General features: G+C 38.2%; 1 long non-coding RNA gene and 1 pseudogene across 1 annotated transcript; one reads left to right on the forward strand and one right to left on the reverse strand.

Moving 5' to 3' along the window:
* Positions 1-25,813: 25,813 nt before the first annotated feature.
* On the reverse strand, positions 25,814-26,625 carry LOC131643209 (uncharacterized). The gene is made up of 2 exons (XR_009296162.1): positions 26,538-26,625; positions 25,814-26,081 (listed from the first exon to the last, which is right to left on the reverse strand). It is a non-coding gene; the product is annotated as an uncharacterized LOC131643209 (long non-coding RNA).
* Positions 26,626-36,593: 9,968 nt separating this feature from the next.
* Positions 36,594-52,511, forward strand: LOC131643250 (pentatricopeptide repeat-containing protein At1g12775, mitochondrial-like; annotated as a pseudogene).
* Positions 52,512-72,089: the final 19,578 nt, after the last annotated feature.

Below are 72,089 nucleotides of genomic sequence, written 5' to 3' on the forward strand. Positions count from 1 at the left end.
GCTCAGAATCTCAACCCCTACGATCGCTAAGTGTTATTCAGGATAAAAGAGGTACCTTCGGACTAGCATTTCTAATGGGATGACTACACAGGTTTTGGAATCGATTCACTCGCACGCTTCTATTCTATTCTATTTTCAGATTTAGGATTATTAACAAACTTAAGGGAGAATGAAGAACACAAATAACTAAGTCCAGCTAAACATATGCTTTCAAGGTAAGACTGAGCCGAGGATGTACAGGCATTGTTTCAATTCCCAAACAGTGGAGATATAAGGATGTTAATCCCTCGTCACCCCCTCGAGCCAGGAGTTGTAGCTTGTTTCTACTTTTCAAATAAACCTTGACTTTAATCAGGGGCAGGGTAGATTTCGATTAATTCAATGGTGTATTTTGGTTGTCAAGAGAATTAATCAATCCAAGCAAGGATTCAAGCAAAGGTTCAAGCATAAGGTTCAAGCATATCTTCTTCCTCGCGTTCATCCAAGATTGAGGAAGCAATGGAGATAATATTCACAACATCTTCTTCCTCAATACATCATTCAAGAAAGAAGAAGTATCAAAGTCGAAGCTTACAAATTAAAGCCAATACGGCAGTCACAACATTCGATATCCAAGGATCAATATCTCAAAAGGAGCATTCAAAAGAAAAAGGAGAAAAACGCCCGCTAAGTCTAAATGGAAAATTTCATGAAAGAAAAACAAAAACGACTTAGGCAAAAATTAAGGGCATCCCGATGGACCAAATTCGAAGGAAGTGGTTCATGCAAAAATAAGGGAAAAACACAAAGGCGAAATGCAAAGGATAATCTTGTGACTTCTAAATCATCAAAGCTTCACATCAATGCTTGGATCTTTACAACATTTTTACCAGTGCTTGGATCTCTACTAAGGCTTCTGCTCAACATCAAAACTAAAACAGTTCTCTTGCAAACAAAGCACATTCATTGGATTAAGCGAATTTTTAGGATCTGGAGAACATCAAGGAGAAAGGGGTGGGACAAATAAAATTTCGAGCCTTATATCCATTGTTTCTTAAAACATGAACCAGGCCAAGTTACAACATTTAAAAGTCCTAATTGAGGCAAGGTTAACTACGAAAGCATATTAAGCAGGATTTTGTTATACTGACTCCTGAAGTTTGTTAAAACTATTTCTAACCGCTACGCTTCTTCAAGCATTCATTTCTAATCATCTAGTCCTAATTCATAACGGACTTCGATTCTAAAACTTGCGTAAACATTGCATTGGAGTTACTTCTCAAATGGTACAACATCATCTCCGAGTATACACTTAGCATCGAGGAGATCTCGAAATGGGTCAATCAAAGGCGATCCTTTCTAATAAAGACTCTGGAATGGGGGGAACCACATCTAGAGGGTTCTCCTAAACAGGGGCAAAATTTCAAGGATCACAGAGGCATGCAATCAAACATACTATTCACTAGGGGCATTCATCCTAAGGTTCAATCGACTTGGGGCACATCTCGAAGCAACAACCAACAGGGGCATGTCAAACATGGGAAGAATTCAAATCAAAAGGATAGAACATTATGGATAGCCTTCCATATCCTGGAGATCAAAGGCATACCCTTCAATCTAAACGTCGAATCATATGACAAGGTTATTTCTCGGGGCACTCCCTTCTTGGCGTGGAGATCATGGGCATCCTTTTTCACTAAACACTGGGGCATTGGATATCAAACCCATAAGATGCACAACAATAGGGAAAGGCGTCTTCATGCTTTACAACCTCGTATCAATCTTTCTCCTATCTTCAAAGTTCAAGAAACAGGTATTGGGAAATCGCGCTAGCATCCAACAGCCTTCCAACATTAGCGAATTATATACTCTTGGTTATCAACAACCTATCATTGGAGCATCATACAAATACATATAAGTCATGCATTGCATACATTGGTTGATACATCACACCACACCTTTTTAGGTAGTCTTCTTTAAGATATTCTTTTTCCAAGAACCTTTTTAGGTGGTCTTATTTAAGACAATTATCGTCCTTATTAAGAACCTCTCCAGGTAATCAATTTTTAAGACGTCTTTCAGCCTTTTCAGGTAGTCTTCCTTAAAACAAATCCTACGATCCTTTCTAGGAACCTCTTCAAGTAATCTTCTTCAAGACATTATCTTTCTAAAAAACTTTCTAGGTAGTCTTTTCTAAGACATTCATCATCCTCTCTAGGAGTCTCCTCAAGCGGTCTTATTCAAGACGAATTTTCATCCTTTCCAGGAACCTCTTCAGGTAGTCTTCTTTAAGACATTATTTTTCTAAGAATCTTTCTAGGCAGTCTTCTCTAAGACAATCACCGCCACTTTCCAAGAACCTCTCCAGGTAGTCTTCTTTAAGACATTCTAAGAACCTTTTTAGGTAGTCTTCTCTAAGACAATCATCATCATTTCCAAGAACCTTTTTAGGTAGTCTTTTTCAAGACATTCTACGAACCTTTTTAGGTAGTCTTCTCTAAGACAATCATCATCATTTCCAAGAACCTTTTTAGGTAGTCTTTTTCAAGACATTCTACGAACCTTTTCAGGTAACCTTCTCTAAGACAGTCATCTCCAAGAACCTTTTAGGTAGTCTTCTTTAAGACAGTCTTTTTCTAAGAACTTTTCTAAGTAGTCTTCTCTAAGACAATCATCGTTATTTCCAAGAACCTTTTTAGGTAGTCTTCTTCAGGACATTCCTTTTTCTAAATACCTTTTTAGGTAGCCTTCTTTAAAACAATTTGTCATCCTTTTCAGGAACCTCTTCAGGTGGTCTTCTTTAAGACATTCTACGAACCTTTCTAGGTGGTCTTTTCTAAGACATTCACTGTCCTCTCCAAGAACCTCTTTAGGTAGTCTTTGTAAAACATTTTCAGCCTTTCCAGGTGGTCTTCTTCAAGACAAATTTCTATCCATTCTAAGAACCTCTTCAGGTAGTCTTCTTCAAGACAAATTTTCATATCCATTCCAGAAAACTTTTCAGGTAGTCTTATAGAAGACATTACTTCGTTCCACTCGCTACATCAATCAACATATACACAAGCATAAGCATATTCATGGTATAGGTGCAAACGTGGTTTAAACAAGTTCAATAAGGAGATAAAATCTTGGGGATGATATCAGCATCAGCATCAACATACATACATACGCATTAGCATACGCATATCATCTAGTGCATTTACATACTACAAAAGTCCAGTTTCCGACCCTCGAGTCGTGAGTATCCAACCCTCGTGTTGTGATAGGTGTGTTTTCCGACCCACGTGTCGTGAGTTTCCAACCCTCGTGTTGTGATAGGTGTTTTCCGACCCCTCGAGTCGTGAGTTTTTAAACATACCATTTCCTTTCCGACCCTCGAGTCGTGAATATTTGACATGCTATTTTCTCCGACCCTCGAGTCGTGAGTCTCCAAACAAATGATCTCTTCTTATGCAGGTACGCTTGTCAGAACCATGGCAGGTAAGTCTTTTGGTGCAGGTAAATTTGTCCGAACCAGGACAAGTAATCCTAATGGTGCAGGTGAAATTTATCCGAACCAGGACAAATGATCCAAATGGTGCAGGTGAACTCGTCCGAACCAGGGCAAGTGATCCAAATGGTGTAGGTGAGATTTGTCCGAGTCAGGGCAAATGATCCAAATGGTGCAGGTGAAATTTGTCTGAACCAGGACAAATGATCCAAATGGTGCAAGTGAGTTTGCGATAACCCTCGCAAATGATCCTATTGGTGCAGGTGAGTTTGCGATAACCCTCGCAAATGACCCTATTGGTGCAGGTGAGTTTACAAGAACCCTAGCAAATAATCCTAATGGTGCAGGTGAGTTTGCGATAACCCTCGCAAATGATCCTATTGGCGCAGGTGAGTTTGCGATAACCCTCGCAAATGACCCTATCGGTGCAGGTGAGTTTGCTATAACCCTAGCAAATTATCCTAATAATGCAGGTGAGCTTGTTAGAATCATAACAAGTGATCCCTCTTACAAATCCTCGCTATGTAAGACTCAGGCTTTGGCAGGACGTTTCTTTTCTCGCACGCTCGAGCACAAGGTTTTACAAAAGGTTTCTTCAATTGGGTTTATCACGTGAGTCCCTCGGCAGTGATATTCTCCAAAACTTCAACAACAAACAAAGGTTTTATCTTTCTTTTCAGAATTACTAACATACTTCAACTAACACAACTAACAATCATGCATCATCCAACTAACATACTTCATTCATACATAATGCATATACATACATCGCTCTCATTTATTTTGAGACGCTCGCTGCATCATACATCGCATGCATCATAACATCGCATAAAGTTCAGGTTGCCTTTTTAGGCTATGCTACAACCAAAGCACCTGGTTCCTCCCGAAGAACATTTGCTTCACATTGTGAAAAGGGGCATCTACCTTGGGTGGCATCTGTAAGCCCATCACCCACATAACTTCTTCCCAACAAATTCAAATTTCAGGGCATTCTCAGTGTTCAATCATCTTCTACATTTAAATCACGATAGGCAGACGTGCCTATCCGACTCTTCAGGTTTAAGAAGATTGAACAGGGGCAGCTGTCATACCCCAAAATTTGCCCGGTCAATTCATGTCTTTTAATTCATTAAGGATCAAAATTAAGAATCATGGGGTTTGACATTCCTATTGTCAAACCTGCGTTCTTATAGAATATCCTGAGTTAAAATGAGGGTTAAGGTTAGAAGGTGTTTGAGCTCAGCCATCTATCCCGTTTTTGAGATTTTTAGTCTGTTTCACAATTGATCATATGCCTTAGGATTTTCTGTTTGATTATTAATTTTAATATTTGGTTTGATCATTTTTTATTATTTTAGATTAATTATTTTACTATAATTAGTTGATAAGAAAAAAAATCAAATAATTATTATTTACTTTCTAAATATATATTATAATTCTAACTCTTATTATTTTATTTTTTTAAAACATTTGATTTCTTTTTTATTTTTTATTATTTCATTATATTACTATTTTATGTTTATTTTCTTTTATTTTTTTTAAGAAGAATAAAAAAGGTTAGATATAGACAATAAGGATTTCTTTTATAAAACTTACAAATCAAACTTCTTCGAAAAGGAAACCATGGATGCAAGGATATTTGGACCAAGATTGTTAACCTAATTCCCTATAATATATATAAACAATTCGGGTCAATGCAGGGGGAGTTTTTTTTGACAAGGTTTTGCAACCAAGAACACCATAACAAAACTCAAATTTTTTTCATGGAAATTGATACTCGGTTTTGAATTTGTGGCCATTCTCAAAGGATTTCGAAGGTTCTTTCACACTCCCCAAAGACTCCTGAAGCGATCCAGATCATTACCAAGTCATATGGTATCCGGAATCACGATGCAAGAACGCACGGTTTAGGTGTTTTTTTTTAATTCGATTTCCTACATTTATGCAATATAAATGGTGTTTAATCATATATTCTGTATCGTAAAGAAGTTTAGAAGCTTTCTGTGCCGTTTAATTTACGTCTAGTTGCAGATTGAAGGTTATGCCATGGCTAGGGTTTCGGAGGTTTAAATTGGGAACCGTGAATAGAGATGAAATTAGCCCAAGTCGAGATCACCAACGTGTTCGTGTTGAGATTCTGAATCCAAACGTGACTTTAATTGATATTTATCTGGTGTTGTAGTGAGTTTTGTGTGTGCAGGTATGTCCGCTGCGGTTGTTATTGTAGCAGAAATTGAAGCTGGGTCGTGGCTGTAACTAGGCTTGCTGGAGGAAGAAGAAGGGTGCTTGGCGCCCAGTTTCGTTTTAATTGTTTTTATATATTATTACTGTATATAATAAAAACGGTTCCAAAAGTTAACAGTGAATGAAAGTGGCTCGAGTGGCAAAAGTTGGTTATGGCGTCCCCTTCAATACCTGGGTTCGATACCCAGGAGAGGATTTTTTCCTTGCGATTTTCTTCACTATTTTCCTGTGGATTCATTATAAATCCCATACAGCAAGTTAGCGCGCGTCCACGATACACTCACTATTTTCTTCACTATTTTCCTGTGGATTCACTATTTTTATATGTTTTTTTATTCTATTGTTTAATCATATTAATTAGGTTAGTTAGTTATGTTTAAGTTAATTAATTTATTTGATTAGGATTAGGATATATTAATTAGGAAAATTAGTATTAGAATTATATTTCCGATTATTTTCCCGATCAAATCGACTTAATATATATTAATTTAATCTTAATTAATAAAAATCATAAAAAACCCTAAAAAGGTTTATTCGTCCATTAGGGTTCGCCCAATCCCACTGGCCGGTGGCCAAAGATATTAGGATTTAATTTATTATTCGTCCGACTAAATCTATTAGTCGCAATGGTTAATAATCGATTAATTTAATTAATCAAATCCTATAAATTAAAATAATATTTATTTTGCTAAAGGGTTTTAACCAAATCTATTGGTTACAATGATTAGCACTCCTTTATCAATTCGTTATTATTTGTAATCGAATCTATCGATTATGGGGTGTAACGATGAAATTAAAATAATTAAAACACATCAATTTGCTAACGGTGATAATCGAATCAATCGATTAGAATAATTAGCAATGCTTCTATTAATCTGTTAATTATGGGGATCAAACCTATTGATCGTCGCGATTAATAGTACAAATCAAATCAGGGTTGTACGCCCAAAACCTTCAAAACACACTTGTCATACCCCAAATTTGTCCTACCCTTCTAATTTTATCTGGCTTAGGCTTATGCATTTCATAGTCTCATGTACATACCTTTCATTAGGCCATTAACATAACTCATGCATTCATTGATCAATAACTTGGCTTTGGGATCAAGGTTTCGAAGTTTTGGGTTTCTACTTCTCTCCAGCTTGATTCATCCGTTCAATCTTTGGGCATTGGATTGTTGAATTAAGAGGTTCAATTGAGGATCTTAGGAGCTAGGGTTTGTTCCCTCTCAAGCATCTCAAGTTACTTTTTCTTCAGCAATGTGCACCTAAAGCAAAGGGATTGAGGTTTCTCATTCATCATGATTGGACTTATTGACATTCATCAACTGAGGCTATTTTGTTTAAAGTCTAATGTTATCTGAGGCCTATGAAGTGAGTAATAAGTCATGCTACAAGGCATATGAAACAGGAGTTTCTCTATGGTTCGAAGCATGCCCTTCGGTTCGATTCTCATGACCAATAATGCAAGTTTCTTCATCAAAGTTTGGGCGGGGGGATTCATTAAAATTAATTTGAAGCTTGCGAGGCATTAACGCATCATCTTTTTGATTCAAGTGTAAAGTGTTCAAGTTACAAATATCATCCCTATTTCTTCATTCAAGGCATCCAATTCCATTGATTGGGCACCATTTTTTCATTCAAGAAACTACTTGGCAGTATCCATACATTCCAAGAAAAAGCCACACTTCAGTAGCATACATTCACAACAATTACATCATTACACCAGCATGCATATAATACACAAAACTCCATCGCATAGTGAAGGCCATCGAATGCCGTTTCAATCCTCATAACAAAACCAACCGCATTGTGCTTCCATACATTTGACATTACAATCCATATACAAATGTCCCTCATTTATCCAAATCATGTTCATTACAAAAGACCAATGGTTCATACATTTCAATCCAAAATCCCATTATAAATCCAAATGTCCACATAGGAACCAAAATATCATTACAAAAACAACACAAAAATCTGTTTCGGTCTATTGGTTCTAATCCTAAGCTACTACCTATAGTATGCTTGCATCTGTGATTCCATCTTCAAACTCTCCCCCATTGCATCATGTCTTCGCATCCTTTCATTTTGAGCCATCCAAACCATGCTTTATGAACCGAAAACCTGCAAAGAAGCCAATGCATAAATCAGTCCCTGCATAACTATTTCTAACAGCCTTGCATATTCCAAACTTAATCTAACATTAGAACATCATCCCAACCGACACAAAACTGACATATACATTAACCATTATCAATTCAAAACCCATTCCAACACTAACCTAACTTTTCACCCATTCCAAATAACCAATACTTCATCTACAAATTACCCACCTGTTCACAGTAGCAACATCCAATTTCTAACATTCACTCATATTCATTAATTCCACACGAAACCCACCAGTCAGCACCATACTTTCATATACATTCAACTGTACTAAAACACAACATACCATTACAACCAACATGACCTCTTGCTTACTAACTGAACTTGACTTTACTTGCTAACTATTTTCAAACCAAGAAAACCATATTCACAAATGTCTAGTACTGTCAAAAGCAAATACATACCCACACTTACCAAAAAAACCTGCATAACACATACAACACAGTCACATATAAACTCTTGCCATCACAAGCTATCTTCAGTTTCCTCTTTGCGTTTCCAAACCCCTGCAACATTCAAATCCACACACTCAACAAGGTAAATGCCATACCATAAAGCTTGCAAAACCAAAACTAATTCAAAAATTCAGTTTATACCTGTACCAAGTCGGTTCAATGCAAGCTCAGCTTCTGAGACCCTTAATTAGCTCAATGTAAATCCTGCTCCCAAAGTTTGCAAAGCCTTAAACAATCTGGTTCCTATCGGTGCTCCTTCCAAGCCATTGAAGAATTTGGTCCCTGCATCAATTCAAACAAAGTCAGCCTCAAAGAAATATCACACCAACATTTCTCCACCAAGATTCACGCAACCTGCAAGTGTGGTTCAAAATAGCAAACCATTTCGTACAGAGTATGCCAACCTACTGCAGCCATCACTTTTGAAGGTATCAAACCCGCTACAAAGCAAAACAGAACTCAGCTCATAAACCTTCAAAACAAAACCTGCAAATTCCCAGTTTTGATTCAATACAAAAAAGAACCATCCTAAATAACTAACAGGAAACCAGAAAAAATCAAAAGAAACATATTAGTCCCACATTCAAGGAATTGAAAACTATGCTGCAATCATATCAGTCCCACATTCAAGAAATTGAAAAAACCTTACAAGCTATGATCCTGAGTCCCACATCTAAGAGTTCATACTGATTGCCCAATCATTGCCCTATAAAACCAACTTCACCCACCTAGAAGTCGACACCTAAGCACTATCACCATCATTGTCTCGCTTGCAGACTTTGAAGGAAGGATCGTGAAACCCCAGTTCAAACATTCTCACTCCCTGCAACCTCATTTCCCTCACCCTCTCACCAAAAGCTCTCACACCATAACTGTTAGAGTTTCAACATCTGAAGCTCTAACAGATGAGCTAAACCACATCGCACACTACCACGATCGTCTATCGCTCTCAAGCACAGAAATCACAACAACGCAACTCGCCACACACAGAAATCCAGAAAGAAAATAGAAGAAGGTGCAAGAGTAATTCACAGAAAGAAGAGGGGAAGATTACCTGGAAGCTAGTTATTATCTCATCGCCGGTCTTCTTCTATCTTCACCATCGTTGAAAGGCCACCGGAGCTACTCCGACGGGTAAGTCGCTCCTCGATCCTTCTTCGATTTTCTTGTGGTGGTATGGTAGACTGGTTTTCTATGATCATTTTCCCCAGAGTCTTGATGCTTCCTAGTTCACCGTCGCCATTGAATTTGAACTTCTAGGCATTTAGGGTTTCTAATCAGACTTAGATTTAGGTTTTTAGGCTGAATCCAGGAAAACCGAGGCTGTTTGGTTGTTCATGTTGAGGAGAGGAGGCGAATAAAGGTTTGATTTTGGGATTTGGCCGTGCTCCGCCGCCTTCGGCGTGGCGGAGCGATTTCCGGCAAGCTGTATGAGGGTAAGAACGAATTTGAGAGAGCCTGAGGGAATGGGAATCTGAATCGTTACGAGACTCCATCCGAGCCTAAACGCACCGTTTTCTTTACTCCCCCTTTTTTAGTTCTAATTTTTGTTTTGTTTCTTGATAATTGAATAATAAACTACTTGGGCCTACGAATTACTGATCACACTCCCCACTGGCCCATCACACCACAGTTTTGGCAATAAAATAAGTCTGTGACCAAAAAGACAATGCTGGGCCATTTCTTTTGGGCTGGTGCGCCCTTGTTTCTACCTGCACCGTTGATCTCACATCCACACCCCCTGGGCCCATTTTGTTTCTATTAAATTTTAGGTCTTACTTCTTTTGGTAATAAAAAATCAATAAAAAAAAATACTAGTTTCTTGATTAGATTTTAGGGTTTAATTTTGACACTTAAAGGAATTCTTTCGCAAAAAACCCATAAATATGATAGATTTTTTAGGTTAAATTTGACACTTTGATATTTTTTGCCTTCATTAATAACTCACATAATAATAGTACTTTTAATTCACTTTTGTGCTATATTTTGACTTGTTCTTTTTCATGCTCTTATGCTATTTTCAATATTCTACTTAGTGCCTTATTTTCATGCTTCTTTTAAATCCTAACCTTAGGTAGAAACCATGATAACATTAGGTAGAAATTCCCTTCATACTTAGGCTAGTTCTTTTTCTTTTACAACATTAAAACATTTAAAAATACTTGAATAAACTCCCTTAAAAAATACCAAGAAAACTCATAAAAAATGACTAATAAATACTTTGACTAATAAAAAGGGAATGATAGCTTGTAACTTCCCTTGCTTAAGGGATGTTCGAGTGCTTGGAGCTCCCTTGCTTAAGGGTTCCATTCAGGCGTGAGTTCCCAACCTTTAAAAAACACAAACCAAAGAGTAGCTCGAGTTTCCCTTGCTTAAGGGATTTCCTCGAAACACTCAAACTCTCTCTCTCTTCTCTCGCTTTCTTAAGGGCACCGTTATTTCCGCTCCATTGCATCCTAGGCTGTCCCCTTGTGCAAGAGCGCGAGCGTTAACGCCGCTGATCGGTCACCATTTCTACTTAATTTTGTCATACATTCGGCATAAGATCGCCATTCTTGGTAACACTTTGTGGTTGTTTTTAAGTGTTTTTCTTTAATTCATCTAATTCTAGTTATTTTATGAGCAATGTATTTTTATGTCGTTTTCATTGTCAATTAGGTGCTTTTGATCTCGTTTGGTAATGGTTTCAGGTTAGCTTCAGAGTGATGGAAGATCGCGTGGCCAAAAGATGTGAAGAAAGAAGCAAAAAGCAAGGAAAAAGCATATGGGCAGAGGCGGACACGGTCTGACCGTGTCACCTGACACGGCCGTGTCCGACCTCCTGAAGAATATAAACCCTCAGACCAGAAGCTGACACGGTCTGCCCGTGTCAAGTGACACGGCCGTGTCAGCTGTGCGGACCAATTTTCTGAATTTTGGTTTTTCCAATCTTTTTAAAGTCCAGGGGCAGTTTGGGCATTGTGGCTGAAATCTGAAAACCTAGAGGGATTAAAAGAAGCTTGAGAGACAAGGGGAAAGGACTTTTTTTTGATCGTACGAAAGAATTCCAGAAGAGAGCAAGATAGCGTATTCAAGGTTGTGGAAGACGAAGAGATTCAACGGTGGAAGCCATTGAAGATCAGAGTTCTCCTACTCTTTTGTAAATGTCTAAACTTTCTGATTTTGGTTTCTTGAATATTATGAGAGGCTAAACCCCCCAATGCCAGGGGGGTGTCCCTGATTTGAATTGTAATGACTTTTGAATTCCGTATTTCTTCAATCAAGTATTAGTTTTATGCGATTTGATTGTTTAATGTTTTTATGCCTTCTTTGTCGGAAAAACAAAGATTGATCTACGGTTAACAATTTGTAGGACTACGGTTGTTAAGGTTTTTAAACAATTTGATCTAGTAGTTATCACCTAGGACTAGGGATATCGAAAGGTTATTTGAACATTCTTGATTATTTACATCTTTGGTTTGCAAACCTTTGTTTCTAAGGACTTAGGCAATAGGATTGCAAACCAAAAGGCTTTCCACTAAGGACTTAGGGAAACACCCTTAAGAACAAATAGTTGCAGTCTATGAACTTGTTGAAGAGATCTTTTTACAGAGTCATTATAAGGAAGATTAAACACCTACCCTGGCATTACCTCAAATTACATCTAAAAAGTCAAACTTTTATTTCAGCTTATTTTTATTATTTCTGTTATTTAAATTTACTTATTGCATTATAACAAAACACCTATTTGCTCTTTTGTTTAATTGACTTAAATAACTTGTGTTTCCTACGCAATCCTCGTGATCGATACTTGGGGTAAAACCCATTATTACTACATCGGTGAAAATAGTACACTTGCTATTTTTCCGATCAGCCGCCCAACTAAAAAACACAAAACAAACAAAACAATGGAGCCGAACTACGGCGCTCTGATTCCTGAAAAGGATACGTAGGCATCAAGTCGCGGGGCTTGAACGAGCACACTTGTAAATATTCCTTCTTTTCTCCGTATTTCTTTTTGCATGCACTCACATATAGACATAGACTTAGTACACACCCTTTAGATAGAAACAAACATAGGTGGATACCATCGAGTACGATGGGCGCGAGGGGTGCTAATACCTTCCCCTTGCGTAACCGACTCCCATACCTAGATTCTCTGGTCGCAAGACCTTGTTCTTATCCTTTGTTAGGTTTTCTGATATTCCTTTCCCTTATGGGATAAATATATTGGTGGCGACTCTGTTCATTTTTCGCGAGCGTGCAACAGCTGGCGACTCTGCTGGGGATGTTGCTAGACCTGTTGCTGGTCCATCCTTAGTGAGTCGATCCTAGCCTGCGTTTGTTTGTTTATTTACTGGGTGTTTACTTGTTTTTATGTCTATACCTTGTATATATGTTTGCATGATTATTCTCTGCTTGCATATCATGTTTATTTCTGTTTGCACATCATGCATATGGATTATATTCTGTGTTCCTTGGGGTCTTCTGTTCTGTTTTGCAGGTGGGGGTTTTGAGGTAAAAGGCCCACTACCCAGGCCAGAGACACATAGGATTAGCGTGGATGCTCATGTTGACTACCGTAGCGCTTGCTATGGATGAGTTCAATATGGGGTACCACAACTGGGCGAGGTTCTTTCATGGAACACTGTGTCTGGCACGCTTGTTGCCTCAAACACTTTGTACCCCATGGGAACTGTAGACCCTGGTGACCATTAGGGACCACCTGTCCGTGTCTAGAATTCATACCCGTGAGTTTGGGGAGGGACAGGATACTAGCCTTCATCATACCCGGATTTTCACATTGCAATCTGAAGCCGAAACTTTGAACTTGTTATACCCAGTGTTACTCAGATATTCAGAATTGCGAGAGGCACTCGGTCTCTCACCACATTGCACCATGACACATCATATTACTGCATCCACCTCACTTCATTTGAGGAGAATTCTAAAGTCCACTTCAAAAAATAAGAAGAAAAGAAAAAGAAAATGAAAAGAAAAAGAGAATATTTTACTTCACAAAAAGAAAAGAAAAGAAAATATGCAATCACGAATGGACTTTAGGATTCTCCCGATGAAATGCATTCCACCATATCATTTAACATGCATGTTTATTTATTTTCAGGAACATTTGGCTTTGTCTCCGACCAACTCATGGCTCCTCCATTGAAGACTGGTAGTCGCAACATCTCTTACACATTTCTAAATCCGAATCTGGATTCTCTCGAGTGTTTGGTTAAGAAGATCACGCCGGATGAAACAACCAAGTTCCGTGAAAAGTATGGGTATATTCTGAGTCTTCTCAAGATGCCGTTCACCAAATACGAGCAAGAAGGAGTTCATACCTTGCTTCAGTTCTACAACCCTTCTCTCCGTTGCTTCACGTTCCCTGACTACCTTTTGGTTCCCACATTGGAAGAATATTCTCTTTTCCTTGGTGTTCCGATCAAGAAGGGAGAAGTTCCGTACTATAGCACCATGGAGGCTCCCACTTTTATTGAAATCTCCAAGGCTCTTTATTTGAGCAAGTCAGTTGTTGATGCAAATCTTTCCGAGAGAGGAAGATATCAGGGTTTTCATATGGAGTTCCTAGTCAAAAGAGGGTGTGATGCTGCTGAAGCGAAAGAATGGGACACTTTTAGGGCTATCCTGGCTCTAAGTATCTATGGTATCCTAATGTTTCCGAACGTGCCTGATTTTGTTGACATGAGTGCAATCCATTTGTTCATTCTACAGAATCCTGTTCCTACGCTCTTGGGGGATGTTTATCATTCAGTTCATCAAAAGAATCGTCAAAAGAAGGGTTTGGTCAGATGTTTTGCTCCTTTGCTATACCGTTGGTTCAGATCACATTTGCCTGAACGTGGAGCTTTCGTTGATAGTAGGCACACCTCTAAATGGGCTGAAAGGATTATGGGACTTAGAGCCAAAGACATTGTATGGTATAACAGATCTTTGGAAGACAAGGAGGTTATCATGAGTTGTGGAAAGTTCAATAATGTGCCCCTCATGGGTGTTAGAGGTGGGATCAATTATAATCCCGTCTTGGCTAGGAGAACTTATGGATATGCTTTCGTCAATCCTCCTGAGCAATCTGAGATTGCTGAAAACCTTTTTTATCATGTAGCCACCAACACTGGGCAGATGGCAGAAGCTGTGCAAGCCTGGAAGAACATTTGTTGGAGAGACAAGAAGCATTTTGGTCAAAGGGACTGTGCGACTTATGAAGACTATACTAAGTGGGTCGAAACTGTGGCTAATACCCAAGGGATGCCTTTCCCTATTAAGGACCCTTTGTACCCTCCTGTTGGCGCACAACCCAACATTGTCTCCATGCCTCGTTATAATCAGACTGTGGAGCAGAATCGGAAATTGACTGAGCAAATGGAGACGATGCAAGTTAAGATGAATACCGATAGGCAAGAGAAGCTTTCTGCCCTTCATAAGTTGAAAATGAGAGAAATAGAGCTTGAAGAGTTGTACGCCAAGGGAAGCACTTCTCAGAAGAGGCCGAGAGTGGTTGCCGATCCCAAGTCCACTAAGATTCAAGAGAGGAAGATCAAAGAGCATTATGAGGATCAGTTGGCGGAATTGACAAAGAGGCTCCAAATCCAGACTGATATAGCCAAATCAGAGAAAGCCCGTCGAAAGAAAGCAGACAAGCTCCTTCTGGAACGTCAGGCAAGGATTGAAGGGTGTTATGAAGAGATTCGCAAGCTGAAGGGTCGAGTGGAGGAAAAGGGGCAAAGTGATACTCAAGCTCAAGAGGAAGCCAGAGGTTGGGAATTGAGAAGCCGTTACTTGGAGACCATGCATTTCAGAAAGGACCTATTGATTCAAGAAGTTGTTAAAAGACCAACCCATGCTGAGACCAAAAAGCTGTTTGAAGAAATGAAAGCTTGGAGCTATAAGAACATTGGAGATAGCCCACTTCGTCATTTGGACATGGGAGATCCTGCTTAGTATTGGTTTTTGTTATAGAATCACCACCAGTCTTGTTGGATGGGGTTCTTATTTCCATTTTCTGTATTGTTGGCTCATGAGAGCAGAATATTTTGTACTTCAAACGTGGTTGTGGAATTAATGGATTATGGTTGTTTATCTTGGTTGCGCTTCGTTATTTCTCATTATCTTGTGGTGTTGGTTCGAGACAAAGCCAAAAATTCTTGAAAATAATATAACATGCACACATGCACCCATGCACTCATATCATACTGCATTTTCAGGTTTTTTATCAGGTTCTAATTGGGGTCCCTTCCAATAACAGATTTCTTTTCCAACGACGAAGCTGACTTTCTTACATCCTTACCGCACCAGGAGCAACGAGAGAATCATGGATCAATTTGAACAGAGTCAAGCTGCCCTCCGTAGGGATATGGATGTTATGGGGGAAATAATGACCCAACTTATGGAGACTCTTCATGTCGTTGTCCAAGGGCAAGAAGAGCTCAGAAAGAGCGTTGCTGGGTTGATCAAAGACACTCCCACCAATTCTGCTGATGGAGGGGTGAAAACTAAGGAGATTCCTGCTGAGGGGATACCGAAGGTAGTGGATGACCACCACGAGGTTATTGACCTTGAACATGATCTTACTGCTGAGTTGACTGAGACTGCTAAGATGTACCAAGCTCTTGAAGAACGTCTTAAAGCTGTCGAAGTTGCTAAAACTTCGAGTTTCGACATCGCTGCTATGTGCTTGGTACCTGGGATTGTTATTCCCCCGAAGTTCAAGGTGCCAGATTTCGATAAGTACAAGGGAGTCACCTGTCCAGAGACTCACATTCGTTCCTACTGCCGTAAAATGGCCGCTCACGCTGAGAATGAGCCTCTGCTTATGCATTTCTTCCAGGATAGTCTCACTGGAGCCCCGTTAGAGTGGTATATGAAACTCGAGAGGTCTAATGTTAGTACTTGGGGAGAACTTGTTGATGCCTTCTTGAAACAATACCACTACAATACTGCTATGGCTCCTAGCCGTGCACAGCTGTAAAATATGTCACAGAAATCTGAAGAGTCATTTAAGGAATACGCCCAGAGGTGGCGTGAGCTTGCTGCTCGTGTCCAACCTCCTCTCCTGGACCGTGAGTTGATTGATCTGTTTATGGGAACTCTGAAGGGGCCGTATCTTCATCACATGGTTAGTAATACTTCTCCTTCCTTTTCGGATGTGGTCATCATTGGTGAGAGGGTTGAGAACTGTGTCAAAGCTGGTACCATTCAAGGTGTCACTAGTCCTAGCACCTCAAGTGGTAATGGTAAGAAGCCGTATTCTGGGTTTGTGAAGAAGAAGGAAGGTGAGACTAGCACTGCCTCTGTTGACCAAAGCCGAGCTCCTGCATATTCTGCTGTTCCACCTCCTTATTATCCGATGCCTTATGCTGTTCCCGGTCCATATGTCCCTCAGGCATATGCTGCTGCTCTTCCACAACCATGGATGACACCCCAACAGCCTTTCATACCACAACAACAGACTGCTGCTCCTCAGACTCGTCAACAGAACCCTAGGCCTCAAGGTCAAAGGGGCCCACAAAGAACAAGATTCCAAGATAGGCGTATTGATCCGGTTCCGATGTCATATGCCCAACTCCTCCCTCAGTTGCTTGCTGGCCAATTGGTACAACTCCGCGAACTTGGGCCTCCGCCTAGTCCTCTCCCTCCTGGTTATGATGTTAATGCTCGATGTGAATTTCATTCAGGGGCTCCAGGCCATACTATTGAAAAGTGTAGAGCATTCAAATTGAAGGTTCAGGATCTCCTTGACGACAAGCTTATCTCATTCGCCCCCACTGGTCCCAATGTACAGAATAATCCTATGCCTCCTCATGCTAGTACGACCAATGCTATTGAGTTATGTGATGATCAGATCCTAGTAAATGATGTTAATGAGGTTAGGATGCCACTAGCAGTTGTCAGAGAGTATCTTATGCAACAAAAGGTTTTGTGTGAACTACATGACTACTGTTTGCAATGTTCTTCTAACCCTGAGGAATGCACTAAGTTGAAAGAAGAAATCCAGAAACTAATGGATGAAGGTGTTCTTAGAGTGGAAAGGGTCATTCCTGTCGAAGATGTGGCTACTCTAGAGATACCTTACTATCCTGTTGAGGTGTCGAAGAATCAAAGCACCCCTTTGGTCATTCGTGCTCCGAGTGCTCCTTTGGTCATTCAGGCTCCGAGAATTCCGATGGTTATTCAGGTTCCAAGTGTTCCTTCGACTCCTTCAACCTCGTCTCTTGTTCCCTCTCCTGTGAATAATTCTAAAGCTGTTCCTTGGAGTTATAATGCCGTGTATATTCGAGGGAAGAAGTTTGACTGTCCTCCAGTGGGTACTTCGAGTATCACAAGCATTATTGGCACTAGTGGTATTACCCGTAGTGGTCGAATCTTTGCTGCCCCTCCTCCGCCTCCTAAAGAGACCAATAAAGAGGCTAGTACACAAGCAAAAGGAAAGCAAGTTGCTGTTGATCCTCCTGTAACACGTAATGCACAAGATGCCGAGCAACTCTTGAAGATCATTAAGAAGAGTGATTACAAAGTGATTGACCAACTTGATCAGACCCAAGCCAAGATCTCCATCTTGTCTCTCTTGGTGCATTCTGAAGCTCATCGTGATGCTCTGATGAAAGTTCTGGCTTCCGCTCACGTAACTCAAGACATTACCGTGCCTCAGTTTGAAGGGGTTGTGACCAACATTGCTGCTGGTAATTGTTTGGGTTTTTCCGACGATGAACTTCCACCTGAGGGTAGGGCACATAACAAAGCGTTGCATATCTCAGTCAAGTGTCTGGATGCTGTGTTGTCTCGAGTTCTGATTGATACAGGTTCTTCTCTTAATGTGATGCCCAAGACTACTTTGTTTAAGCTGAGTATGGATGGGGTTATGATGAGACCGTGCACTATGAGTGTCCGAGCGTTTGATGGTTCTAGAAGGTCCGTAGAAGGGGAAATTGATCTGCCTGTCTTGATTGGTCCTCACATGTTCTATATTGCCTTCTATGTTATGGATATACGTCCTTCATACACTTGCCTCTTGGGTCGTCCTTGGATCCATGCTGCTGGGGCTGTGACATCTACCCTCCATCAGTGTTTGAAATTTGCTGTGAATGACAAGATTGTTGTGATCACTGGTGAAGAGGATTTGATAGTCAATAATCTGGCGTCATACCGTTATGTTGAAGTGGAGGGAGAGATACAAGAGACACCTTTTCAGGCCTTAGAAATTGTGTCGGTTGATAAACTCCCTGTGGTTGAGAATAAAAAGGAACTTGGAGCACCCCTCTCGTCTCTAAATGATGCTAAGGCCTTCTTAGAAGCTGGTACTCCCCATAGTGCCTGGGGCAAGCTGATTGGTGTTCATGAGAAGCGAGACAAGTATGGCCTTGGGTATCAACCATCTTCTTCTACTCAGCTCAGCATAATTCCTGGAAGGAAGGTGATTCCCCCCATTTCTCAAGTGTTCGTCAGTGCAAGCACCAGTTCTGGAAGTCAAGTCCTCGCCGTGGATGATGATGATGATGAAGATCTCTCCAGATTCATTTGCCATGCTGCGCCTGGACAGGAGCTCAACAATTGGACTATCTTGGACATCCCCAGAGTCACTTTTATGGAGATGTAATTTTCTTGTTTCAATAAGTCATATGCTTCGCCCTAAGCATTTTGACCACTTGTACAAAGAAGGGCCCCCCATGTTGTTTCAATTTGTTTAATATTGAATAAAAATCATATCTTCGCATGCAATTACTGTTCCATTTCTTTCATTTTTGTTTTTACTTTTAAAAAAACTTTTTTTCAAAAATGGCAAAGCTTTTTCTTTTTTTTTTCTTTTTATGTGTTGCATTCTAAGGCATAAATCATCCATCGTGCAGATCCGGCTCGAATTCCACCAAAAATGATAATGTTACAGTTCCACGTCTTAATATCCTTGAGAATCCAATTGACCAAGCTGATGAGGATAGTGGGGAAGATTGTGAAGTCCCTGAGGAATTGGCAAGACTTTTGAGACAAGAGGAGAAATCTATTCAGCCACATCAGGAAGCCATAGAAATCGTCAACCTCGGTTCAGAAGAAGCAAAGAGAGAAGTCAAGATAGGGGCCGCTTTGCAAAGTGATGTAAAAAGAAGGTTGATTGAGCTGCTTCGAGAGTATGTTGACATCTTCGCCTGGTCATACGAAGACATGCCTGGTTTAGACACGGATATAGTTATGCACAGGTTACCGCTCAAACCAGAATGTCCGCCTGTAAAGCAGAAACCACGAAGAACTCGACCTGATATGGCTTTGAAAATCAAGGAGGAAGTTGAAAAACAGTTGAAGGCGGGTTTCTTATCTGTGTGTGAGTATCCTCCTTGGATTGCAAACATAGTACCTGTTCCTAAGAAGGACGGAAAGGTACGCATGTGTGTTGACTACCGAGATTTGAATAGGGCGAGTCCGAAGGATGATTTTCCTCTGCCTCATATTGATGTGTTAGTCGACAACACTGCTCAGTATTCGGTGTTCTCCTTCATGGATGGTTTTTCTGGCTATAATCAAATAAAGATGGCTCCTGAAGATATGACTAAGACTACTTTTACCATTCCGTGGGGTACGTATTGTTATAAGGTGATGCCTTTTGGCCTTAAGAATGCTGGAGCAACGTATCAACGAGCAATGGTGACCCTCTTTCATGACATGATCCATAAAGAGATTGAGGTGTACGTCGATGATATGATTGCAAAATCCCAAACTAAGGAGGAACATTTGGTATATCTTGAGAAACTGTTCGCTCGTCTGCGAAAATTCAAGTTGAGGCTTAATCCAAACAAGTGCACTTTTGGAGTGCGATCTGGTAAATTACTTGGTTTCATTGTGAGCCAACGAGGGATTGAGGTCGACCCTGATAAAGTGAGAGCAATACAGAATATGCCAGCACCAAAGAATGAAAAAGAAGTTCGAGGGTTCCTTGGGAGATTGAATTACATAGCCAGGTTCATTTCTCACCTCACTGATACTTGTGAACCCATCTTTAAGCTGCTGCGCAAGAACCAAGATATCCGATGGGATGATCATTGCCAAGAAGCCTTTGAAAAGATTAAACAGTACCTTCAAGAGCCACCAATCCTTATGCCTCCGGTTCCTGGGAGACCGCTTCTTATGTACTTAACTGTGCTTGAAGGATCTATGGGGTGTGTGTTGGGCCAACATGACGAGTCTGGTCGAAAAGAGTGCGCCATTTATTACCTGAGCAAAAAGTTTACCGATTGTGAATCCCGCTACTCACTACTCGAGAAAACTTGCTGTGCTTTGGTATCGGCTGCTCGCCGACTGAGGCAGTATATGTTGACTCATACCACTCTATTGATCTCCAAAATGGACCCGATAAAGTACATCTTTGAGAAGCCGGCTCTTACAGGAAGACTAGCCCGATGGCAAATGCTTTTATCAGAATACGACATCCAGTATGTCACACAGAAGGCCATCAAAGGAAGTGTCCTTGCAGATCATCTTGCTCATCAGCCATTAGAAGAGTATCAGTCAATGAAGTTTGACTTTCCTGATGAAGATATCATGAAACTAGATGATAATGAAGGACCCGAACCAGGGGAGCGATGGACTCTCACGTTCGATGGTGCATCAAATGCTATGGGCCATGGTATTGGGGCAATTTTGACTTCTCCTCGTCAAACTCACATCCCTTTCACAGCTAGAATATGCTTTGATTGCACGAACAATGTCGCAGAATACGAAGCTTGCATAATGGGTCTCGAAGCAGCAATTGATATGAGAATCAAGATCCTTGAGGTTTATGGGGATTCTGCCTTGGTTATACATCAAGTGAGAGGTGATTGGGAGACACGACACCCCAATTTAGTCCCTTATAAGGACTATATCTTGGAGTTGCTGCCCGCTTTCGAGGAAATCACTTTCAATCACATCCCCCGAGAGGAAAATCAATTGGCAGATGCCTTGGCTACTTTGGCGGCTATGTTCAGAGTTAGTTCCCCTAAAGAAGTACCAGACATAACGATCCTCCGTTACAAAGAACCCGCACATGCATTCCCTGCCCACTGTCTCACTACTGAAGATGTGTATGATGAAAAGCCATGGTATTACGACATCAAGAGGTATGTTGAGAAGCAAGAGTATCCCGAAGATGCTACGATTGGTGATAAGCGAACGCTTCGAAGGTTAGCATCCAAATTTTTCTTGTCAGGAGACGTCCTGTACAAAAGAAACTATGATTCAGTTTTGCTCAGATGCGTGGATAGACACGAAGCAGAATTGATCATGCGGGAAATTCATGAAGGATCTTTTGGAACTCATTCCAGTGGGCATTCTATGGCCAAAAAGATCTTGCGAGCAGGATATTATTGGATGACAATTGAAAGTGATTGTTATGTGTATGTGAAGAAATGTCACAAATGTCAAGTGTATGCTGATAGAATTCATGTTCCTCCAACTCCTCTGAATGTCCTGACGTCACCTTGGCCCTTTGCTATGTGGGGCATATACATGATTGGACGAATTGAGCCACAAGCTTCAAATGGGCACAGATTTATTCTTGTTGCTATCGACTATTTCACCAAATGGGTTGAAGCTGCTTCTTACAAGAACGTAACCAAGCAAGTCGTTACTCGCTTCATCAAGAAAGAGATCATATGCCGATATGGGGTTCCAAACAAGATCATCACTGATAACGGGTCCAATCTTAATAACAAGATGATGGCGGAGTTGTGTGAAGAGTTCAAGATTGAACATCACAATTCATCACCCTATCGGCCAAAGATGAATGGCGCAGTCGAAGCTGCTAACAAGAATATAAAGAAGATTGTCCAGAAGATGGTTAGAACGTATAAGGATTGGCATGAGATGTTGCCATTTGCTTTGCATGGCTATAGAACTTCTGTTCGTACTTCAACTGGGGAAACTCCCTTCTCTCTTGTCTACGGCATGGAGGCCGTACTACCTGTCGAAGTGGAAATTCCTTCGTTGAGAGTCTTGATGGACGCCAAACTCGATGAAACAGAATGGGTTCAAACGAGGCTTGATCATCTCAATCTAATTGAGGAGAAACGCTTATCTGCTATCTGCCATGGCCAGTTGTACCAAAAGAGGATCAAGAAAGCGTATGACAAGAAGATTCGGCCTCGAGAATTCCACACGGGTGACCTAGTCGTAAAGAAGATCTTGCCAATTCACACTGATCCAAGGGGCAAATGGACTCCCAACTATGAGGGACCATACATTGTGAAGAAAGCATTTTCAGGTGGTGCTTTAATCTTGACAAAGATGGATGGGGAAGACGTTCCGCTTCCAGTCAATTCAGACTCAGTCAAAAAATACTACGCATAAAAGACCCGCTAGGTCGACGTACCTAGGCAAAAATAAGGGCATCCCGGCAAACCAAAAGGGTTTGGGCAAAAATTAGGGATAAAACAAAAAAAAAGAGAAGAATAACCCGCTAAGTTGAAAACCTGAAAAGGCGACTTAGGCAAAAAGGGGCATCCCGCTGGATTGAAAACCCGAAAGGGCGATCCAGGCAAAAGTTAGGGATCAAAAGCGAGAGGCTGCAGTCTGAATATCTTTCACAAAGACCACTATACGCCCTTGACAGAACGGACGAATCAATCCAACCATTACCTTTCTGAAGCAAAGCATTGAGAGGATCGAGGATATGGGAACTGTAGCAATATCAGTTTTAATGGAAATCCGAGCATTTCTCTTTGCCATTTTACTCTTTGCATTTTATTTTCTTTTTTCGCAACTACCTCATTTAGGAGTTGCTTCCCTGTACAGAAGCCTATTCACGGGCATTCCATCAATAAAATGATCTTTTGATGCAAAAGCTTTCTTTCTTTCTTTTTCGCATGCGAGATGTGATTTAATTCGTTATTAAACATTGCATTGAAAGCGTGGGGGCAATAATCACAAAATCAAAACGAAACATGATGTTACATAAACATAAAAGTGTTCTAAGGGGCACCATTTGCATCCAAACGTTGTTTTCTGTGCAGGTTGCAGGTTCTAGCCATCATCTTGGTTCAGGATGTGTCACAAAAGTCATCATCATCCCACGTGAAAGTTCCAGAGTATAATTCATCAGTACTGGTAAACATGGGGCACCTGAAAAGGTCCATATCCCTCTTCCATATGACAGACAAAGAGCGGTCTCTCAAAACTCGTGATTCCCCAAGCAGCTTAGGATGTAAGGAAAGTCGAGCAAAATCATTTCATCCCCAGCAGGGCTATGTTCCAACCCTCAACGCAGTTACCAATAATCTTTGGTACTGTAGGGTTCCAATATCAATTCACGATGATGGCTCAAGATCACAAGCAACGGACCCCAATGATCCCGCTCCTCTGCCTCACCAAAGCCGTTATTTGGCACCTTGCATATAGTATTCATTGCATTCATGTTGCATCTATAAAAAGGCGTAGCATTTCCATGAAAATGGAGCATTATGCTAAAGAAAAATTCAAACATGCATACAAAGCATAAGCCAGATAATACAAATCGTCCCTCAATCAAGACGATGGTACATCCCCCACACAAAAGGTTGTCCTTACAAACTTCGATTGGTATCTGCTGCCACATCACAAACATTCCCAAACCACGGTGCCGATACGAGGTATCCTCAGTTTCTGATGAGCGTCTGACACAATGTCTTCTCTTGTCCCCTGATGTCGAGTCGATGTTGAGTCATAGATCGCCACGAGATCTTATTCCTTCCAAAGTGTAGAGGATCGCACGAGATCTTCTTTCGATGTTGAGTCATAGGTCGCACGAGATCTTTTCCTTCCAGTTTTGAAGATCGTACGAGGTCTTCTCCCGATGTTGAGTCATAGGTCGCACGAGATCTTTTCCTTTCAGTTTTGAGGATCGTACGAGGTCTTCTCCCGATGTTGATTCATAGGTCGCACGAGATCTTTTCCTTTCAGTTTTGAGGATCGTACGAGGTCTTCTCCCGATGTTGAGTCATAGGTCGCACGAGATCTTTTCCTTTCAGTTTTGAGGATCGTACGAGGTCTTCTCCCGATGTTGAGTCATAGGTCGCACGAGATCTTTTCCTTTCAGTTTTGAGGATCGTACGAGGTCTTCTCCCGATGTTGAGTCATAGGTCGCACGAGATCTTTTCCTTTCAGTTTTGAGGATCGTACGAGGTCTTCTCCCGATGTTGAGTCATAGGTCGCACGAGATCTTTTCCTTTCAGTTTTGAGGATCGTACGAGGTCTTCTCCCGATGTTGAGTCATAGGTCGCACGAGATCTTTTCTTTCCTCTTTTGTTGTCGAGTCGATGTTGAGTCGTGGATCGCACGAGATCTATTTCCCTTCAGTCATTGTTTCATGAAACATTTCTTCTAGGAACCTTGTATTGGCACCTTGGGCTACGTTACAAGCTATCACCCTTCTTCCAACTGCTCACTGTAAATATCTCCATCAGGAAAAACAAAAATCTCTTTCCCCAGCAGATATCAAAACAAAAACAAAAATAAGGATAACACTTACACCGTCTTCTCTCTAGGACAAATTTCTGGTACTTTGATATTTAATCTTCTTCTACCTCGAATGTTCAAAAGGCTAGCGCCAATCTCACCTTCAGGTTCAAGACGATTAAATAGGGGCAGCTGTCATACCCCAAATTTGTCCTACCCTTCTAATTTTATCTGGCTTAGGCTTATGCATTTCATAGTCTCATGTACATACCTTTCATTAGGCCATTAACATAACTCATGCATTCATTGATCAATAACTTGGCTTTGGGATCAAGGTTTCGAAGTTTTGGGTTTCTACTTCTCTCCAGCTTGATTCATCCGTTCAATCTTTGGGCATTGGATTGTTGAATTAAGAGGTTCAATTGAGGATCTTAGGAGCTAGGGTTTGTTCCCTCTCAAGCATCTCAAGTTACTTTTTCTTCAGCAATGTGCACCTAAAGCAAAGGGATTGAGGTTTCTCATTCATCATGATTGGACTTATTGACATTCATCAACTGAGGCTATTTTGTTTAAAGTCTAATGTTATCTGAGGCCTATGAAGTGAGTAATAAGTCATGCTACAAGGCATATGAAACAGGAGTTTCTCTATGGTTCGAAGCATGCCCTTCGGTTCGATTCTCATGACCAATAATGCAAGTTTCTTCATCAAAGTTTGGGCGGGGGGATTCATTAAAATTAATTTGAAGCTTGCGAGGCATTAACGCATCATCTTTTTGATTCAAGTGTAAAGTGTTCAAGTTACAAATATCATCCCTATTTCTTCATTCAAGGCATCCAATTCCATTGATTGGGCACCATTTTTTCATTCAAGAAACTACTTGGCAGTATCCATACATTCCAAGAAAAAGCCACACTTCAGTAGCATACATTCACAACAATTACATCATTACACCAGCATGCATATAATACACAAAACTCCATCGCATAGTGAAGGCCATCGAATGCCGTTTCAATCCTCATAACAAAACCAACCGCATTGTGCTTCCATACATTTGACATTACAATCCATATACAAATGTCCCTCATTTATCCAAATCATGTTCATTACAAAAGACCAATGGTTCATACATTTCAATCCAAAATCCCATTATAAATCCAAATGTCCACATAGGAACCAAAATATCATTACAAAAACAACACAAAAATCTGTTTCGGTCTATTGGTTCTAATCCTAAGCTACTACCAATAGTATGCTTGCATCTGTGATTCCATCTTCAAACTCTCCCCCATTGCATCATGTCTTCGCATCCTTTCATTTTGAGCCATCCAAACCATGCTTTATGAACCGAAAACCTGCAAAGAAGCCAATGCATAAATCAGTCCCTGCATAACTATTTCTAACAGCCTTGCATATTCCAAACTTAATCTAACATTAGAACATCATCCCAACCGACACAAAACTGACATATACATTAACCATTATCAATTCAAAACCCATTCCAACACTAACCTAACTTTTCACCCATTCCAAATAACCAATACTTCATCTACAAATTACCCACCTGTTCACAGTAGCAACATCCAATTTCTAACATTCACTCATATTCATTAATTCCACACGAAACCCACCAGTCAGCACCATACTTTCATATACATTCAACTGTACTAAAACACAACATACCATTACAACCAACATGACCTCTTGCTTACTAACTGAACTTGACTTTACTTGCTAACTATTTTCAAACCAAGAAAACCATATTCACAAATGTCTAGTACTGTCAAAAGCAAATACATACCCACACTTACCAAAAAAACCTGCATAACACATACAACACAGTCACATATAAACTCTTGCCATCACAAGCTATCTTCAGTTTCCTCTTTGCGTTTCCAAACCCCTGCAACATTCAAATCCACACACTCAACAAGGTAAATGCCATACCATAAAGCTTGCAAAACCAAAACTAATTCAAAAATTCAGTTTATACCTGTACCAAGTCGGTTCAATGCAAGCTCAGCTTCTGAGACCCTTAATTAGCTCAATGTAAATCCTGCTCCCAAAGTTTGCAAAGCCTTAAACAATCTGGTTCCTATCGGTGCTCCTTCCAAGCCATTGAAGAATTTGGTCCCTGCATCAATTCAAACAAAGTCAGCCTCAAAGAAATATCACACCAACATTTCTCCACCAAGATTCACGCAACCTGCAAGTGTGGTTCAAAATAGCAAACCATTTCGTACAGAGTATGCCAACCTACTGCAGCCATCACTTTTGAAGGTATCAAACCCGCTACAAAGCAAAACAGAACTCAGCTCATAAACCTTCAAAACAAAACCTGCAAATTCCCAGTTTTGATTCAATACAAAAAAGAACCATCCTAAATAACTAACAGGAAACCAGAAAAAATCAAAAGAAACATATTAGTCCCACATTCAAGGAATTGAAAACTATGATGCAATCATATCAGTCCCACATTCAAGAAATTGAAAAAACCTTACAAGCTATGATCCTGAGTCCCACATCTAAGAGTTCATACTGATTGCCCAATCATTGCCCTATAAAACCAACTTCACCCACCTAGAAGTCGACACCTAAGCACTATCACCATCATTGTCTCGCTTGCAGACTTTGAAGGAAGGATCGTGAAACCCCAGTTCAAACATTCTCACTCCCTGCAACCTCATTTCCCTCACCCTCTCACCAAAAGCTCTCACACCATAACTGTTAGAGTTTCAACATCTGAAGCTCTAACAGATGAGCTAAACCACATCGCACACTACCACGATCGTCTATCGCTCTCAAGCACAGAAATCACAACAACGCAACTCGCCACACACAGAAATCCAGAAAGAAAATAGAAGAAGGTGCAAGAGTAATTCACAGAAAGAAGAGGGGAAGATTACCTGGAAGCTAGTTATTATCTCATCGCCGGTCTTCTTCTATCTTCACCATCGTTGAAAGGCCACCGGAGCTACTCCGACGGGTAAGTCGCTCCTCGATCCTTCTTCGATTTTCTTGTGGTGGTATGGTAGACTGGTTTTCTATGATCATTTTCCCCAAAGTCTTGATGCTTCCTAGTTCACCGTCGCCATTGAATTTGAACTTCTAGGCATTTAGGGTTTCTAATCAGACTTAGATTTAGGTTTTTAGGCTGAATCCAGGAAAACCGAGGCTGTTTGGTTGTTCATGTTGAGGAGAGGAGGCGAATAAAGGTTTGATTTTGGGATTTGGCCGTGCTCCGCCGCCTTCGGCGTGGCGGAGCGATTTCCGGCAAGCTGTATGAGGGTAAGAACGAATTTGAGAGAGCCTGAGGGAATGGGAATCTGAATCGTTACGAGACTCCATCCGAGCCTAAACGCACCGTTTTCTTTACTCCCCCTTTTTTAGTTCTAATTTTTGTTTTGTTTCTTGATAATTGAATAATAAACTACTTGGGCCTACGAATTACTGATCACACTCCCCACTGGCCCATCACACCACAGTTTTGGCAATAAAATAAGTCTGTGGCCAAAAAGACAATGCTGGGCCATTTCTTTTGGGCTGGTGCGCCCTTGTTTCTACCTGCACCGTTGATCTCACATCCACACCCCCTGGGCCCATTTTGTTTCTATTAAATTTTAGGTCTTACTTCTTTTGGTAATAAAAAATCAATAAAAAAAAATACTAGTTTCTTGATTAGATTTTAGGGTTTAATTTTGACACTTAAAGGAATTCTTTCGCAAAAAACCCATAAATATGATAGATTTTTTAGGTTAAATTTGACACTTTGATATTTTTTGCCTTCATTAATAACTCACATAATAATAGTACTTTTAATTCACTTTTGTGCTATATTTTGACTTGTTCTTTTTCATGCTCTTATGCTATTTTCAATATTCTACTTAGTGCCTTATTTTCATGCTTCTTTTAAATCCTAACCTTAGGTAGAAACCATGATAACATTAGGTAGAAATTCCCTTCATACTTAGGCTAGTTCTTTTTCTTTTACAACATTAAAACATTTAAAAATACTTGAATAAACTCCCTTAAAAAATACCAAGAAAACTCATAAAAAATGACTAATAAATACTTTGACTAATAAAAAGGGAATGATAGCTTGTAACTTCCCTTGCTTAAGGGATGTTCGAGTGCTTGGAGCTCCCTTGCTTAAGGGTTCCATTCAGGCGTGAGTTCCCAACCTTTAAAAAACACAAACCAAAGAGTAGCTCGAGTTTCCCTTGCTTAAGGGATTTCCTCGAAACACTCAAACTCTCTCTCTCTTCTCTCGCTTTCTTAAGGGCACCGTTATTTCCGCTCCATTGCATCCTAGGCTGTCCCCTTGTGCAAGAGCGCGAGCGTTAACGCCGCCCAACTAAAAAACACAAAACAAACAAAACTATGGAGCCGAACTACGGCGCTCTGATTCCTGAAAAGGATACGTAGGCATCAAGTCGCGGGGCTTGAACGAGCACACTTGTAAATATTCCTTCTTTTCCCCGTATTTCTTTTTGCATGCACTCACATATAGACATAGACTTAGTACACACCCTTTAGATAGAAACAAACATAGGTGGATACCATCGAGTACGATGGGCGCGAGGGGTGCTAATACCTTCCCCTTGCGTAACCGACTCCCGTACCTAGATTCTCTGGTCGCAAGACCTTGTTCTTATCCTTTGTTAGGTTTTCTGATATTCCTTTCCCTTATGGGATAAATATATTGGTGGCGACTCTGTTCATTTTTCGCGAGCGTGCGACAACACTAAACCACGACACTACAAAATTCATCTCTTCAACACTGCGATGTTCAAAACTACGATAAGGTAATTCAAAATACCTTCGAACTTCGCATTTCAACAACTACGATAGGCCAATCAAAAAGCCTTCAAACCATCTCATATCAAATTTAAAACAACTTCATAATAAATTCTAAGGCGTACAACCCTGTGCCCGAACTACGTTGACTCTGATTCTCCATAAGGAGATACGTAGGCACTTGGATAACCAAGGCGAGTCCCCCTCCCTAAAATATCAATTCACTTCAAACCTCAATTTTGCCCTTTTCACTTCTTTAGCTATTATCCTAAATATCTTAGCCATAAGTTGTTACCTTAGATTCAAAGCCATAGGAAAGGGTTTTGGGTGCCTAACACCTTCCCTTAACCCGAATATAGTATCTTACCCTGATCTCTTAATTGCGCGAGGTTTCCTATTCGCCTTGGTAGAATAGGTGGCGACTCTAAAACATTAATTTTTAGGGCAGGTTGCTACAGAATGATAACATAAATTATAAAGACAAACAATGATGAATGAGACTCGACTATGCATATGCATGTGGTACCAATTCCAAAGTAAACTCCTCCTTGTCATTATGACAAATACCCCTGCCGAGCATTATGCTATGACTTTATACCACTCAGGAAGCCCGCAGGCTATTGTCATCGAGCATGTAGCTCCCACTGATGACCTCTTGCCACTCAGGCAAATACACCTTGCCGAGCATTATGCTGGGACTTTATTCCACTCAGGAAGCCCGCTGGCTATTGTCATCGAGCATGTAGCTGCCACTGATGACCTCTTGCCACTCAGGCTAATATACCGTTACCGAGCATTAAGCTCCTACTGGTAACCAATGCCCGCAGGCCACCTGTTAATAGCATTCCGCCATTAACGTATTGAAATGTTATGCTGTGCAAATATATGACTCTATTACACAACAACAACATCATCAACAATATAACACGGTCACATACTCACGTTACACCGTTTATATTCTATCCAAAAGGATACATAACCAATTAATAACATCGTTATCAATTATCTCACACCATAATTATCACACAAGCATTAATAAGCACACATCACACATTCACCGTCAAAACATACTGGCCACATTGGCATAAATGATCGCATAATTGTATTACATCAAATTAATATTGGCCATCGGCCCACAACTTCATCAATACATCATCAACAAGTTGTAATAACAACAATTCAACAATGATAATACATCATTCTCATAACATCAATTACTTGCCATAAGGCCACACATCATGTTAACAACAAACAACCAAACATCGTCACATATCAAGAATGAACATTCATTAATACATAACACATACGAACATGATTTCATGTTAATCCATACATCAACAACAATTGCAACCAAGCACTATGATTATCTACCAATCATATCGCGCATATAAACAATTATGTGTTTTTATCAACAACACATCATAACCAATTAATCACAAGCTAACCAAACCTATACCATCATATAGAACATCCAATTAGCTTCCTAACGCTTTGAACAGCGTATAAAACGGAGTTACGAATCAAAAGTTATGATCGTTACAAAATCTGTCAAAAATTGGAAAAACTGTAGGTCGACGCATGGAAAACATAGGTCGACGCATTGAACTCCTGTCACCCTCGGGTATGCACATGCTGACCTAATAGGTCGACGCATTCAGCAGAAAACCTAGATTTTTGCCTTTTAGGCTGCACAGGTCGACGCAAACCCCTGTGCAGGTCGACCTAAGCTTCGTAGAAACCCTAAAATCACCATTTCCACCAACCAAACTCTTATAAAAACTTCTCTAACACATATACATCACTATAACATCAATATAACACACACATGCCATACAAATAACATAACATCCAACTTTCATGGTTGATTCATTAATCTATCTCAAACCTAACATTTTCTTACAAAACAAGAAAAAATGGAAGATATGGAAAGGATGAAGAAGATGAACAAGAACAAACTACATAAACCATACAAATGCATAATAAACGACATACTCCCCCTTACCTTGGTTTGATTCTTCATCTTCTCCAAAAATCTCTTCTTCACTTTCTCTCCATCTTTGCTCTTCTTCTTTTCCTCTTCCTTTTCTTCCTTTTCTTTCTTTCCTTTCTCTTCTTTCTTTCCTTTTCTTTTCACGTTTTCTCCTCTTATCTCTTTTCTATCTCCCCCCCACTACTCACTATTCACACACAAAATATCTCACTTTCCGGTTCAAACTCAATTGCTCAGAAAAACCCAAAAACGCAGAATATTCCCTTAATAATATTTCCAGTACCAAAAATATGAAAACCTTCAATTAAATATTAGTCCGCCATCCCGAACTAATACCGACTGAAATGACTCCAAAAACGGTAAAATTCCAATAAACGTCACAAACGTTCAAATTAAGCATTTACTTATTTTTTCGGGCGTTACAATGTCTATGTGCACACTCTGATAGAACAAAATTACAGATATTGAAAAGCTAAAATGGATCGATGCAAAATTTTAAAAATAATAACATTCATTAAGAATCCAATGACATGAGATAGAATGCAACCTTGAAAGAATGACCAAAACCGCAAGCCATGCCATAACCATTTCATACCAAACATGCTTAGGGGTTATCGTTCCTACATGGATTGACTGGCCTAGAATGATGGCCCAACGAGGCTGATGACCTAATAAGTGAAAGGCACAAAGTGCTACTCAAAACATCTGGATCAAAGAAACGAAAGATCATCAAACATCTCTCTAGAGGGACATGTGTTTTAGAATATAGCATTTTAGGAATTTAAAACCCTAGAATCATACTATAAAGGGTTAATGAAGACCAAAAAAATTTGATACACGTTTTCACTTATGTTCTAAGACTTTAGTCAACATCAATAACAAGTTCATATGTCATTTCATTGACAAAGGCATACTATTTAATGATATCATATGAAGTTGTACTAATACGTCATAAGCTTAGTGTCATGTTTTTATTGATTCATGAAAATAATCAATGACAATTTACAGCATTATTTAAATCAGATAAACACATCGATCAATATGAAAAAAATTTTCATTAATTGAGTAGAGGTGGTTATAAATAGATCATAATAAGGCAAACATCTTAACAATGATTACTCAAAATAATCAAACATTTCACATTTTTCAATACTCAACACATCTTCATGCCCTTCATTTCTAAGCCTATTAACTATCCCTGCTTTTTGTGAATCTCAGATAGCACTCTTCCATATGGGATGAGAAAAGTTATCTGGTTCCTTGAAGCAATGATAGTCTCCTTGAGATAGTCAAATATAGTTTTGGGAATATTGATGCGGGTATCGCAGGAAAGAAAGAACATGAAATGTTTGTCTTCATTTTTGAGTTCTTCTGTTTCTGTTTCACTAGGGCGAAGGTTTGAAAGGAGAAGTTGAAACCATACTTTAAAAGTAGGTTGAAGGACTGATGGGGATGAGAGCTCAGAGTAATGACTAATCGAGTGTAGAAACTGATGAATGAGATTTGCATCAAAATCATAGTTAAACATATAGTCATTCATAGAAGCACCAACATCCTGACACTCAATTGCATAAGAAATTATTGTTCTAGTGATCCTAACAGAATGCCCAGACACATAAGAGCAAATTTAATTTCCTACGAAAGAAATAGAAGCATTCACTCAAAATTCTTTCACAAGGTCAGGAAAGATTAACCCTTAAGCATGGAAAAGTATTTTTTCCATTCTTGAGTTATTACGTGCTTCACGAGGTTGTAACCTTTGGCTCTCAGTTCTCTGAACATGATTCTTTGTTTATTGATGACAAAGAGCAGTTATTCATTACCTTGGAAAGTTCTTACTGCCATGATGAGTTTGAAAGGGGTTAGAGAACAAGAGAAGTTGAACTGGGGTGAATGGAAAGGTTAAGAAACAACCGATATAAATAGAGGGAAAGAAACAGGGAAAATGTGGAACGGTTGTGTTTCAAAGATGGATCAACATAGAGATTCATAATGAAAATAATGACTGAAGGAGAAGTCATTAATTCATTTACGATTTACAAGAGGCTCACGATGAGATGAAGAGGCTAGGAATATAAATTGAATTAAGCATGTAAAGAAAAATCATTATTCACAAAACTCGTTACCCAATAAGTTTTAATTCAAGGATGAATAAACTTTATATGTTAAACGAATAGAGATTAAGACATATATTATATGAAGTAAGCTCTTCAGTTTCCAAGATATCAGACAATAATTATGAGAGATAAATATTGTGGAAACTTTAACGTAAGAGAGCTTCATTAATCAAATGCATCATGCTTAGAATTTAAAGTAAACTTGTGTACCTTGAAATTCCTTTTCATGACGAATGATGATTATAGGTAAACATCATTTCTGATTAAGCCAAAGATTTTTGAGAGAAGGGGTCAGAAAATATTGTATCTTGGTTCCAATTCTTATTCCGCATTCTTTTCTTTGGATGACATCTTCTCGATTCTGACTTCTGAATCTAGGTGAATAACGTCAATATCTTTGATTGCTTAAAGATCTATTCATACAATAAATATTTCACTATTTGAGCTTTCTAAACTAAGATATTTTATTTTGAATGACTCCAAACCATTCATGCATGACCATAGGAAATAAGCATTTACTCTTCTTTACACGAAAGAGTTCCTACTGAGCAATACTGAGAAAGACAATGGTAGACCAATTCTGTTTGTTGAAAACATCCCATACTCATAAAGAATTAACTTTCTGCAAAAAAGATTCCTTGCTTTCTGAAAATTCCTTTTTCATAACAAGCATTATCTTCATATTTCAAATTCTGGTGAAGATGTAATGACAAGCATAAACATCAATTTTTCCGTGAAATATGTATTATATCGATAATTATTGATTTATTGATAAAAATAAAATATGTATTATATTAATATGTATTACAAAGAAATAACATATGAAAAAATAGGGTTGAAAAGCCAAGTTTACAACTGAAGAATGACTATACATACATTATTATAATTTTTTTTTACATTAACACGGTGCAAGAACTTTATCAAACATCAATTTGAACTGTAGTTTTAATTGTTAAGTTATGTAGAGAAAAGGTGATGTTCTGGGATCATCCAGTCGATCATGCAAGTAATCTTTTGGAAGAAAAGCGCTTGTTTATCGAATTTCCCGATAAACAGGTAAGGAGATCAAAAGAATCAGAAAGCAACACGGGCAATAACTTGTCATAGTATACGGTATTGGTAAAATCAAAGAGAGCATGGAGAAAATTTTATCATGCCCACTCATATGGTGGATAATATAACCTCTAAACTAAAAGATTATCAAGCTAGTATTAGATGGCATCAAAGTAACATTTACAAGTAGAGTCAAAGTCATCAAATCAGATGGATTCCTCATTGTTGGTTGGATCAAACTCAATACTGATGGAGCAGTCAAAAGGGGTGGGAAAACAGGTTGTTGATGATTTCTTAGAGATAATAATGGAGCTTAGGTAAGAGGTTTCACTAAATCTATAGGCCCTAGTGAAGTTGTTATTGCAAAATTATAGGGAGTCTATGAAGGAATGAAACTAGCTAGAGAGAAATGTTACAGAAAGGTGGAACTTGACATAGATAACCAAGAGGTTTTCAACGCCCTTACAAGAGCGGCATCTAAATTAAGGTTTGAATGGTGACTACTTCAGAGAATCAAATTTCTTCTTAATCGAAATTGGGAAGTTCGCATCAATCATATATACGGAGAAACTACTAATTGTGCAAATGTTATGACCAAATTAAGACTTTATCTTAAATTGAATCTTTGTTATTAGGATGATTATCCAATTAAATTGAACTTGACTTTACAATTGAATTTGCTAGAAATTGAAAAACATTAAATTATAAGGAAAATTTTATTCCATGGAACATAATCCTATGAAATTGAAAAATAATCTTTAATTTCTGAAATTGCATCTCCGGACGAAACTTAAGCATTTATACTTTGTTTGTTTTTTAAAATATATGTGTATTAGATGTGTCCATAAATACATAGGGTATTTTTTCAAAATTTCACTGCGTGTCTTAGTAATCCATAAGTTTAGAAAATTTCTTTGCCAACCTCCCTACCTTCTAGTCCACCTCTGGTGAAAACCCCATACTACCCTTGACTTCGGAAATGCATTTCCGAAATGCAAGAAAAAGGTGTTTTCGGAGATGCATCTCCGAAAACACCTTTTTTTTTTTGAAAAAATTGTCTTATTTCGGAAGTTCATTTCCGAAAACAGCATTTCGGAAGTTCACTTCCGAAATACTGCGCGTTCTGCAGATTTATCAAAACACTTCCCCTCCCCCGTTCATTTACCCTAACTCAAATTAAAAACAAGCAAAGGCGAAAATTTGTGCAAACACACTTCCAAGGCTGCATCAAGGCTTCAATCACATTGCTATACAACATTCAAAATCCCACAAATCACTCAATTTGTAAGTTTTAAATTTGTTAGATTCATTATTCAAATGCATGTTATTTAGGGTTTCAATTGCATAAATGATATATGGACTGGTTGTTAGTAGTATTTAGGTTGTTTAGAAGCTTTTTGAATTGGTTTTATGTTTGATTTTGGGGTCTGCCATGGAAGTTGCAGAAAACTCCATCGCAGGGATGTTTCGGAAGTTCATTTTCGAAAACACCTCCATCCCAGTTTTCGGAAATGAACTTCCGAATTCACCCCCATGAGGTGTTTTCGGAAGTTCATCTCCGAAGACACCCCCCATGAGGTGTTTTCGGAGATGCACTTCCGAATTATGGAAATGTTTTTAAAAAAAAAAGCGCTTCGGAAGTTCATTTCCGAAGCAGGGGTATTTTGGGATTTTCGCTGGGGTGACCCCCATAGGGAGGTGGCTAAAGAAATTTTCTAAGTTTATTATAAATAATACTATTTTTTTGTTTATTTTATTTGTAGGGTAAAAATTCATCGCTATTAAATATTTTTGGACAATAATCCCACTTCAATCTATCATTTTCAAAATCAACTCCTCATTTTCAGCTTTCTATCAATTTCATAGCTTTCGGAGAAACCACGCGACACTGCAAATCTCAAAACTCAGAAATGTCGAGGTTCGCTTCTTACTCCAATTTTCTATCTTCCTTTCACTCGCAGTCTCCGCTTAGGGTTTTCTCTCGCTCTTTACATCGACTCAATCCCAATAATAATATTAATGTCGATGATGCCGTTTCCTCATTCCACCGCATGCTAACAATGCGTTCTACTCCTTCCATTGTTCAATTTGAAGAGATTTTAGGTTTCCTTGTTAAGACTAAGAATCATTACGCCACTGCCATTTCCCTTTTTCACCAATTGGAATTCAACCAAATTAAACCAAATATTGTTACTTTAAGCATCGTCATCAATTGTTATTGCCACACTGGTCACATGGGTTTTGCCTTTTCTGTATTAGCTAAGATTCTCAAAATTGGAATTCAGCCTGATACCATAACTTTGAATACTCTTATTAAAGGAATATGTCTTAACGGTAAGGTTCAGGAAGCTCTGCACTTTCATGACCATGTGGTTGCACATGGGTTTCGGCTGAACCAAATTAGTTATGGTCCGTTAATCAACGGGTTGTGTAAAATGGGGGAAACTAGAGCCGCCATGAAAATGTTGAGACAAATTGATGGGAAGTTGGTCAACGTGGACGTGGTAATGCACACCATAATAATTGATAGTTTGTGTAAAGATAAATTAGTGACAGATGCCTATGAGTTATATTCTAAAATGATGGCAAAGAAAATTTCTCCCGATGTTGTTACTTTCAACGCTCTTATTTATGGATTTTGCATTATTGGTCAATTGAGAGAAGCATTTGGCTTGTTCCATGAAATGATATCAAAAAACATCAACCCAGATGCTTATACTTTTAATATAATTGATTGATGCTCTTTGTAAGGAAGGAAATCTGAAAGAAGCTAAGAAACTGTTAGCCGTGATGATGAGAGAAGGTGTAACACCTAATGTTGTTACTTACAATTCATTAATCATGGGTATTTCCTAGGTAGTGAAGTGAACAAGGCCATAAATATATTTTATACTCTGGCTCGAATAGGAGTGGCTCTTGATGTTCATTCTTATAATATAATGATCAATGGATTGTGTAAGAATAAAATGGTGGATGAGGCCATCAATCTCTTCAAAGAAATGAGTTGCAACAATATTATTCCTAATCTGATGACTTACAATCCCCTTATTGACGGCTTCTGCAAATCAGGGAGAATCTCCTATGCTTGGGGGCTTGTTCTTGAGATGCAAGAAAATGGTCAACCAGCCGATATATTCACTTACAATTCTTTAATACATGCTCTATGCAAAAACAATCATGTTGACAAATCTATTGCATTAGTCAAGAAAATTAAAGACCAGGGCATTCAACCAGATATGTGCACGTACAATGTACTTCTAGATGGACTATGCAAAGGAGGACAACTTAAGAACGCACGAGATGTTTTTGAGGATCTTTTGATTAAGGGTTATAGTCTAGATATCCAAACGTATACTATTATGATCAATGGACTTTGTAGAGAGGGCTTGTTTGATGAAGTAAAGGCCTTGTTCTCCAAAATGGAATGCAGTGGTATCATTCCTGATGCTATAACTTATGAAACTATTATCCGTGCTCTCTTTTCTAAAAATGAGAATGAAAAGGCAGAGAAACTTCGTGAAATGATTACTAGAGGTCTACTTGAAAAGTAACTCTAGGTAAGATATGATTATTATGATTTAATTATATATTTTGTTGATAGTTACATACACAAAACAAGATGTACTGCTCAATCGTCTCACTGTCACTTTAATTTTAATCAAAAGTCATGTGTTGTTGTTATGTTCATTTCGATATTTTAATGGCGTCAATAGTTGATTCTTTTTTGTCGTGACATAGTTATCCTTTATATTTGCAATGTACTTCGATCATATTCATTTGGTTGTAATGATATTTTCATTCATTGTTCATTTTTAGTGAGTCAGATAACAAACCAATCTGAGAAGGGATTTGAATGTTCATGTCCGTGTTTGTTTGTGATGTTTATGATTTGTTGAGTTTTGAGATGTTGCAATAATTCTATAGAAGTCCTGTATCTTGGCAAAATGGGTTGTTCACAAGTCTGCATATTACTAGGGGGAAAACAAAGACATGATGGAAACTTTGAATTTTATATACACACACAGCGTAAATTATATAATAATATAACAACCAATTTAATAAGTAACCACTGTAATTGTTATTTGCATTTACTTCCCTTTGGCAAGGTGTCATACCCCAAAATTTGCCCATACTATTTCTCCTATTCAAATTCAAATACACACTCTCCTAAGCAAAGATCAGAGAATTAGGGTTTGGCTTATTCAAAGGAAAATCAGTAAATCAATGACTCCAAGGCATCTCATATGGCTCAATATATATCACATCATCTCCATGACAAGTATCAAGTCTCATCTCAAAGAATTGGTCACTCAATTGTTCAGAAAGTCAATAGTCGACTAGGTTAACCTAAAAGTCAACTGTGGTCAAAGTAAAGTCAAAACTCCTGATTTTTTGGCAAGATCCTCATAGTGAAGTATCATTCACCATTTGATCAAGAATTGATCATGGTTCATCAAGGAAAGATCAAAAATCAACAAATCAAAAAGTTTCTAAATTAGGGTTTGTATAGGAGAAAGTCCACTGAACTTTGACCAGCCATAACTTCCAAATGGAACGTCAGAAATTTCCCATCCAAAGCTCAATTTGAAGAAAATTGAATTCTCTACAACTTTGTCTCTCACATGCCAATTATAAAAATGCTTCATTTGGGAGATATGGACCAAAACATTATAGGTCCTTTTCAAAAGTCAACAAAAAGTCACTTTTTTCAAAAGGACATATAAAGAGCATGGAAAAGAATTTTGATATGAGACCAAAGACAATGGTTAGAGGACTCTCTAAGGTTTCTAAAAAGTCCTAGAAATCTTCCATACCTAAAAAAATTGAGGGAGATATGCTTTGTCAAAGTTGGGAAATTTTGAAGGGAAAAATGTGAAGTAAAAGGCTTCAAAATGGATTTTCTTGCAAAGAGACCCAATCTTTTTTGGCCCAATATTGTTCCCCAAGTCATCAAAGATATACAATTAAAATTCCTTGAATTATTGATGATTATTTGATTTTATATGAATTTTTAGTCATTAAAAAATATATTTAATCAAATATTTTGGAAAGAAAATAGAAAAGATTGGATTATTTTGGTTTCAATTAAAATAAATCACCAAAATATGTGTCATTGGAGGCCAAATTCGTGCAAGAGGGGAATTGAAGGCAAAAGATTGAAATTAGCCATAATTGGTAATATTGAGATCAAGTTTCCAATCAAAGATCCAAGGATCCTTTCAAGAAGATTTTGTGAGTTTTTGTTGCCCTAATCTCATCACATATAAGTACCTAATTCATTCTGATGCAAGAGGAGGATGGACAAGGATTAGTGGCCAGAGGAACTCACTCAAAAAGCCTCAAATTTCCATAAGGAAGTCAAAATCGGTTTCACAATTGCAGGAAGATTCAAGAGCTTTTGATCATCAAAACACAATCCTTGAGAGGTGTTGAAGCGATCCAGACCAATTCCCAAGCCTATAGCATCCAGAATCACGTCCCACGCACTCACGGTTGGTGTGATTTTTCTTATCTTTGATTTCGCAATTCCATCAACTATAAGCATGATTTAACTGTGTATTTGTGTTTACCTTCATGTTTACAATGTTTCTGGATACTTTAATTTAAGTTTCGTTGCAGAATCAAGGAACCACCATGGATAGGTTTCATAAGCTTCAGTTTAGGGTTTCTGAATAGAGGCCGAATTGGCCAAAACGAATGTTCTCATCATGTTCGGAAGTTGTTTTTTAGTCGATTTAGGTTATTACTTGTTGTGGTTTGATGTTAAATCGCAGGTTTTGAGAGTGGAAGGCTAAAGCCACGACATAAAACCATGGCTGGAAGTTTTTGTGTTTCAGAAAATCCCAATGAAAGAGATGAAGGACTGGGCGCATTTTTTTTCAAATTTTGTAGCTTAATTTACATTATAAAGTTGTTGTTTCATTTTCATGTCAACTAACCACAACAGCTTAATTGGCAAGAAGCGTATATGCAAGGCTAAGGACTTGGGATCGATCCCTGGGTTCGCCTATTTTTTTTACAAATCACATATTCCATATTCAATGCAACACCAATGGACAAGATCACAATGCACCTTACTTCATCCACCGCCAGATCATCGCCCACTTCAAATCCAACGTCCCACAGCGCGAATGCCCATCATGCACCTCCACTAAGGCGTCACACTGGATAAAAGCTGAGTTTGTTTTTTTTAATTCTTTTTCTTATTTTGTTTATTTTAATCACATTCTATTTTCTTATTTTCTTTTTGTTTCTATCATAATTATTATTATAGTTTTATTTTAATAAGTTATTTTGTAACATATTATAATTATTTATTTTATCGAAAGTTCGAGTTTTCACAATTTTATTCATAATTATTATTATTATTATTATTCAATATTATTTTCAAATAAACCTTTTTATCAATTAAATAATTAGGATTACATCCAATAATTATTTAGTTGGTATATTGATTCGAACTCTCGATTTTTCTCCGTAACTTTGGTATTATTTCAATTAATTTATTATTCTATTAACTAGGGTTAACTTGTGCCCTAATCAGGGTTTACGAGAATTAGCCATACACTAAAAAAATGTTTTCTTGTGTCCTTTTCAGGGTTTATTTTCAGATACCTTCCGATTATGCGCCACGCCCATTACGAAGCTAAGTCCCGATTTAACACTTATTTAAATATTTGTTATTTAACATTAGGGTTTACCTTCAGATATAATGAACTCCGCCTACACTCACATCTTTTTTCTGTCTGTCTTTGCTTTGCCAATTTTTCAGGGTTAACCCCGAGGCTACCTTCGACTACAAACCATATCGGATCAAATCAAAGCTAAGTTTCTATATTTATTTTCCTTTTTTTCTTTTCTTTTTTTATTTTTTATTTTGGTTAGGGTTAACCGTACCTGCCATTGAATTGATAATGCACTCACCCCTTTTTTGTTTTTATTTTTTCCACCTTTTCAGGGTTTGCCAATTGCCAAAGCTTCGAGTATTGGTAACCCTAAACCCTGTCCTCAATTATTACTTGTGTTAAACCTTTTGCTTTATTTTTATCCCACTGGTTTCAATTCCCCTCTCCTCCGCTGGTTACAATTTCCCTTCCCCCATTATTATTGTTAATTATTGTGGTTAGTAATTGTAGGGAGTGCAAGATTGTAATTAACTTAGAATCACTTAATTACAAGATAATATAACTGAATATAATCACATGATTGTTGCACCCACGCACACTTTTGGGGTAACCTCTCTGTTGCCTGTTGCCTTGTTGCCTTGTGTTTTTTGCAGAATAGCCATGTCCCTCGAATTCGAGGATACCTCAACTCTGTTGCCTCGATACAAATAAAAGTCATAAGTCCCTAAAATGATGCTGCTGTCGGTACACGAATATGACTTCGACCCTCGAAAGTTGCCTACGAAAGGTTGAGGTATCCTCTGGCTTCCTACAAAAAGGCTATTCTGATCCTTCCCTTAGACTACCTGCCTCTCTATGGCATGGGTCAGTCTTATGGCGAACAATAATGCGATGACCCGTTTACATCCAAATGAAAGGCTTCCTGCCCTCTCATGGCATGGATAGACCCTTTCATCCTGAAAGGCTAAAAGAAACCTATCATCTAAGTTTAAGGTAATTGCTCCTAATTGCCTTGCTCTGGCTAAAACTGTTTTCTCATATTCTTTCTCATAAATCTTCAAAATGGCTACGCTCATTTACGAGCTAAAGTCCATATTTCTTCTTCTACCTTTCTTTTCAAAAACGAGCAAAGCAATTAAGAGCCCATGGAAAACCATGGATGCAAAGGGTGCCTTACACCTTCCCTTTGCATAAATTACCCCCCGAACTCAAAATTTCTTTTAAAGGTTTTTTCCTGTTCTTTTAGCCTTTCTAATATTTGGATAAAATAAAAGTCGGTGGCGACTCTTGCTTAACCACGACATTTCGATTATAAAAAGTCAGTTCACGGTATTACAGAACTGGCGACTCTGCTGGGGATTTTTCGATAAAAGAGGGGTTACCTTAAAAGTTTAGGATTCACTTAAATGTTTTCTATTGTTTGCTTTGCTTACTTTATTTTTCAGGGTTGTTTCGGGAATTAACTGAAGGACGAATCCTATACCCGGATTCAAGAACACTTAAGATTAGGAGTGGCATAGTCATGGCGACCTCTTTCACATATGTGGGAGATGAGTCAATATGAAGTTCACACTTGAGTTAGGACTCCATAGCATATGCACACCTTTCTCGAATGAGGGGGGTCTATGTATGTGTCTACGGGTGCTCCGGAGCTCAAGGACCTTTAGTTACCCTTAACCCATCATGGCCTTTAGGAACGTAGTGGGGGGACTACTCTTAACAAATGTTGAGAACTAGTCGCTACCCGATGCTACAATTCAGATAGGTCCTTTCTCAAAGTATCATTGCATGATGCGAATGTATCATGTCCGAGGGTGGTTTAGAAGGGCTGACAATTATGGATAACTTGTAGAACCTGTTGCTGAAATTTCCTTATCCATAGAAATACCCTTGGGAAGGACACCTGATCAGACTCCATGCATGCCTTAAGCCAAAAATTGTGTGACTTGTGTGACTTACCTGCGTTTGCTACAAACCTTCGTTTCCTCGCAGATTTTGTTAAAAGGACTTGTTCGCCCTTACTATCTCACGCTATAAACTGCATTCGCATAACATCATGACATCATAAGCATAACATGATTTAACTAACCCTTTCAAGGATCCTAGGGATTTAGGACGCACAATTTCAGGGACTCCTATCAAGGACTGATTTCCTAATCAAGGGGCAAGAGGATTTATTTTCCTTTGGCCACACACCTTCCAATTCAAAGACTCAGTACCTAGCAAGGGGCAAGAGGATTTATTTTCCTCCGGCCACACACCTTTCGATTCAAAGACTCAGTACCTAGCAAGGGGCAAGAGGATTTATTTTCCTCTGGCCATGTACCTTCCAATTCAGGAGTATCTCGAATCAGAGGCGATGACCCACTCGATATGGTGAGCTTGATTCTCAAAGAAAGACGTTCAAAGACAAAATTCAGACTTCTGCAGACGAAGACGCGACCAAATCATTTTCTAATGTTGCTAGATAAATTCCTAAAGATCCTTGAAAAGATTGCATTTGCATTCATAACATCACATAAAACTAACTTTGCCTTTCAGGTTGACCAACTGGTCAGACAAATACCATCAAAAAATCAATCCTAATCAGATGAACATTCTGGAAGCTTGACCCCCAGACTTCTGAATCATTCCAATCAGATACACATTCCGGAAGCTCGAACCCCGAACATTCTGAAAGTTCTAATCAGATGAACATTCTGGAAGCTTGACCCCCAGACTTCTGAAACATTCCAATCAGATACACATTCTGGAAGCTCGAACCCCGGACATTCTGAAAGTTCCAATCAGATGAACATTTTGGAAGCTTGACCCCCAGACTTCTGAAACATTCCAATCAGATACACATTCTGGAAGCTCGAACCCCGGACATTCTGAAAGTTCCAATCAGATGAACATTCTGGAAGCTTGACCCCCAGACTTCTGAAACATTCCAATCAGATATACATTCCGGAAGCTCGAACCCCGGACATTCTGAAACATCCTTATCAGATACACATTCCGGAAGCTCGAACCCCGAATAATCTGAATCTCTACACCATTCCACAACAACGACGCAAGCCAGATGCACCTAGGCGTCAGTTCACAAAGATCAATATGTCACTGGCTCAAGCATTACAACACCTGTTGAAGTCAAAGTTGATCACTTTAAAGGATCCCCCTAAGAATCCTAGTACTTTTGCTCGTAGCTATAATCCTAATGTGAGGTGTGCATACCACTCTGATAGTCCTGGTCATGATACGAATAGTTGCTGGACATTGAGGAACAAGATTCAAGACATGATCGATGCTGGTGAAATTGAATTCAACCATCCAAGAACTCCTGTAGTGATCACTACTCACATGCCTAAACACTATAAGACTGATTAATGTCCAAGTGGATGAACTTTTAATCATTAGCTTTACTTTCATTTGCAATTTCTATTCTTTTTGTTTAAACATTCAAATTATGATAGACATTATCTGTTTTAATAATCATCATCAGTGCATTGCATATGTTTGTCTTGAATAAATTATTTCGCTATCACTCATCTAAACTGTATCTCTATTTTGCATATGTTTTATGATACTCAACTCCTGCTAAAGCTGTATACCTTTTGAGGGAGGATGACGAAAACGATACCGCAACCTCATACAATATACTTTTGAACAAACTATGTTGACGATGTACAGGCATTGTTTCAATTCCTAAATAGTGGAGATATAAGGATGTTAATCCCTCGTCAACCCCTTTGAGCCTAAGAAGTAGAAGTTTCTTTCTTGTACTAATTAAAACCCTTGAATATAACCTGGGGCAGGGTAGTTCTCAGTTAATTTGGCTGTGCATTCTATTTTAAGAGAATTATTCAGTACATCTTTCAACAAAGGTTTCAATCACAAGCGTTCATCCGCACATATCAAAGAAGTGTTGGAGATGTCAATCAAAAGCCAATGATGGTTCATCAATCATTAAACAAGGCAGTCAATATCTTTCAAGAAAAAAAATGAAAAAACATATATACAAAGAAAAGCCTGCTAAGTCAAAAATCAAAAAGATGACTTAGGCAAAAGTCAAGGCATCCCGCTGACTGTAAGCTCAAAATAGACAGTTCAGGCAAAAGTTAGGGATATCAAAAAGATGAAAAAGGAGAAGTCAAGAAATTCCTGAACGACACAATGTTGTGACTACCAAAAGGAAGAAGTGACTGCCATCTCAAAAGTTCTCTTTGCTTGTGAACCATCGTCATTATCAAAGGTGAAAATCCAAAAGTCTCTTGGAACCTGAATGCATAAGTTGAATTAACTGAGCTTAGGACTGAAGATCATCACGAAGAGGGGTGGGTACAATCAAATTTTGAGCCATTATCCTTTGTTTCTTAAAACCGTGAACCAAGCCACGTTACAACCCTTGAAAGTCCTAATTGAAGCATGGTTAGTTCGAAAGCATACTGTCACCAAAAAGGTATCCTGACTCCTTAAGGTTTACTACAAATGTTAAGTTGATATCCTGTTTTTTTACAAACATCATGTTTTTATAAATATCATGATTTTACATCTCCAGTTTTAATGTTTTTCAAAAACTTAAGACAGACGTATGCATTGCATCTCATGAATTCATTATTAAACATATTCTGCTACATAATTTCAAAATGTTAGCATCAGAATAAACTTGCACAGGGTACAACTAATGACTAACAGTTATCCCGACAGACAAGATCACTCCAGAAGCAATGTCTCCTGCGTATACAAGGGGCACGACGTGTTTTGTCCAAACAATCTGGGGCAATCAAGTCAAGATTCCAAGAAACTCTCAAATGCTTATATCAAGTGGGTTTCAAACTACTTCCTGATCAATCTGGGGAAATCAAGTCAATATTCCGAGAATCTCTCAAGGATGCCAAAACAATCAGGGGCATCATACTAAGTACTAGGGGCATGTCGCCCATAGTGCACACCTCATAAAGTCCTCGCGAGGCGAATCTTTCCAAAGTTCCCACTAGCAGGGGCAAATCTATGCAAGTCCAGTTAGACATCTTGATCAATACTCAGTTGTGTGTCCTAATCAAATCCAGGAACGGTAGTTACTCATCACTGGGGGCAATGTTCAAGACATCCACGCCTTCCACAAAGCCGATGTCACAAGATCATATCCCCACAGAGTAATCATTAAGAAGGTATCTTCAAACGCTCCCGACAAAGACATGACTCCCCAACAGAGTTTACATCTTCAACACTACCGGTTCTCCAACACTTTGCTCTTCTCCAACATGGTTTATTAATATCTCTAATCCCCAATCAGGGAACATCAAGTTACTGATCATCCCCAAGCAGAAATCATAAACCCCCAGCTGAGCATCTTCAAAACAAGATCAGACATCAAAATCACAAAGGCATAGAGATTTATTTTCTCAATCAAGACAACATAAATCATATTCACATATCATATGTCATAAACATATTCATACATTGCATACATTACCTCGTAATGAATTCATCCATAACATACAAAGTTTCTCATTTATTTTGAGGGACTCATTTCATGATACATGCATCATGACATTGCATAAAGACTAACTATACCTATTGCAGGATACAGGTATAGACAAATGAACGAAATCTCCAACTTTCTAAGATCTAATTCAGCTACTACGAATGGTACTGACACGGTCAACGCTCGAAGATCTAATTCATTTACCACGAACGGTAATGACACGATCAATTTCAAAGATCTAATTCAGTTACTACGAACGGTACTGACACGGTCAATACTCAGAGATCTAATTCTATCATCACGAACGGTGTAGACACGATCAATGACCAACTAAGTCTAATTCAGCTACTACGAACGGTACTGACACGACAAAAGATCTAATTCGGTTACTACGAACGGTGCTGACACGATCGACCTTTAAAGAATCTAATTCCATCATCACGAACGATGTGGACACGATCAACTATTTCCTAAGTCTAATTCAGTTATTACGAACGGTACTGACACGACAAAAAGATCTAATTCAGTTACTACAAACGGTGCTGACACGATCAACCTTCAAAGATCTAATTCTATCATCACGAACGGTGTAGACACGATCATCTTCCAAAGTCTAATTCAGTTACTACGAACGGTGCTGACACGACCAACTCTCCAAAAATCTAATTCATCTACTATACAATCAACAGTCAAACAACTACTTCTCAAACACTTCAGTCTCGACATCTGGATGGCATCTTTAAGCCCATCTCCAACAAATATTCCTCAATACAAAAAATTTCAGCCTAACGCACGGTTTTCCAGACATCTGAGGATGCAATTGAGAATAGCCTAACGCACGATTTATTCTTTAACCTAACGCACGGTTTTCCAGACATCTGAGGATGCAATTGAGAATAGTCTAACGCACGATTTATTCTTCGACCTAACGCACGGTTTTCCAGACATCTGAGGATGCAAGTGAGAATAGTCTAACGCACGATTTATTCTTCGACCTAACGCACGGTTTTCCAGACATCTGAGGATGCAAGCTAGACCCAGCCTAACGTACGACTCAACCTAAGTCTATTCCTCAGAAACAGTCTAACGTACGACACATTCTGACTCTCAAGTATATCAAGTCGGATGGCATCTTCAAGCCCATCTCCATCATACATCTTCTCCAAACACCTGGATGGCATCTTCAAGCCCATCTCCGACAAAAATCCCTACTTCAGCTAGGGAAAATTTCTTGGTATTCTAGTGTTCAATCATCTTCAACCTTCAGATACCGACTGGCATACAAACCACTCTACATCTTCAGATTTAAGATAATTGAACAGGGGCAGCTGTCATACCCCAAAATTTGCCCATACTATTTCTCCTATTCAAATTCAAATACACACTCTCCTAAGCAAAGATCAGAGAATTAGGGTTTGGCTTATTCAAAGGAAAATCAGTAAATCAATGACTCCAAGGCATCTCATATGGCTCAATATATATCACATCATCTCCATGACAAGTATCAAGTCTCATCTCAAAGAATTGGTCACTCAATTGTTCAGAAAGTCAATAGTCGACTAGGTTAACCTAAAAGTCAACTGTGGTCAAAGTAAAGTCAAAACTCCTGATTTTTTGGCAAGATCCTCATAGTGAAGTATCATTCACCATTTGATCAAGAATTGATCATGGTTCATCAAGGAAAGATCAAAAATCAACAAATCAAAAAGTTTCTAAATTAGGGTTTGTATAGGAGAAAGTCCACTGAACTTTGACCAGCCATAACTTCCAAATGGAACGTCAGAAATTTCCCATCCAAAGCTCAATTTGAAGGAAATTGAATTCTCTACAACTTTGTCTCTCACATGCCAATTATAAAAATGCTTCATTTGGGAGATATGGACCAAAACATTATAGGTCCTTTTCAAAAGTCAACAAAAAGTCACTTTTTTCAAAAGGACATATAAAGAGCATGGAAAAGAATTTTGATATGAGACCAAAGACAATGGTTAGAGGACTCTCTAAGGTTTCTAAAAAGTCCTAGAAATCTTCCATACCTAAAAAAATTGAGGGAGATATGCTTTGTCAAAGTTGGGAAATTTTGAAGGGAAAAATGTGAAGTAAAAGGCTTCAAAATGGATTTTCTTGCAAAGAGACCCAATCTTTTTTGGCCCAATATTGTTCCCCAAGTCATCAAAGATATACAATTAAAATTCCTTGAATTATTGATGATTATTTGATTTTATATGAATTTTTAGTCATTAAAAAATATATTTAATCAAATATTTTGGAAAGAAAATAGAAAAGATTGGATTATTTTGGTTTCAATTAAAATAAATCACCAAAATATGTGTCATTGGAGGCCAAATTCGTGCAAGAGGGGAATTGAAGGCAAAAGATTGAAATTAGCCATAATTGGTAATATTGAGATCAAGTTTCCAATCAAAGATCCAAGGATCCTTTCAAGAAGATTTTGTGAGTTTTTGTTGCCCTAATCTCATCACATATAAGTACCTAATTCATTCTGATGCAAGAGGAGGATGGACAAGGATTAGTGGCCAGAGGAACTCACTCAAAAAGCCTCAAATTTCCATAAGGAAGTCAAAATCGGTTTCACAATTGCAGGAAGATTCAAGAGCTTTTGATCATCAAAACACAATCCTTGAGAGGTGTTGAAGCGATCCAGACCAATTCCCAAGCCTATAGCATCCAGAATCACGTCCCACGCACTCACGGTTGGTGTGATTTTTCTTATCTTTGATTTCGCAATTCCATCAACTATAAGCATGATTTAACTGTGTATTTGTGTTTACCTTCATGTTTACAATGTTTCTGGATACTTTAATTTAAGTTTCGTTGCAGAATCAAGGAACCACCATGGATAGGTTTCATAAGCTTCAGTTTAGGGTTTCTGAATAGAGGCCGAATTGGCCAAAACGAATGTTCTCATCATGTTCGGAAGTTGTTTTTTAGTCGATTTAGGTTATTACTTGTTGTGGTTTGATGTTAAATCGCAGGTTTTGAGAGTGGAAGGCTAAAGCCACGACATAAAACCATGGCTGGAAGTTTTTGTGTTTCAGAAAATCCCAATGAAAGAGATGAAGGACTGGGCGCGTTTTTTTTCAAATTTTGTAGCTTAATTTACATTATAAAGTTGTTGTTTCATTTTCATGTCAACTAACCACAACAGCTTAATTGGCAAGAAGCGTATATGCAAGGCTAAGGACTTGGGATCGATCCCTGGGTTCGCCTATTTTTTTTACAAATCACATATTCCATATTCAATGCAACACCAATGGACAAGATCACAATGCACCTTACTTCATCCACCGCCAGATCATCGCCCACTTCAAATCCAACGTCCCACAGCGCGAATGCCCATCATGCACCTCCACTAAGGCGTCACACTGGATAAAAGCTGAGTTTGTTTTTTTTAATTCTTTTTCTTATTTTGTTTATTTTAATCACATTCTATTTTCTTATTTTCTTTTTGTTTCTATCATAATTATTATTATAGTTTTATTTTAATAAGTTATTTTGTAACATATTATAATTATTTATTTTATCGAAAGTTCGAGTTTTCACAATTTTATTCATAATTATTATTATTATTATTATTCAATATTATTTTCAAATAAACCTTTTTATCAATTAAATAATTAGGATTACATCCAATAATTATTTAGTTGGTATATTGATTCGAACTCTCGATTTTTCTCCGTAACTTTGGTATTATTTCAATTAATTTATTATTCTATTAACTAGGGTTAACTTGTGCCCTAATCAGGGTTTACGAGAATTAGCCATACACTAAAAAAATGTTTTCTTGTGTCCTTTTCAGGGTTTATTTTCAGATACCTTCCGATTATGCGCCACGCCCATTACGAAGCTAAGTCCCGATTTAACACTTATTTAAATATTTGTTATTTAACATTAGGGTTTACCTTCAGATATAATGAACTCCGCCTACACTCACATCTTTTTTCTGTCTGTCTTTGCTTTGCCAATTTTTCAGGGTTAACCCCGAGGCTACCTTCGACTACAAACCATATCAGATCAAATCAAAGCTAAGTTTCTATATTTATTTTCCTTTTTTTCTTTTCTTTTTTTATTTTTTATTTTGGTTAGGGTTAACCGTACCTGCCATTGAATTGATAATGCACTCACCCCTTTTTTGTTTTTATTTTTTCCACCTTTTCAGGGTTTGCCAATTGCCAAAGCTTCGAGTATCGGTAACCCTAAACCCTGTCCTCAATTATTACTTGTGTTAAACCTTTTGCTTTATTTTTATCCCACTGGTTTCAATTCCCCTCTCCTCCGCTGGTTACAATTTCCCTTCCCCCATTATTATTGTTAACTATTGTGGTTAGTAATTGTAGGGAGTGCAAGATTGTAATTAACTTAGAATCACTTAATTACAAGATAATATAACTGAATATAATCACATGATTGTTGCACCCACACACACTTTTGGGGTAACCTCTCTGTTGCCTGTTGCCTTGTGTTTTTTGCAGAATAGCCATGTCCCTCGAATTCGAGGATACCTCAACTCTGTTGCCTCAATACAAATAAAAGTCATAAGTCCCTAAAATGATGCTGCTGTCGGTACACGAATATGACTTCGACCCTCGAAAGTTGCCTACGAAAGGTTGAGGTATCCTCTGGCTTCCTACAAAAAGGCTATTCTGATCCTTCCCTTAGACTACCTGCCTCTCTATGACATGGGTCAGTCTTATGGCGAACAATAATGCGATGACCCGTTTACATCCAAATGAAAGGCTTCCTGCCCTCTCATGGCATGGATAGACCCTTTCATCCTGAAAGGCTAAAAGAAACCTATCATCTAAGTTTAAGGTAATTGCTCCTAATTGCCTTGCTCTGGCTAAAACTGTTTTCTCATATTCTTTCTCATAAATCTTCAAAATGGCTACGCTCATTTACGAGCTAAAGTCCATATTTCTTCTTCTACCTTTCTTTTCAAAAACGAGCAAAGCAATTAAGAGCCCATGGGAAACCATGGATGCAAAGGGTGCCTTACACCTTCCCTTTGCATAAATTACCCCCCGAACTCAAAATTTCTTTTAAAGGTTTTTTCCTGTTCTTTTAGCCTTTCTAATATTTGGATAAAATAAAAGTCGGTGGCGACTCTTGCTTAACCACGACATTTCGATTATAAAAAGTCAGTTCACGGTATTACACAAGGTCCATTTGTGGATCCAATTCTTCAATTATATTTATCTGCAAATCCAAGAGTTCTTTGCAATATCTAAAGTGCCTTTGAGCTGATTATATTTTAGCACCCTATAACTTATGTTAGCTTGTATATTAATATAATGAATTTGAATCTATCTTTTACCTTAAGAGCAAAAAAGAACTTTAAATCTATTGTGTACCTTTATGATATATCCTCTAATAAAAGTTCTTTGCAACATACTCAAATTTGGAAATTGTTTTCTGCACTTCTTTCAGGTTCATTACAGTCTGCTTGATCTAAATCATTATGCTAGGTGGCAGATCAAACAAACGGCCAACATCATTCAAGGATATTTGAACTGTAAGATCAGTTGAATGTTCATCAGTATTTTAGTTTTGATTAATTAGTATGTACTAATGATGAGGCTGTTGGATTTGTATTTATGGCTTCTTTGAATTTTGAGTTATTTGTGCGATGTGAGAGCTTTTGCCAATGAAGATTCAGAGACACAAGCCTATATACTCATTGTTTTCTATTATTGATTTGTTTCTTCCATTAATTCTGTCTCATTCCATGAAATTGTGAAATCTGTATTTTACATTAGAATATTTTCTTTCCCTAAATATAAACAATGTGAAAAATATGCAGGGCCTGAAGCTAGCATTAGACCACATCAAGTGACCGATTATGCAGGTTTGTTAAATAGTAGTTATAATGGTGCTAAAGCTTCAGTTCTGTGATATTATTTAATACAAAGTGCTGTCAAATAGTGACCATGTCGCTGCCATAGCATTATAGTGTAGCACAGTTTGGATAAACTGTTATATTCCTGGATTGGTGAACTGTTATATTCCTGGATCGGTGAAATAGAAATACTGATAATGAAAAGAAATGGCCCGACATACCTAATGATGGCATGTGGTTTGTTACTGGAACTTTCTGTGTAGTCAAGTTGAAGTCATTGTTTTTATAGTATTCTGCAAAGAACTTGAATTGCTATCAAAGTGAATATAGAATATCATAACACCACTGTCACCTGTCTTTTTTTATAAATGAAGACAAGAGCAAGTTTGAAACATGTACCTTTACATAAAAAGGATTAATTAAACGTTTACAATACATAAGTTATTTTTCAAAATAAAGTCAAATTATCTGCGTATAAAATATTTTTTATAAACAATCATAGAAAGTTTATAGAAATAATTGATGGATTCTTATTTGAATATAAGAATGAACAATGAAAATATGAATAGAAGAATTAAAAGAAATTCAATTATAGAAAACTAGTAGTTATGAACATAACAAACTGATAGAGAATATCTATCTGCCCCTAAGCACGCCGTGCTCCCCTCACCAAGACGGTGATTTTCAAAACCTAAGTAGAATGCTAAATCCCTTATTTCCCTCCTCTTTTATAGCCCTAAGCTTATTCCTATTTTATAGGAACAGACTCCTATAAATAATAACAAACTCCTATAATAACAAAACTCCCATAATTATAATAACAGAAACAAAACTCCCATAATTATAGTAACAGAATCCTATAACTTCTATTTTTTTATTCCTTTCCCACTTCTTCTAGTATAAACCCTCCAGACTTTTGGCTTAGGTCCATAGTTAAAGCCCGCCTCGTCATCCATATCTCTATCAACATCTCCCTCCTTAAAACTAGCTTTGTCCTCAAGGCTAAATTCAGGAAATTGTCCCCTCAGATAAGCATTATCTTCCCAAGTAACATCATCCAAAGACTTATTCTTCCATTTAATAAGACTCCGCGGAACAGTCACACCTGCCTGTACTGTGATCCTTGTACCCAACACTTTGTCAGGATAGATGTCATCAGTATCAACAACCTCCAATTCTTTAGGAAGTTCTCCTTGAACCTGGTAATTTCCAACTGCCTTTTTAAGCAAAGACACATGAAATACAGGGTGAATCTTGGACTGAGCTGGTAACTCCAACTTGTAAGCCACCTCTCCAATCTTTTGAAGAACTTTAAAAGGTCCATAAAAACGAGCAGCTAGTTTTTGATTGATACGTTTGACCACAGATTGCTGCCTATGAGGCCTTAACTTCAAGAAGACCCATTCACCAACCTCAAACTTCAAATCCCGTCTTTTGCTGTCAGCGTACTTCTTCATCTGTTGTTGAGCTCTAAGCAAATGCACCTTCAATTGTTTCAACGCTTCATCTCTCTCACTGAGTTCAAGAGCCACAGCTGCCACTTTAGTTTCATTTCTTAGAAACCTCAGCAAGTTAGGAGGTTGTCTGCCATAAATGACTTCAAAAGGGGACTTCCCAATAGAAACATGGTAAGTGGTGTTATACCAATATTTGTCCCATGGGATCCAATGTGACCATGTCTTAGGTTGTTCTGAAGCAAAACATCTCAAGTAACTTTCCAGACACCTATTTATGACCTTTGTCTGCCCATCAGTTTCAGGGTGATAGGCAGAACTCATCTTCAAATTTGTACCCTGTAGCTTAAATAGTTCACTCCAAAAATGACTCATAAAAATTGGATCCTTATCACTAATGATGGAAGAAGGAATTCCATGCAGTCTGATTATTTCTTTAACAAATAGTTCAGCAATAGATTTTGCACTATAAGGATGTTTGAGCAAAATGAAATGGCTATACTTAGACAATCTGTCCACAACTACCAATACAGCTTCAAACCCCTTAGACTTAGGCAAGCCAGTAATAAAATCAAGAGATAAATCTTCCCATATGGCATTGGGAATAGGCAAGGGTTGTAGCAAGCCTCTAGGTGTGGTGGCTGCTTATTTTTGCCTTTGGCAGACATCACATGCTCTGACAAATTCTCTGACACTTTTCTGCATGCCAACCCAGTAAAGGTTGGTTGCAATCCGACTGTATGTTCTGAAAAATCCTGAATGGCCTCCCATGGGTGTGCTACGAAATTCTTTTAACAACAAGGGAATAGAGGGTGAATTAGCTGAGATTACCAACCTTCCTTGGTAAAATAGAATTCCCTGTTGCACATAGTAACCTGGCCTGGCATCCGGTTTCGTAGTCACTTCGTGAATGATTTGTTGAATGTTTGTATCTTGTGACACTTCCTGTAATAGTTGCTTCCCTTCTAGCCATTTAAGAGAAGATACTAACACATTAAGCTCCATCTCATCATGACATCTAGACAATGCATCAGCCGCTTTGTTCTCTAGCCCAGGTTTATACTTGACCTCAAACTGGTATCCCAACAATTTAGAAAGCCAACATTGTTGGTCAGGAGAGGAAACTCTTTGTTGTAAGAAATGTTTGAGGCTCTTGTGATCAGTATAAACCACAAATGATCTGCCCAGAAGGTAATGCCTCCAATGCTGAATAGACAACAGTAAAACCATCAATTCTTTCTCATACACTGATTTTGCAAGGTTCCCATCAGACAGAGCTTTACTGAAAAAAGCTATGGGTTTCCTATTTTGCATCAACACAACTCCTAACCCCCTACCAGCAGCATCACATTCCACTTCAAAAGGCAAGGCAAAATTCGGAAGCATCAAAACAGGTGAAGTAGTCATGACATGCTTCAATTTTTTAAAAGCCATGGCTGTTTCTGGACCCCATGAGAAGTTATCTTTCTTTGTCAATTCTGTTAAAGGCTTAGACAGCTTTCCATAATTTTGGATGAACTTCCTATAGTAACCGGTCAGTCCAAGAAACCCACGTACTCCTTTGACATTCTTTGGAACTGGCCAGTCATTAATACACTGCACTTTCTCTGGGTCTACAGCCACCCCCTGTCCAAAAATGATGTGCCCCAAATAATCAATTTGAGTACAACCAAACTTACATTTAGCTTGATTTGCAGCAAAAGAGTTAGTGACTAACACTTCTAGTACTTGTTCTAAATGTCCCTTATGAGTAAGTATATCTTTGCTATAAACCAGTATGTCATCAAAAAACACCAACACAAATTTTCTCAAGAAAGGCCTAAAAATGTCACTCATAGTGGATTGAAATGTGGCAGGGGCATTCATCAAGCCAAAAGGCATAACAAGATACTCATAGTGTCCATTGTGGGTTCTAAAAGCAGTTTTATGGATATCTTCTTCTTTCATCTTAATTTGATGGTATCCTGATTTTAAGTCAATCTTAGAAAAAATTGTAGCTCTAAACAACTCATCTAACAATTCATCTACTAAAGGAATAGGATATTTATCTGGGATAGTGGCCTTGTTGAGTGCTCTATAATCCACACACATCCTCCAACTGCCATCCTTCTTTTTTACTAAGATCACTGGGCTAGAAAAAGCACTCATGCTAGGCCTTATTACTCCAGCATCCAACAGTTCTTTGACTTGTCTTTCTATCTCCTCCTTTTGATGATGAGGGTATCTATAGGGTCTCACACTTACCGGGCCATGATCAGTAAATAACTTGATTTGGTGAACTTGTGATCTCATAGGTGGCAGCCTAATGTGTTCTTGAAACACTTCAACATATTGTTGCAGCACATTCTGTAAAGCACTGTTCACCACCTCTTTCTTATCTGAATCGGTTACCCACCATGCATCATTCACACCATTTTGTCTATCTTCAAGGAACGAATTCAAGAAACATTGTCTTTCACTGTTAGCACCTTGACCTTGTAATACAACAGGTTTTCCTTCATGCTGAAATTGCATGGACAAGTGTCATACCCCAAAATTTGCCCACACTATTTCTCTTTCTCAAATTCAAATCAATACCTAAAGCTCCTAGACACACTCTCCTAAGCAAAGATCAGAGAACTAGGGTTTGGTTTGTCAAAAGGAAAATCAATGAATCAATGGCTCCAAGGCATCTCATATGGCTCAATATATCTCACACTATCCTTACGACAAGTATCAAGTCTCATCTCAAAAGATTGGTCATTCAATTGTTCAAAAAGTCAATAGTCGACTAGGTTAACCTAAAAGTCAACTATGGTCAAAGTAAAGTCAAAACTCCTGATTTTTTTTCAAGATCCTCATATCAATAATTGATCATGGTTCATCAAGGAAAGATCAAAAATCAACAAATCAAAAGGTTTCTAAATTAGGGTTTTGTATAGGAAAAGTCAACTGAACTTTGACCAGCCATAACTTTCACATGGTACATCCAAAATTTTCCATCCAAAGCTCATTTTGAAGGAAAATTGATTCTCTACAACTTTGTCTCTCACATGCCAGGTCTAAAAATGCTTCATTTGAGAGATATGGACTAAAACATTATAGGTCCTTTTCAAAAGTCAACAAAAAGTCACTTTTTTCAAAAGGACAAAAAATGAGCATGGAAAATAATTTTGATATGAGACCAAAGACACTGGTTAGAGGACTCCCTAAGGTTTCTAAAAAGTCCTAGAACACTTCCATACCTCAGAAATTGAGAGAAATAGGCTTTGTCAAAGTTGGACTATTTTGGAGGGAAAATGTGAAGGAGTTTGAATTTTCTTGCTAATGAGCCTATATTTTTAAGACCCAAACTTGTTCCTTGTGACATTGAGAGCCCATAAACCATTTTCCATGAATTTATGTGATTTTAATTAATTTTATAAGAATTTTACTCACATAAAATTCGATAAAATTAAGGAAAATTAAAAAGATTTGGAAGGAAATTGGTTTTGAATCACATCCAATCACATTTATACCTTATTATTTATATAATTTTCGTGCAAAATAAAGGGAAAAAAGATTGGATTACTCTTGGCCAAATATAGAAGGATTCCATAGCATATTACAAATCAAATTTTCACAACTTGCAAAGATTGATTTAGCAAGATTCTCTCCACAAATATTAACCTAATTTGGACCATTATATATAGTGAAGCTTCCCAGATGCAAGTTTGCACGAAAAATCTGCAAGGAGAACCCTAGAGCCGAGTCCAAAATTCCAAGAAAATCTCAAAGTTGAAATCCGAGTTTGAGGCAAATTCAAAGTGTCTCTTTGATCCCAATACATCCCTGAAGGTATTTGGACGCTATCCAGGTCTTCACCTTCGATCAACAAGCCCAGAACACGCCTCTAATAGCCACGGTTTGTCATCACTAACTTTTGCTCGATTTGCATAATTCATACATCTTAAATCAATTTTGATTGCATATTCATGATTGTGGTACTGTATAGATGGTTTCTGGGTGATTAATTGGCTTATTGTGTGCGCGTTTGAGAATTCACCATGTTAGGGATTTTGGACCTTGAATTAGGGCTTTCTAATTAACAAAAAATTAGGACAAATTGTATAGACCATGGAACTCGTGACCTCTGGACGATGACAATGGCACCATCGCGCCAAATTTTTGTAGCCGTTTGTACGTATTCGTATTTTCGCAGGTGTAGAAAGTCTTGCTCTTTTACAGCGCTCCTGCAAAAGGCGGTGTAAAAGAACTTGTTGCAGGTTTCGGTGGAGAAGACGACGACGTGTCGTCGCGTGAGTGGCCAGTTTGAAATAAATTTGGCGCGCCTCTCTCTTTCCACAGATCTGGTTCCAGTGCTTCAAGACGCACCCACTACCATGTTCCCTCATCCAGCCAGCCATGTGATCTTCATCCAGACTCATCCAACGCCCTTGAAGCTGCGTGACCATGATGTACCCTCAGCAAACGCCACACTGGATCATAAGTTAAGATTTCCAGAATTTTTTTTATTTTTTATTACACAGCCACTTTATTTTATTATTATATATATATATATATATATATATATATATATATATATATATATATATATATATATATATATATATATATACTTTTCTTATTTTATTTTTTTCTTTTATTTACATAAAACCTTATAAAAACGTTATAATAATAAAAAATGTTTTATTTTTAATAATATTTAATATTTAAATTTTTTTTTTTACTTTTGATTTAATATATATATATATATATATATATATATATATATATATATATATATATATATATATATATATATATATTATTTTATCTTCTTAACTATTTATTTATTTTAGATAATTTAACTAAATATTTTCGAAAATTCACATATGCATTATTAAAATTCCAAAAAACTTCCTAATAAATTATTTTCACACTCGATTTAATTTTCTTATCCCGATTTAATTAATTAGGTCGCAAGACCAATAATTAATTAAATCAATTTACCATTATACTTAATTTGAATCCTAATTAGGGTTTGCCCTACACTGAATACATTTTATTTTCTATGCCTTTTCAGGTTTACTCTTAAAGCGCCTTCCGACTACGCGCCTTCAAAATAGAAAGTTAAGTATTAATTTATTTCAAAGTCTATTTTGTTTCCTTTGATTTTAGGGTTTGCCCTTATATTTCTTGAACTATGCATACATTCACCTATTGTCTGCCTTTGCCATTTTTTAGGGTTACCTCCGAGGCTTCCTCTGCCTGCCAACCATACCAGATCAAATTCGAAAGCTAAGTCTCTTTTCATATTTGTTTAATTTCTCTTTGCCATTTTTGTAGTAAATTAGGGTTTGATTGCCCCTGTCAATGAAATCCCTCTACACTCACTTCCTCTTATTTCTCTATCCAATTATCAGATGGTCAGAGTCAATGCTTCAATCTACCTCCAATTCTCAACCTTCATCAATCGAAGCTAAGTTTCTTTTACCCTTTTTCTGTATTGTTATGTTTAGTTTTAGGGTTAACCCTAGTTGCCTCTGAACAAATAATACACTCACTCTCTTCTGTTTATTCTTTCCTTTTCAATTTTCAGGGTTGGTTGACCGCCAAGGCTACGAGTGTTGGTAACCCTAAACCCTAACCTTAATATTTTATGCTTTATTATTACTTATGTCAAACCCTATTAAGGGATCCGCTGGTTACAATTTCCCTCCCCCGTATTTGTTGATTATATTGTTTAAATTGCGTGGTTAGTAATTTAGGGAGTGCAATCTTGAACTGAATTAGAGCCATTTAATTACAAGATAATATATTTCGAATTGAATCACGTGATTGGTGCACACACGCACACTTTTGGGTAACCCTCTCTGTTGCCCGTTGCCTTTGCCTTGTGTATTTTTTGCAGAATAGCCAGTCCCTCGAATACGAGGATACCTCAGCCATGTTGCCTCGATTAAAGGTCATGGTCCCTAATGATGCTGCCTTCGATACACTAACATGACCTCGACCCTCGGAAGTTGCCTACGAAAAAGGCTGAGGTATCTTCTGGTTGCCTACGAAAGGCTATTCTGGATCCTTCCTCTTAGACTACCTGCCTCTCTATGGCATGGGTCAGTCTTTGGGCGAATGATAACGAGATGACCCTTCAACCTCCAAACGAAAGGCTTCCTGCCCTCTTATGGCAAGGATAGACCCTTTCATCCTGAAAGGCTAAAAAGAGACCTATCATCTAAGTTCAAGGTAATTGCCCCTAATTGCTTTGCCTTGCTCTAAACCTCTTGCTATATTCTTTCTCAAAATTCTTCGAAAGGGCAACGCTTATTTACAAGCTAAAGTCCCTATCTCTTTCATCTACATTTTCTGAAAACAAAAGCAAGCAAAGCAATTAAGAGCCCATGGAAAACCATGGATGCAAAGGGTGCCTTACACCTTCCCTTTGCATAAATTACTCCCCGAACTCAGATTTCTTTAAAAGGTTTTTTCTGTTTCTTTTAGCCTTTCTAACTTGTTTGGATAAAATAAAAGTCGGTGGCGACTCTTGCTTACCGTACATTTTCGATTATAAAAAGTCAGTTCACCGTATTACAGAACTGGCGACTCTGCTGGGGATTTTTCGATAAAAGAGGGGTTACCTTAAAAGTTTAGGATTCACTTAAATGTTTTCTATTGCTTGCTTTGTTTGTTTTATTTTTCAGGGGCGTTTTAGGAATTAAATGATGGACGAATCCTACTCCCGGATTCAAGAACCTTTAAGATTAGGAGTGGCATAGTCATGGCGACCTCTTTCACATATGTGGGAGATGAGTCAATATGAAGTTCACACTTGAGTTAGGACTCCATAGCATATGTACACCTTTCTCAAATGAGGGAGGTCTATGTATGTGTTTGTGGGTGCGCCGGAGCTCAAGGACCTTTAGTTACCCTTAACCCATCCTGGCCTTTAGGAACGTAGTGGGGGGACTACTCTTGATAATGTTAAGAACTAGTCGCTACCCGATGCTACAATTCAGATAGGTCCTTTCTCAAAGTATCATTGCATGGTGCAAATGCATCATGTCCGAGGGTGCTTTAGAAGGGCTGACAATTCTGGATAACTTATAGAACCTGTTGCTGAAATCTCCTTATCCATAGAAATACCCTTGGGAAGGACACCTGATCAGACTCCATGCAAGCCTTAAGCCAAAAATTGTGTGACTTGTGTGACTTGTTTGTGTTTGCCACTAACCTTCGTTTCCCCGCAGGTTTTGTTGAAAGGACTTGTTCACCCTTACTGTCTCACGCTATGCCTAATGAACTGTATTCGCATAACATCATGACATCATGACATCATAAGCATAACATGATTTAACTAACCCTTTCAAGGATCTTAGGGATTTAGGGCGCACAATTTCAGGTACCTCTATCAAAGGTTGATGTCCTAATCAAGGGGCAAGAGGATTTATTTTCCTCTAGCCACATACCTTCCAATTCAAAGACACAATACTTATCTAGGGGCAAGAGGATTTACTTTCCTCTAGCCATATACTTTCAAATTCAGAAGGATCTCGAATCAGAGGCGATGACCCACTCGATATGGTGAGCTTGATTCTTAAAGAAAGATGTTCCATGACGAAAGTCGGAGTTCTTCAGGCAAAGACGCAACCAAATCATTTTCTAAAGTTGCTAACTAAATTCCTAAAGATCCTTGAAAATATTGCATTTGCATTCATAACATCGCATAACAGGTTTCTTACAATAGGTCTCTCATCCTCCCTCGCTGTTTATTTCAGCATCATGGACCTTGAACAATCTGTCAAAAATCTCCAAGCTCAGAACAACCAATTCCAAGAGATGATCTTTAACTTGGCCAAGGGGCAAGAAGAACTAAAGGCACTTCTGATCGAGAACGAGAAGGATCAACGTAGGCAACAAGATGGTCAAGGTAAATGGAAATCCAAACCCAAGCGATCATTAACTCCGTTGCACATGCCGATGTATCAAGTTCTGCAACAACTGCTCAACCAGAACTTGATAACCTTATTACCTTCATATTCAATTCCTACAAATCCTGCTCCTGGGTATAAGTACCATGCGAGATGTGCTTATCATTCAAATAGTCCTGGCCATGACACAGAGGATTGTGGAACATTGAAGCATAAGATCCAAGACTTAATTGACGACAAGATCATTGACTTCAATTCAATTAAGGGGCCTTACATGGCTAATACTATGCGTAACCAACAAGTTGGGGAAGCTCTGATCTCCACATCAGCATCACAACCACAACGTAAGCATAACGCGCCTAAAAGACAATTCACAAAGATCAACATGACTTTGGCTGAAGCGTTGCAACAGATGCTGAAGAAAGGGCTAATGACTTTGAGGGATCCTCCTCGGAATCCTAACACTTTGTCTCATCAGTATAATCCTAATGCAAGATGTGCTTACCACTCCGACAGCATCGGACATGACACTAACGATTGCTGGCTATTGAAGAATAAGATCCAAGACCTCATTGATGATAAGATCATTGATTTCAACTCACCTGAGGAACCTCATATGGCTAATGCTGGGAACAATCGGAAAGGTCACAATGAACCCAACCAATCTGTGGGGACAATTCTGATCTCTACACCAGTTCCACAACAAAGACGCAAGTCAGATACACCTAAGCGTCAGTTCACGAAGATCAACATGTCACTGGCTCAGGCATTACAATATTTGTTGAAAGCAAACTTGATTACTGTGAGGGATCCTCCTGTAAAGCCCAACACTTCCGCTCCTAGCTATAAGCCCAATGCGAGGTGCGCATACCATTCCAATAGCCCTGGACATGATACAAATGACTGTTGGCCATTGAAGAACAAGATTCAAGACATGATCGATGCTGGTGAAATTGAATTCAATCATCCCAGGACTCCAATGGTGATCACCGCTCCCATTCCTAGTCACGACAAGATTGATTAATGTTAGGAAGGATGAACTTTTTAGATCAGTAGATTTACTTTCATTTGCAATTTCTATTCTGTTTGTTTAAGCATTCAAATTATGATAGACATTATGTGTTTTAATAATCATCATCAGTGCATTGCATATGTTTGTCTTGAATAAATTATTTCGCTATCACTCGTTTTAAATTATGTATTTACTTTGCATATGTTTTGTGTTTATTCAACTCTTGCTAAGCTGTAAGCCTTTTGAGGGAGGATGACGAAAACGATACCGCAACCTCATACAGTATGCTTTTGAGCGGACTATGCTGACGATGTACAGGCATTTGTTCAATTCCTAAGCAATGGAGATATAAGGATGTTAATCCCTCGTCAACCCCCTTTGAGCCTAAGAAGTAGAAGTTTCTTTCTTGTACTAATTAAAACCCTTGATCATAACCTGGGGAAGGGTAATTCTCAGTTAATTTGGCTGTGCATTCTATTTTAAGAAGAATCATTCGGTACACCTTTCAACAAAGATTTCAATCACAAGCGTTCATCCGCACCCGCCAAAGAAGTGTGGGAGATGTCAAAAGCTAATGATGGTTCATCAATCATTAAGCAAGGCAGTCAATATCTTTCAAAAAGAAAAAAAACATATACACCAAGAAAAGCCTGCTAAGTCAAAAATCAAAAAGGTGACTTAGGCAAAAATCAAGGCATCCCGCCGACTGTAATCTCAAAAAAAAAAAAAACAGTTCAGGCAAAAGTTAGGGATATCAAAAAGATGAAAACAGAGAAGTCAATAAGTTCCTGAACAACACAATGTTGGGACTACCAAAAGGGAAGAGGCGACTGCCATCTCAAAAGTTCTCTTTGCTTATGAACCATCGTCATTATCAAAGGTGTAAATCCAAAAGTCTCTTGGAACCTGAATGCATAAGTTGAATTAACTGAGCTTAAGACTGAAGATCATCACGAAGAGGGGTGGGTACAATCAAATTTTGAGCCTTTATCCTTTGTTTCTTAAACCGTGAACCAAGCCACGTTACAACCCTTGAAAGTCCTAATTGAAGCATGGTTAGTTCGAAAGCATACTGTCATCAAAAAGGTATCCCGACTCCTTAAGGTTACCAAAATGCTAAGTTGATATCACGTTTTTTTTACGAATATCATGTTTTTACAAATATCACGCCTTTACATCTCTTGTTTTAATGCTTTTCAAAAAACTCAAGACAAACGTATGCATTGCATCTCATGAATTCATTATTAAACAAATTCTGCTACATAATTTCAAATGTTAGCAACAAAAAGAATTTGCACAGGGTACAACTAACGATTGAAAATTATCCCGACAGACAAGATTACCCCGAGAAGCAATGTCTCCTACGTATACAAGGGGCATGGCATGTTTTGCCCAATCAATCTGGGGCAATCAAGTCAAGATTCCGAGAATCTCTCAAGGATGCCAAAACAATCAGGGGCATCATTCTAAGTTTGTGATTACTGGGGGCATGTCGCTCATAGTAAAGTCCTCGCGAGGCGAATCTTTCCAAAGTTCCTATTAACTGGGGCAAATCTATGCAAGTCCATTTTTACATCTTTACCAAATACTCAGTGGCGTGTTCTAATCAAATCCAGGAATGGTAGTTCTATAATACTGGGGGAAATGTTCAAGGCATCCATGCGTTCCCGTAATTCCGATTTCACAATATCATATCCCCACAGAGTAATCATTAAGAAGATATCTTCAAACGCTCTCGACAAAGACATGGCTCCCCAACAAAGTTTACATCTTCAACACTGCTGGTTCTCCAACACTTTGCTCTTCTCCAACAAATATTCCTCAATACAAAATTTTTTAGCCTAACGCACGGCATTCCAGACATCTACGGATGCAATTTGGATTAGTCTAACGCACGACTCATCCATCAGCCTAACGCACGGCATTCCAGACATCTACAGATGCAATTTGGATTAGTCTAACGCACGACTCATCCATCAGCCTAACGCACGGCATTCCAGACATCTACGGATGCAATTTGGATTAGTCTAACGCACGACTCATCCATCAGCCTAACGCACGGCATTCCAGACATCTACGGATGCACTTGAGAATAGTCTAACGCACGATTTATTCTTCGACCTAACGCACAGTTTTCCAGACATCTGAGGATGCAATTGAGAATAGTCTAACGCACGATTTATTCTTCGACCTAACGCACGGTTTTCCAGACATCTGAGGATGCAATTGAGAATAGTCTAACGCACGATTTATTCTTCGACCTAACGCACGGTTTTCCAGACATCTGAGGATGCAAGCTAGACCCAGTCTAACGTACGACTCAACCTAAGTCTAAGGCTCAGAAACATTCTAACGTACGACACATTCTAACTCTCAAGTATATCAAGTCGGATGGCATCCTCAAGCCCATCTCCATCATACATATTCTCCAAACACCTGGATGGCATCTTTAAGCCCATCTCCGACAAAAGCCCCTACTTCAGCTAGGGCAAATTTCTTGGTATTCTAGTGTTCAATCATCTTCCACCTTCAGATACCGACTGGCATACAAACCACTCTACATCTTCAGGTTTAAGATAATTGAACAGGGGCAGCTGTCATACCCCAAAATTTGCCCACACTATTTCTCTTTCTCAAATTCAAATCAATACCTAAAGCTCCTAGACACACTCTCCTAAGCAAAGATCAGAGAACTAGGGTTTGGTTTGTCAAAAGGAAAATCAATGAATCAATGGCTCTAAGGCATCTCATATGGCTCAATATATCTCACACTATCCTTACGACAAGTATCTAGTCTCATCTCAAAAGATTGGTCATTCAATTGTTCAAAAAGTCAATAGTCGACTAGGTTAACCTAAAAGTCAACTATGGTCAAAGTAAAGTCAAAACTCTTGATTTTTTTTTAAGATCCTCATATCAATAATTGATCATGGTTCATCAAGGAAAGATCAAAAATCAACAAATCAAAAGGTTTCTAAATTAAGGTTTTGTATAGGAAAAGTCAACTGAACTTTGACCAGCCATAACTTTCACATGGTACATCCAAAATTTTCCATCCAAAGCTCATTTTGAAGGAAAATTGATTCTCTACAACTTTGTATCTCACATGCCAGGTCTAAAAATGCTTCATTTGAGAGTTATGGACTAAAACATTATACGTCCTTTTCAAAAGTCAACAAAAAGTCACTTTTTTCAAAAGGACATAAAATGAGCATGGAAAATAATTTTGATATGAGACCAAAGACACTGATTAGAGGACTCCCTAAGGTTTCTAAAAAGTCCTAGAACACTTCCATACCTCAGAAATTGAGAGAAATAGGCTTTGTCAAAGTTGGACTATTTTGGAGGGAAAAATGTGAAGGAGTTTGAATTTTCTTGCTAATGGGCCTATATTTTTAAGACCCAAACTTGTTCCTTGTGACATTGAGAGCCCATAAACCATTTGCCACGAATTTATGTGATTTTAATTAATTTTATAAGAATTTTACTCACTTAAAATTCGATAAAATTAAGGAAAATTAAAAATATTTGGAAGGAAATTGGTTTTGAATCACATCCAATCACATTTATACCTTATTATTTATATAATTTTCGTGCAAAATAAAGGGAAAAAAGATTGGATTACTCTTGGCCAAATATAGAAGGATTCCATAGCATATTACAAATCAAATTTTCACAACTTGCAGAGATTGATTTAGCAAGATTCTCTCCACAAATATTAACCTAATTTGGACCATTATATATAGTGAAGCTTCCCAGATGCAAGTTTGCACGAAAAATCTGCAAGGAGAACCCTAGAGCCGAGTCCAAAATTCCAAGAAAATCTCAAAGTTGAAATCCGATTTTGAGGCAAATTCAAAGTGTCTCTTTGATCCCAATACATCCCTGAAGGTATTTGGACGCTATCCAGGTCTTCACCTTCGATCAACAAGCCCAGAACACGCCTCTAATAGCCACGGTTTGTCATCACTAACTTTTGCTCGATTTGCATAATTCATACATCTTAAATCAATTTTGATTGCATATTCATGATTGTGGTACTGTATAGATGGTTTCTGGGTGATTAATTGGCTTATTGTGTGCGCGTTTGAGAATTCACCATGTTAGGGATTTTGGACCTTGAATTAGGGCTTTCTAATTAACAAAAAATTAGGACAAATTGTATAGACCATGGAACTCGTGACCTCTGGACGATGACAATGGCACCATCGCGCCAAATTTTTGTAGCCGTTTGTACGTATTCGTATTTTCGCAGGTGTAGAAAGTCTTGCTCTTTTACAGCGCTCCTGCAAAAGGCGGTGTAAAAGAACTTGTTGCAGGTTTCGGTGGAGAAGACGACGACGTGTCGTCGCGTGAGTGGCCAGTTTGAAATAAATTTGGCGCGCCTCTCTCTTTCCACAGATCTGGTTCCAGTGCTTCAAGACGCACCCACTACCATGTTCCCTCATCCAGCCAGCCATGTGATCTTCATCCAGACTCATCCAACGCCCTTGAAGCTGCGTGACCATAATGTACCCTCAGCGAACGCCACACTAGATCATAAGTTAAGATTTCCAGAATTTTTTTATTTTTTATTACACAGCCACTTTATTTTATTATTAATATATATATATATATATATATATATATATATATATATATATATATATATATATATATATATATATATATATATATATACTTGTCTTATTTTATTTTTTTCTTTTATTTACATAAAACCTTATAAAAACGTTATAATAATAAAAAATGTTTTATTTTTAATAATATTTAAATTTTTTTTTACTTTTGATTTAATATATATATATATATATATATATATATATATATATATATATATATATATATATATATATATATATATATATTATTTTATCTTCTTAACTATTTATTTATTTTAGATAATTTAACTAAATATTTTCGAAAATTCACATATGCATTATTAAAATTCCAAAAAACTTCCTAATAAATTATTTTCACACTCGATTTAATTTTCTTATCCCGATTTAATTAATTAGGCCGCAAGACCAATAATTAATTAAATCAATTTACCATTATACTCAATTTGAATCCTAATTAGGGTTTGCCCTACACTGAATACATTTTATTTTCTATGCCTTTTCAGGTTTACTCTTAAAGCGCCTTCTGACTACACGCCTTCAAAATAGAAAGTTAAGTATTAATTTATTTCAAAGTCTATTTTGTTTCCTTTGATTTTAGGGTTTGCCCTTATATTTCTTGAACTATGCATACATTCACCTATTGTCTGCCTTTGCCATTTTTTAGGGTTACCTCCGAGGCTTCCTCTGCCTGCCAACCATACCAGATCAAATTCGAAAGCTAAGTCTCTTTTCATATTTGTTTAATTTCTCTTTGCCATTTTTGTAGTAAATTAGGGTTTGATTGCCCCTGTCAATGAAATCCCTCTACACTCACTTCCTCTTATTTCTCTATCCAATTATCAGATGGTCAGAGTCAATGCTTCAATCTACCTCCAATTCTCAACCTTCATCAATCGAAGCTAAGTTTCTTTTACCCTTTTTCTGTATTGTTATGTTTATTTTTAGGGTTAACCCTAGTTGCCTCTGAACAAATAATACACTCACTCTCTTCTGTTTATTCTTTCCTTTTCAATTTTCAGGGTTGGTTGACCGCCAAGGCTACGAGTGTTGGTAACCCTAAACCCTAACCTTAATATTTTATGCTTTATTATTACTTATGTCAAACCCTATTAAGGGATCCGCTGGTTACAATTTCCCTCCCCCGTATTTGTTGATTATATTGTTTAAATTGCGTGGTTAGTAATTTAGGGAGTGCAATCTTGAACTGAATTAGAGCCATTTAATTACAAGATAATATATTTCGAATTGAATCACGTGATTGGTGCACACACGCACACTTTTGGGTAACCCTCTCTGTTGCCCGTTGCCTTTGCCTTGTGTATTTTTTTGCAGAATAGCCAGTCCCTCGAATACGAGGATACCTCAGCCATGTTGCCTCGATTAAAGGTCATGGTCCCTAATGATGCTTCCTTCGATACACTAACATGACCTCGACCCTCGGAAGTTGCCTACGAAAAAGGCTGAGGTATCTTCTGGTTGCCTACGAAAGGCTATTCTGGATCCTTCCTCTTAGACTACCTGCCTCTCTATGGCATGGGTCAGTCTTTGGGCGAATGATAACGAGATGACCCTTCAACCTCCAAACGAAAGGCTTCCTGCCCTCTTATGGCAAGGATAGACCCTTTCATCCTGAAAGGCTAAAAAGAGACCTATCATCTAAGTTCAAGGTAATTGCCCCTAATTGCTTTGCCTTGCTCTAAACCTCTTGCTATATTCTTTCTCAAAATTCTTCGAAAGGGCAACGCTTATTTACAAGCTAAAGTCCCTATCTCTTTCATCTACATTTTCTGAAAACAAAAGCAAGCAAAGCAATTAAGAGCCCATGGAAAACCATGGATGCAAAGGGTGCCTTACACCTTCCCTTTGCATAAATTACTCCCCGAACTCAGATTTCTTTAAAAGGTTTTTTTCTGTTTCTTTTAGCCTTTCTAACTTGTTTGGATAAAATAAAAGTCGGTGGCGACTCTTGCTTACCGTACATTTTCGATTATAAAAAGTCAGTTCACCGTATTACAACAAGGCCTTCCAATCCATTATCACTTTACCCAAAGTACATAACCAAGAGACGCCCAAAATCACATCCATTCATCCTAAGTCTAACACTAAGGCATCCACCACCACCTCTATAAGACCCAGTTTCAATTTAACTCCTTCACACACTCCTTGTGAAACCACATTGTGACCATCTCCCAATTTAATTTGTTTAGCTACCATGGGTGTTATAGGTAAGCCCAAAGCAGCAGTAATTCGGGAGGATATGAAATTGTGGCTAGCTCCACTATCCACCAACACCACCACATTAATACTTTCTAACTTACCGCTAATCTTCATAGTGTGATACTCCCCCATGCTCCCTAAAACTCCAATCACTTTACATTCAGCTTCTGCCTCTTCCTCCTCAATTTCATTAACCTCCATGGATATAATCTCCCCATCTTTGTTCACACTTTCCCCTTTACCCAAAATCAATACTCTTAAACTCTTCTCAGGGCACTTATGAAGGGTAGGGTGGAATTTACCTCCACACTTAAAACAAAGTCCCTTTGCTCTTCGTTCAGCCATCTCTTCATTGTGGAGACTCTTCACACCCTTCCATCGCTCCGAAGAACTCAGACGGTGGTCGGAATCGCCTTTTTCGTCCTGTGGAAAGCATCGAGGAATTGTAACTTTGATTGTACCCAGTGGAACCTGTATTTTGATTCGGGGTGGATCCACCCGATTGAGACACTCGGGCTAAATCCTTGTTAGACAGGTTATACCGACTTCTATTTTTGTTTGTAGACCCAGCCCACTCACTACGACCCAAGCGGTCCACTCCTTGCTTCTTCCTGTAACTTCTTTCTCCGTCTTCGTCTTCCTCATTCAATTCATTCTCTACATCTTTAGCAATTCGCATTATCTGCATCCGTGTCACAGGATTCAGAGTGCGAACACGCCTTCTAATTGGAGGTTTCAACCCACTCATGAAATACCCCAAATATTGCTCCTCGGGCAATCTCCCCACTTGTGATGACAGTAACTCAAACGCCTCAACATATTCTTCTACGCTGCCAGTTTGACGCAAGGTGGATAGCTCCTCAAAATGGATTTTCTAATCGTCGACCGCCGTAACGCGCGATCAACGATTTCTTCAATTTCTCCCAAGACAGATCGTCCTCTGTTTCCATGAGTAAGTTGAACCAATGGATTGTTGCACCTTCCATGCTCAGTTGAGCCAATTTCACCCGCATCGCATCCGATGTATTCTGAACATCGAAGTAAATTTCAGCTCGTGTGATCCACGCCACCGGATCACCCCCTTCGAACAAGGGAAGTTTCACCTTCTTCCCCGCAAGACGCGATTCGCTCTGTGATGAATCACCAACAACTGTCTCTGCTTCCAGTGTTGTCTTACCAGTCTGTTTGCTTAATTCAGTTAATAGCACACTCTGTTGTTGCATCTGCAGAACCAGCCCATGCAGAGTCGTTGTTACATTCTCCATCTGTTTCTCCAAAGCTTCAACCCGGTCTCCCATCTTAGGTTGCCTTGGCATCTACAATCCCTGTTGGTAGGGTTTTCGAATCCGGTAGGTCGGACCAATTGATGGATTCTTATTTGAATATAGGAATGAACAATGAAAATATGAATAGAAGAATTAAAAGAATGTCAATTATAGAAAACTAGCAGTTATGAACATAACAAACTGATAGAGAATATCTATCAGCCCCTAAGCACGCCGTGCTCCCCTCACCAAGACGGTGATTTTCAAAACCTAAGTAGAATGCTAAATCCCTTGTTTCTCTCCTCTTTTGTAGCCCTAAGCTTATTCCTATTTTATAGGAACAGACTCCTATAAATAATAACAAACTCCTATAATAACAAAACTCCCATAATTATAGTAACAGAAACAAAACTCCCATAATTATAGTAACAGAATCCTATAACTTCTATTTTTTTATTCCTTTCCCACTTCTTCTAGTATAAACCCTCCAGACTTTTGGCTTAGGTCCATAGTTAAAGCCCGCCTCGTCATCCATATCTCTATCAACAATAATGTAAAACTTCATAGTTATATGAGTACTAAAGGTGTATTTTCCTTTATGAAAATAATAATGTGCAACTTCATTGTTATGAGTACTAAATATGTATTTTCATGTTTATTATTTTGTATACTTTTTTATATGAATACATTTGTTAGTTATCTACCTTCAAATAATATTTGTTAGTAAAGTTTACCCAAAATACCATGAGAGATCAAAATACAGGAAAATTTGTAAAAGACGGATATTTATTTTTAAATGTAAGATTGAATCTTTTCTTTAAAAAAAACAAACTAAAAGTACGGTTTGAGAAAAAGGTATTGTTTACTACACCATATCTGCAGTGAAAACACATCCTATTAAAAAATTCTAAAATATCTTTCGTATATTTTGAATTTTAAAATTTGAATGCGTCTATTTTACAATAGAATTATTCTATGGTTGACTTTATTTGCGTCA

Source organism: Vicia villosa, unplaced genomic scaffold (assembly GCF_029867415.1).
Source record: "Vicia villosa cultivar HV-30 ecotype Madison, WI unplaced genomic scaffold, Vvil1.0 scaffold8, whole genome shotgun sequence".
NCBI classification, from domain to species: Eukaryota; Viridiplantae; Streptophyta; class Magnoliopsida; order Fabales; family Fabaceae; genus Vicia; species Vicia villosa.